Source organism: Hylobates moloch, unplaced genomic scaffold (assembly GCF_009828535.3).
Source record: "Hylobates moloch isolate HMO894 unplaced genomic scaffold, HMol_V3 SCAFFOLD_8, whole genome shotgun sequence".
Taxonomy (NCBI): Eukaryota; Metazoa; Chordata; class Mammalia; order Primates; family Hylobatidae; genus Hylobates; species Hylobates moloch.
In genome coordinates this window covers 64130982-64203070 of record NW_026652283.1, presented here as the reverse complement: position 1 = coordinate 64203070, position 72089 = coordinate 64130982, and the positions used below count along the sequence as shown (strand labels likewise).

Here is a 72089-nt window from a genome sequence, read left to right as displayed (position 1 = left end):
TAAAATTAAACACCCCTTCATTCTAAAAACGCTCAATAAACTAGGTATTGATGGAACATATCTCAAAATAATAAGAGCTATTTATGAGAAACGCACAGCCAATAGCATACTGAATGGGCAAAAGCTGTAAGCCTTCCCTTTGAAAACCGACACAAGACAAGGATACCCTCTCTCACCACTTCTATTCAACATGGTATTGGAAGTTCTAGCTAGGCCAATCAGGCAAGAGAATTAAATAGAGTATTCAAATAGGAAGAGAGGATGTCAAACTGTTTCTGTTTGCAGATGACATAATTGTTTATTTAGAAACCATCATCTCAGCCCAAAATCTCCTTAAGCTGATAAATAAATTCAGCAAAGTCTCAGGTTACAAAATCAATGTGCAAAAATTACAAGCATTCCTATACACCAATAATAGACAAACACAGAGCCAAATCATGAGTGAACTCCCATTCATAATTGCTACAAAGAGAATAAAATCCCTAGGAATACAACTTACAAGAGATGTGAAGGACCTCTTCAAGAGAACTACAAACTCCTTCCCAAAGAAATAAAAGTGGACACAAACAAATGGGAAAACATTCCATGCTCATGGATAGGAAGAATCAATATCATGAAAATGGCCATACTTCCCAAAGTAATTTATAGATTCAATGCTATCCCCATCAAACTACCACTGACTTTCTTCACAGAATTAGAAAAAACTACTTTAAATTTCATATGGTAACAAAAAAGAGCCCATATAGCCAAGGCAATCCTAAGCAAAAAGAACAAAGCTAGAGGCATCATACCACCTGACTTCAAACTATACTACAAGGCTACAGTAACCAAAACAGCATCGTACTGGTACCAAAACAGATATATAGACCAATGGAACAGAACAGCGGCCTCAGAAATAATGCCACACATCTACAACTATCTGATCTTTGACAAACCTGACAAAAACAAGCAATGGGGAAAGGATTCCCTATTTAATAAATGGTGTTGGGAAAACTGGCTAGCCATATGCAGAAAATTGAAATTGGATCCCTTCCTTACACCTTATACAAAAATTAACTCAAGATGGATTAAAGACTTAGATGTGAGACCTAAAACTATAAAAACCCTAGAAGAAAACCTAGGCAATACCATTCAGGACATAGGCATGTGCAAAGACTTCATGACTAAAACACCAAACTCAATGGCAACAAAAGCCAAAATTGACAAATTGGATATAATTAAACTAAAGAGCTACTGCAGAGCAAAAGAAACTATCATCAGAGTGAACAGGAAACCTACAGAATGGAAGAAAGTTTTGCAATCTATCCATCTGACAAAGGGCTAATATCCAGAATCTACAAAGAACTTCAACAAGTTTACAAGAAAAAATCAACCCCATCAAAAAGTGGACGAAGGATATGAACAGACAATTCTCAAAAGAAGACATTTATGTGGCCAACAAATATATGAAAAAAAGCTCATCATCACTGGTCATTAGAGAAATGCAAATCAAAACCACAATGGGATACCATCTCTTGCCAGTTAGAATGGTGATCATTAAAAAGTCCGGAAACAACAAATGCTGGAGAGGATGTGGAGAAATAGGAATGCTTTTACACTGTTGGTGGGAGTGTAAATTAGTTCAACCATTGGGGAAGACAGTGTGGCGATTCCTCAAGGATCTAGAACCAGAAATACCATTTGATCCAGCAATCCCATTACTAGGTATATACCCAAAGGATTATAAATCATTCTACTCTAGACACATGCACACGTATGTTTACTGCGGCACTGTTCACAATAGTAAAGACTTGGAACCAACCCAAATACCCATCAATGATAGACTGGATAAAGAAAATGTAGCACATATACACCATGGAATACTATGCAGCCATAAAAAATGATGAGTTCATGTCCTTTCCAGGGACATGGATGAAGCTGGAAACCATCATTCTCAGCAAACTAACACAGGAACGGAAAACCAAACACTGCATGTTCTCACTCATAAGTGGGAGTTGAACAATGAGAACACATGGACACAGGGAGGGGAACATCACACACCAGGGCCTGTTGTGGGATGGGGAACTAGGGGAGGGACAGCATTAGGAGAAATACTTAATGTAGATGACGGGTTGATGGGTGCAGCAAACCACCATGGCAAGTGTATACCTATTTAACAAACCTACATGTTCTGCATATGTATCACAGAACTTAAAGTATAATTTTTTTTAAAAACATCACTTTTAGGTGATATGTATTTACCGATGAAGAGGAGGGCTATAATCACAAGCTCCTTGGTGAGCAATAAGGGGAGGGTATCTGATGGTATAGAAAGGAGAATGGGGTGGCACTAGAGACCAATTTAAACCACTTTACAATTGGGCCTGACCCCAGCTTTGGTTTGTAACACAGGGCAGGAGCAGCCAGGCAGCAACCTCTTTTCCTGTCTTCAAGCACAGGAAATCAGTTAGATTGAGCTGACATACTTGGATGATTAACAGTGGCAGCCTTTCCCAGGCAGCATTATACTTCTTCCCCTGTTAACACCTCCCATTGTGGAAAAATCTAAACAAACTAGAATTAACAGGAATCCAACATCTTCCTTTCTATAGCGAAAAGTTTCCTTGCCTAACTCATTTAGGAGACTTTTTGGGAAGTCAGAAAATTGGAAAAAGAAAAGCTTCACATCAGTTCATAGCTGTTTTTAACTTCTATGTGTTGAAAAAGCATATCTGATAAAAATTTTTACCTATTAATACATTTGATATATAAATAAGTATATAAATGCACACACAGACACAGCAATGATGGTGAACAGTCTTCATACAATTACATGGATGAATCTCATAAAATGCTGAGTGAAAGAAATCAGACCAAAGAACACATACTGAAAGATTCTCTCTATATACAAAGTTCAAAAATAGGTGGGACCAATTCATGGTGCTGTTAGAAATCAGAAGAGAGGCTACCTTTGTCAGGAGGGGACAGTTAATGCCCAGAAGAGGTAAAGAAGGAATCCTCTGGGGAGTGGTAATGATCTGGATGCTGGCTACAGGATGTGTTGTTTGTAAAAATGCATTAAGCTGTACATTTTTTTTATATCTACCTTTTTCCATGTGTATATTATACTTCAAAGAAGTTCAGTTAATAATTTCTCATGTCACTGTAGAGTAGCTCAGTTAGCCCCAGCAAGCCTCTGGCTTAATCTTGTTTTACCTTAAGCCATCAGTCATTTACAAGGAGGAAAATTTGCAGGAAAAGTTAAGAGTATAAAATCCGCAATGAAGGTTTAGTGGGTAAGAGTCTCTCCATTTTCCAAAGCGCATTTATTTCTTCATTCCAGTTCTTAAGGAGTCTCAGCATTGTGTCTTTTTCATGTATCTTACAAGAAGACAGCATCTGCTTCTAACACCTGATACATTGTATCTACCAGCACTTGGTAAACAGAAAAGAACCACATTTTTCTTGTAGGAGAAATTTGGTGCCTATTTCCTACCAGGCACCAATAGGTGGGACCAATAGGTGGGATTAAAGATACAGTAGAAAGTTATTTAAAACTTGCCAGGTGGCAATAGTCTGAAAATAAGTAAATTGATGCTATAGAATGGACGTTCCAGGCTTCTTTCTTTTTTCCCCAAGATCTGCTCCTTGAGCCCCTAGCGACTTTTCTGTCTGTTACTGTTTCTTCATTCCTCATCTGCAGAGTCAGCCCTGAGAAGTGCAGTCCAAAGCCAGGGAAGGCTCTGCAAAGATGTACAAATGGAAGTCACCTTAATAACCACTGACTGCTGCTTATAATACATTTCACTCAAAAGAGGGGTTAAACAATGGAACAGAATACAGAGGCCAGAAATAATGCTGAACACTGACAACCATCTGATCTTTGACAAAATCCACAAAAACAAGCAATGGAGAAAAGACTCCCTATTCCATAATGGTGCTGGGATCACTGTCTAGCTATATGCAGAAGGTTGAACCTGGGCCCCTTCCTTACATCATATACAAAAAATAACTCAAGATGGAATAAAGACTTAAATCTAAAACCAAACACTATAAAAACCCTGGAAGATAACCTGGGAAATACCATTCTGGATATAGGACCTGGCAAAGACTTCATGACAAGACACCAAAAGCAATAGTAACAAAAACCAGACTGACTAATGAAACTCTTTAGTTGTACTGTGTCCAGAATTGGTGGGTTCTTGGTCTCAATGACTTCAAGAATAAAGCCGCAGACCCTCGCGGTGAGTGTTACAGTTATTAAAGGCGGCGTGTCTGGAGTTTGTTCCTTCTGATGTTCAGATGTGTTCCGAGTTTTTTCCTTCTGGTGAGTTTGCGGTCTCGTTGGCTCAGGAGTGAAGCTGTGGACCTTTGCAGTGTTACAGCTCTTAAAGCGGGGCATCTGGAGTTGTTCGCTCCTCCCAGTGGGTTCGTGGTCTCGTTGGCTTCAGGATTGAAGCTGCAGACCTTTGCAGTGAGTGTTACAGCTCATAAAGGCAGTGTGGACCCAAAGAGTGAGCAGCAGCAAGATTTATTGTAAAGAGCGAAAGAACAAAGCTTCCACAGTGTGGAATGGGACCCCAGTGGGTTGCCACTACTGGCTCGGGCAGCCTGCTTTTATTCTCTCATCTGGCCCCACTCACACCCTGCTGATTCATCCATTTTACAGAGAGCCGAGTGGTGTGTTTTGACAGGGTGCTGATTGGTGCATTTACAATCCCTGAGCTAGACACAAAGGTTCTCGACCTCCGCACTAGATTAGCTAGATACAGAGTGTGGACACAAAGGTTCTCCAAGTCCCCACCAGAGTAGCTAGATACAGAGTGTCGATTGGTGCATTCACAAACCCTGAGCTAGACACAGGGTGCTGATTGGTGTGTTTACAAACCTTGAGCTAGATACAGAGTGCCTATTGGTGTATTTACAATTCCCTAGCTAGACATAAAGGTTCTCCAAGTCCCTACCAGACTCAGGAGCCCAGCCGGCTTCACCCAGTGGATCCCGCACCATGGCCGCAGGTGGAGCTGCCTGCCAGTCCCGCGCTGTGGGCCCACACTCCTCACCCTTGGGTGGTTGATGGGACCAGGTGCCGTGGAGCAGTGGGTGGCACTCGTTGGGGAGGCTCGGGCCCCACAGGAGCCCACAGAGGGAGAGGAGGCTCAGGAGTGGCGGGCTGCAGGTCCTGAGCCCTGCCCCGCGGGGAGGCAGCTAAGGCCCAGTGAGAAATCAAGCACAGCGCCAGTGGGCCAGCACTGCTGGGGGACCCAGTACCCTCCACAGCTGCTGGCCTGGGTGCTAAGCCCCTCATTGCCCAGGCAGGCAGGGCCGGCCGCTCCAGGTGCGGGGCTGTCGAGCCCATGCCCACCCCGAACTCGCGCTGACCTGCAAGCACTGCACACAGCCCAGGTTCCCGCCCTCATCTTTCCCTCCGCACCTCCCCCAAGCTGAGAGAGACAGCTCTGGCCTTGGCCAGCCCAGAAAGGGGCTCCCACAGTACAGCAGCAGGCTGAAGGGCCCACTCAAGCACGGCCAGAGTGGGCGCCAAGGCCAAGGAGGAGCCGAGAGCAAGCGAGGGCTGTGAGGGCTGCCAGCACGGTGTCACCTCTCAGTACAGATAAACTATCTGTTTATCTGTACAACAAAATAAACTATCAACAGAGTAAACAACCTACAGAATGGAAAAATTTTGCAAACTATGCATCTGACAAAGGTCTAATATCCAGAATCTATAAGGAACTTAAACAAATTTACGAGCAAAAGTCAACCCCGTTAAAAAGTGGGCAAAGGACGTGAATAGATGCTTTTCAAAATAAGACATTCACACATCCAACAACCATATGAAAAAATGTTTAACATCACTAATCATTAGAGGAATGCAAATCAAAACCATAATGAGATACCATCTAATACCAGTAGGAATGACTACTATTAAAAAGTCAGACAATAACAGATGCTGGTGAAGGTTGTGGAGAAAAGGGAATGCTTAGGCACTGCTGGTGGGAATGTAAACTAGTTCAGCCATTGTGGAAGAGAGTGTGGTGATTCCTCAAAGAATATAAAACAGAACTGCCTTTCAATCCAGCAATCCCATTATTGGGTATATACCCAATGGAATAGAAATTGTTTTACCATAAAGGCACATGCATGCATATGTTCATTACAGCACTATTTACAATAGCAAAGACACAGAATCAATCTAAATGTCCATCAGTGGTAGACTGGCTAAAAATATTGTGCTACATATACATCACAGAATAGCATGCAGCCATAAAAATGAACAAGATCATGTCCTTTGCAGCAACTTAGATGTAGCTGGAGGCCATTATCCTAAGCAAATGAATGCAGGAACAGAAAGCCAAATACCACATGTTCTCATTTATATGTGACAGCTAAATATTGAGTACACATGGACACAAAGGAGGGAACAATAGACATGGGACCTACTTGAGAACAGAGGGTGGGAGGAGGGTGAAGATCAAAAAGTACCCATAGGACACTGTGCTTATTACCTGGGTGATGAAATAATTTGCACACCAAACCCCTGTGACATACAATTTACCTATATAGAAAACCTGTTCATGTACCCCTGAACCTAAAAGTTAATGGTGAGGAGTGGGGTTAAGCTGCTTTGTGGTATAAATCTGAGCGTTCATATTAAAATAAAATATTTACCTCATTAATTAACATTTATTAAGCAAAGAGCCAAGTACCTTACACACATGATGTTCAATCTCACAATGATCTTTAATCTCATAACAACCATCCATTGTATGTACATATGTGGAAATTGAGCCTTGGAGAGATTAAATACATGGGGCATGCCATTTAACTAGAAACTGGAAGCGTCAGGATTTAAACTCAGTTCTGAATGGCTGTGTAGGCTTTGCTTTTTCCACATTATAGCATGGCCTGCCATGAAGAACAGGTCCTTTCTGGTGTTTGCCTTGTTTGGTTTAAGTGAAGCAAATATTTATTTAAATATTCAAGATCTGCTGTTAAATTTTTACTCAAAAATTTGAGTATAGTATGGATCTTCTGAAGCCAAATAACTCTTATTCAATGCTTAGTTGAGAAATTTTATGGAGTAGTTCTCAATTTTTATGTAGTTTCACTGCAAAGGTAAGTCTTACGGAAAGATTCACTAATTTTTTTTCCTCATTTGGACATCAGCTTTTTCTTTTCCTCAGACCCACTGAAAGATAACTTTTAAAATAAAAACCTTGTTTTTATATCAAGTGGGGACATTTTTCCCAAATGAAAACAGTGTATTCATTTTATATGATAAAATCAATAAGTTACTATTTTTAACATTTTGATATAAAAATCATTAAAAATAAATTTTCAGATATTACTTGAAATTCTACCATCCAGAGATAATAGTGCTTAAAGATTTGATATATAAACACACACACATATATACATATGTATCATCCTAAACTTCTTTGTATAAATGTATGTAAAGTTTTTAATAAAAACTAGGAGATTAATGCCCTTTGAATGAAAATAAATACAATGTGTATGCTTTAACATCATGCCTTTACTTTATAACATTTATCACAGCAGTCATGAGATAATGATTTACACGATCATTGTTAGTAAGCTAATAGCTAAGTGCATGAACTCTGGAGCTAGCCTCCCTGGATTTTAATCCCAGATCTGTCATTGACCAGCTGTGCAATACTAGGTAAATTGCTCTTGTTCCTTAGTTTCTTCAACTGCAAAATAGAGATAAAAATAATATCCACCTCATAGGATTAGTGTGAGCATTAAATGAGCATATGTATGTAGGCCACTTAACAACAATGCCTTCACATACTGAACACAAATATACTAGCTGTTGTCTTATTGGGCTCATGTTTTTCCTACCACTAAGCCGCATGCATGCAAGGGCCATGTTGGTTTTGTTCCACATTGCATCCCCAACCTGGTGTACAGTGTGCGTTCAATAGTTGTTGACTATTATTACTAGTGGCATTTAACAAATATCTGTTAAATGAATGAAGAAATACCCATTTACTGCAAGTATGTTTAATATTGATGGCATAATGAGGAAAACTCAAACTTTGGAGTCAAACAGATTTTAAAACCTCATTGCCTCATCCTCAATTATTGACTTTTTTTTGGCAGGTGTGAGTGTGGGACAACTTATTGCACTTTTCTGAATTTCCAGCTTCGCATCTATAAAATAGAGATAGTGATTCATTCTTGCAATGTATGGATTTGAGACAATTGTGTAAGTTTATCAATAAATAGTAGCTATTTTTGTATAAGTATTACATATAATATCCAGGCCACTGCTTTGCATAACCCAAAAGGGGCACCATTCATGCAGAATACAACATAAATGGTGTCCCTGGAGCAGTGCAGTGTAGGAACCCTGAGGGGACCTACAGTATACTTTATAGTTTGTAGATTACAAATTATCCCTTTATCGGAGTCTCTCAAGGTTGGATGTATTTGAGGTCCGTAAGAGCAATTTAGGGTTAACAGTAGCTGCAGAAACCATCTGCAGTGATACTCTCATTTTAAATCCATGGGAAATAAGACAGCTATAAACTTGGGACCTGGGTTTAAGCATTTTAAATGCCAAGTTCACTATTTTCTAAAACACAACAAATACCCAGTGAGAGAGGGAGAAGGGAAGTAAACGCCTCTGAATAAACAAGTTAATGTCAGTAGTTGTACTGTATGCATATTGATGAACAATAGAGGAACCATTGTCCAATCAGATGAGCAGGATATTTGGCAATAACAAGTTGCCTTTGAGGAAAAATGAGTTTCTTGGCAAGTCCTTTATCAGCATTACAAAGCTAAAAGCTACATTTATCATCACTTATACTAGCATACCCTGCTGTGCAAATGCTCTCTGTGTTTGCATCTGCTATTGTTGATGCCTGGTGCATGAATCAGGACTCCAGCCCACAAGTTTTCCCAGAACTTTCTTATGGCCATCATCTTTAAGTGTCTGGTGAACAGTCGTAGTTTGGTACACAAAAGGGCCAACCTGGGGGATGGCTAGGGCTTGACTCAGTCGTTACGTTTCAATAGAGCAGGAAGGGGAAATGGTGGCCTGTAACCTCAGGGAATTTTGCCAAATGGTCCACCCCGCTCTCTCTCTCCTGCTCTGACAAAGTGGCACAGCCTAGAACAGCACCACATGTGAGAGAAATGCAAACCCTAACCAGAGAAGCAGACTCTTTGCCAGTGGTAATAGTTCAGGACCACCACCAGCTCTTATTAAAATTTTTAATAACACTCAAGTATTGGCAGAAAGAAATAATCTTGGGTTAACGATAACTAGAATATTGACTGTTCCTCTGTGGAAGAATCAGCCAATCACATTTGTTTACACCAGTTCCCCTGAAGAAGAAAAATACACTGATGTTGCAGCAAGACAAATTTAAGCTGGATGTAAATAATTTCCTTTAGCCTGTAATGCTAGGCTAATTACATATTGGAACTATTTTTTCAGGGAAGAATTGTGTACGGTTTCAGGGAAGAATTCTGAAGAAAATATAGAGCTGAAATCATCTTGCAGCTCACTGAAACTGCAGGGTTTAGATCCACACTGATACTTGTTCTATTATCACTGTAATGAAGGCTGATGGAATAAGTAAAAATGTTTTGTATTAGTGTGTTTTTACAGTTATTTGCAAGGCATAAATAGGTTAGGTTTTGATCTTAATTTAATTCTAACATGTATTGTGCACAAGCTGTGAGCAGTTTTCAGGAGTTAGGTATCTGGCCATGACTGATTTTTCAGGAGTTAATCATCTGGTAGAAGGGTCATACACAGTAGTAAGATCTGTGTGACAGGTTGTGATCATTATTATAATCACACAGAGAGCTGTAGAATTTTAGGCCGGGCACGGTGGCTCACACCTGTAATCCCAGCACTTTGGGAGGCCTAGGCAGGCGGATCACGAGGTCAGGAGATGGAGACCATCCTGGCTAACACAGTGAAACTCCGTCTCTACTAAAAATACAAAAAAATAGCCGGGCGTGGTGGTGGGTGCCTGTAGTCCCAGCTACTTGGGAGGCTGAGGCAGGAGAATGGTGTGAACCCGGCAGGCGGAGCTTGCAGTGAGCCGAGATCACACCACTGCATTCCAGCCTGGGCGACAGAGGGAGACTCTGTCTCAAAAAAAAAAAAAAAAAAAAAAAGTCATGTTAGATCCCGAGGGGTAGCAACTGGGGCTGGGCTGTCAGTCAACTCAGTCAACTCTGCTCCCCCACAGGAGATGCCAGTGATGCATTTTCACGGCCAACATTGTCAGTCAGCATCATTGAATTACTCCTGATTATAGAGACATAGCAGCAAATGATTCCCCATTAAATATGATGTTTCTTGCAATGTTTGGAAGGTACTCCTTTTTAGTAAGGGAAATCTCCTCTGTGGCTTGCTGAAAGTTTTTTCTTTCCATTTTAAAAATCATGAATTCCTTTTTGCAATATTGAAGTGGTTATATGGTTTCTCTTCTCTAATCTGTTAATATGGTGATTTAATGGTTAGAAATTTTCTAATATAAATTCCACTCTTATATTGCAGGAATAAACCTAAACTGAGCATGAGGCTATATTTTTTATTTGCTTCTATATTTGGTTGCTATACAGTATTATGTTTAAGATTTGTTCACATATATTTGTGAATGAGATTGGACTGTTTTTCTTTCTTGCCAATTATTTTTCTTTTTTTTTTTTTGAGACGGAGTCTTGCTCTGTCGCCCAGGCTGGAGTGCAGTGGCGCAATCTCGGCTCACTGCAAGCTCTGCCTCCCGGGTTCACGCCATTCCCCTGCCTCAGCCTCTCCGAGTAGCTGGGACAACAGGCGCCTGCCACCATGCTTGGCTAATTTTTTGTATTTTTAGTAGAGACAGGGTTTCACTGTGGTCTCGATCTCCTGACCTCGTGATCCACCCGCCTTGGCCTCCCAAAGTGCTGGGATTACAAGCGTGAGCCACCGCGCCCGGCCTTTCTTGCCAATATTTATCTGGTTTTTAAATTAAGGATATTTTAGACTTATGAAATATTTGGCAAACAATCTTTGGCAAGTAATTTTTTGGCGAATTTGTTTTGGCTATTTTGAGTATTACCCAATATATTTTAATTAAGTTCTTAATGTTTTCTTAATTTAAAAAATTACCTACTCTATCTTTAGAGATATTCTTTATGTACTCCAGATTTTGTCTATTTATACCATTTTTCTTTTTTCCTCAATGAGTCTCATAGATGTTCATCTATTTTTTTATCTTCTTTGATCTTCTTTTATTCCTTGTTTCTATTAACTTCTGTTCTGAAGTTTATTATTTTCTTTTTTCTACTTCCTTATGATTTATTCTTTCAATTTTTCTCTAACTTCTTAAGTTTAATTTTTAGCTTGCTTTGCTTTTCTAGTATAAGCATTAAAACTACAATTTTCCTTGTTATTCTTTTGCTGCACCCCGAATCGTTGATATTTCTATTGTCTAATTTCTATTCAATTAGAATACTTTAAAGTTTCTTTTTGGTTTTTAAAAACTAAGTTTTTAAATTGACAAATAATAATTGTGTATATTTATTGTGCACAGCATATGGCTTTGAAATATGTGTACATTATGGAATGGCTAAATTTAGCTTATTAATGTATGCATTATCTCACATACTTATCATTTTTTGTGGTGAGAGCTATGTGACTTTTTAACTTATGAGTTATTTAAATATTTTTAAATTGTTAAACATATTGGGATTTTAAGTAATTTACCTTTTTATTATTAACTTATAACAAGTAGAACAGATATCAACCTGTATGATTCTGCATCATTGAAATTTATTGACATTTGCTTCTTAGTCTATTATATGGTCTACTTTTGTTCATGTTACATCTGTAGTAGAATTGGCTAATAGTTGAGTGAAATACACATATGTCTATGGAATCAAGTGTAATCCAGAGAAAAAGAGAAATTTATTGAATATATTGTTCTAGGTGCTATTATATGTTGTCATGTTTAATCCTCACCACAATTGTATGAGGCAGCCATAATTAATTCCACTTTACACATGAGGAGCCTGAGGGTTAAAAAAAACACCTAGCTCTACTATTTGTAAAGAATGAAGCAAAGATGCAAATGAAGGCCCACATATGCTATAACTAGATATTTAAGCATTTTAATTCAAGCTTTAAAACTGCAAAATAAAATGTGCTCCAATTTCTATATTGACAGACATACCTTCATAATGAGCTGGGGTTCGAATTTAGAAATCTTTGATGCTTCAGCGTCCCACACTGGGGGCACATGGTGAGTTGGTCCCCAGCCTTCAGTCCACCCACCTTCTCTTTACCAAATCACCTTTCACATACATGTATGAATACCCCAGCCTACAAGTCCAAACCCTAAAAAAAATGGGACACCCTTGTGCATACACTGAGACACAGCCCATCCTCAGGAAAACCTGGAAAAGTCCATACAAGTTCTGGAAGCAAGCTTGGGACGGTTTCAGTAGTGTGGTCTATAAGGGAGGCTTCAGAAGACATGTTTTCTTAATTCCGTAAACTTCTCGCACTGTAGAAAGGGTGCTGGAGGAGGGTCAGAGTGGGGACTTCTAAAGCATGGGGTGTGAGTAGGGGCCACTCTTGCCCAACTCTAAGAAGGGTACTAGAATAGCACACTACTGCTAGGTACCAGAACCCAGATACAAGCACAGGTCTTCTGAAATTAATAATAACTATCACCATTATTATACCAGTAGCTGTCATTTATTTAGTGCTTACTATTTGCCAGTCACTGTTCTAAATTCTTTACATGTATTATACAACTGCCATATAACTGCCATATGAGGGATGTACCCTCATTGTCACCATTTTACCGATGAGAAAACTGGCATAAAACATTTAAGTAACTTGTCCAAGTTACAGAGCTTAGTGAAGCCACAATGTTGCTCACTTTGCTCTCAAACTTCAAAGGGATGGGAAGGACACTTAAGTCATAGAGTCTTTAAGAATTAGAGCTAGAAGGAATCTTAGATGTTATCTAGTCAGCCTCCTCCTATTACAGTCCAAGAGAAGATGGCCCTGAGTTACTTGTAGGTATTTTTGCATGTGAATTGCAGGTAAATATACATTCTACTGAAGATAAAAGATATTTAAAGATATCGCTGGATATAGGAACAGTGGTTTTAAATCTCTAGGCTTTAACTTTTCTCAGAACAAGGAATCCTTTTTGGTTTTAATCTATATGCACATCTGTATTTTTCTCAATTATTGGGTAGTAAAATATAACTTTTCTTCTGTAATATTTTTTAACTTTAATGAGTGTTCCTCATAATAGAAAAGTTTGGAAACCATTGCTATGGGTATATACTTTCTAAAGAGATAGTAATTTCTCTGGAATATTCATATAATGCTCCAGAAGTAATTAGCACAATTGTGCAAGTCTGTGCATCATCAACTATACATTCTGCCTGTTTACTCCAAATCCACATGAAACTGATTATACAGTCAAAGGCGAGCCCAGTGGAGAGGCATTTTTGGAGACTTCCTGGTACATTGACACAGGGTCGGCCAATCTGCGTTAGGGTCTTGGTCAAAACTGCATTTCTGAAACTAAACTCAGATTGCGTTCTTTTAAGAGGTCAGAACTGATTCAAATCCACATTTTTAAGAGCCTTAGATGTGAGGCTTTTCCTATTCCCAGTCTCCGCTATTGGTCTCCACAGGCAATTTGGCCACATCCTTGACTCACTCCTATATTAAGAATTAAAGAGCTAAGTTCATGCAGAGGAAATATAACAAAGCAGGGACTTTCCTACAAGATCTTTGAAAAATGGAACATTTGCATAAGCCATATTTAGCCAGAACTGTTGTTTTATGTTTTCCTTTCTGAATACTTTGTTACACCTCCTCCCAGCCAGCACCCCTCTCCCTGACCCCAACTAGTGAGAGACCAAAGCCTTCACAATGGTTTACACTTGAACCTTCCTGGCCCCACCCTCATCATCACGCCTGAATAATTACATTCACTGACCGGTCTCCCCTGCTTCCGTTTATCTCCACTCCTAAACCCTCTGACACCTTAATCTTCCCAGAATACCATTGTGATCCTGTTCCACTCTTGCTCAAGTTTTCCCAGAAACTAGAGTATAAACTTTATAAGCTTTACTCTAGAGTTGAAAGCCACTCTATCTTTTTCATCCCCAGGTCTCTGCCAAGGCAGTGTAACCTGTCCGACATCTCTAACTTCAATACCTTTGTCTTAGATACTAGACTCTCCTCCTGGTTTCTAATTAAACCCGATCTAGGATCTAATTTTGCCCCTGAATTCTGTTGCCCTTTGCCAAGTGATCTCTTTCTCCTCTGAGCCGCAGCATGTCTGAGCTTGCACACTTGGCATGGCCATAGCACATACAGCCTTAGCTTGCAGTTCAGGGTGTTTACCTTCCCTCCCCTTCCAGATGCTGGATCCCCAGGGATAGGAACTCTGCTCTTATGTGTCCATAGCCACTGGTAATATTTCTTGCAGTCGTACATTTTCAGCAAATGTTTAATTGGTTAATTGAAGACAACTGTCCCATGCCTTAAGCCTCTCTTTTTGCTAAACATGCCTGTGTCCTTTGTCATTGAACAACTATTTTGATCTATTTTCTTCCTGACATAGGGGTCAGTTCTGAGGATGCTGAAATCAAGAGACATAGCCTATTCTCTCAAAATTGCTTTCAAGAGTGATTTTGCTGTGAATTGAGAAATGGCTGCATACTTTTGGACTACCCATTTCAGCAAGAGTGTTTGAAACCAAATCTATTCTAAGTAATTTTTTATTCCCTTTTCTCTATGGCATTAGACACACAGCTCTTTTAAACTGCCTTTCATTATCTATTAAACAGACGTTCAGTAACTCTATAGACACTGTCTAGCAATATGAACTTAGACAAACTAATATCTCTGAGCTTCAGTTTCTTAAAATTTAAAACGAGGACAATACCATCTGTGGCCACAGATTAAATGCTATGAGGAATGTAAACCAGATGTCAGGTATGATCTCTCTAAAATCCAGATAAAATTAATTAAAAATACTGGCCACAAACCCTCTCTAAGAGTTTTGAAAATTCTCAGAGAGCTTAATTTTCATGCTCACCATAGCACTGATTTTCTTCTAAATATTTTGTTTCTACCAAAATATTTTGTCCCAATTTTGCCTTTTATGGCTATTTCTTCATATCCACTTTCCCAAACTAAAGAAGCAGCCCCTTCACCTTAAACTCCTCCTTCAAAGCAACCTAAATACAGGTCTGGGTTTGTATTCCTAGTGGGATATTACAGAGGTTAGTGTGATGCAGGGGAGTCATGCTGTTTAAATCCATACTAGTCCCCAGAGGCCAGGATGCCCCCACCACCCCTACCCCTCCCGCCACAGAGTTCTTCAGCTTCTCACATTTCTAGTTCTTCTCTCTCTACTTTCATTACCTTCTCTTTTTTTTTCTTCTCATGTGCTCACAGGAACAAAGAAAATTAACTCCTCTAAGTTTTCTTACACAGAGTGCCTTAATTACATATTATTATTGTTTGAGTTCCTGCCAACACTACGTCTGTAGGGTCACACCTGCTATATTAGAGGCTTATCAAAAAAAGGTAACTTCCTCCTAAAAAGGGATTTGGGTGCCCACTAAGATAACTGGATGCCAAGATAAGGTTTAACCTAACAAACTTTATTATTATTATTATTATTATTATTATTATTAGAGATAGGTTCTTATTCTGTCACCCAGACTGCAGTGCAGGGGTGCAGTCATAGCTCACTGCAGCCTCAAAGTCCTGAGTTCATGCAATCCTCCTGCCTCAGCTCCCTGAGTAGCTAGGACTACAGGCATATGCTACCCTGCCCAGCTAATTTTAAAAAAATAATTAGGGATGGGGTCTTGTTGTATTGCCCAGGCTGGTCTCAAACTTCTGGTTTCAAGCAATCCTCCTGCCTTTTACCTCCCTAATTGTTGGAGTTACAGGCATGAGCCACAGCGCTCAACCAAGATTTAAAAACTTTTAAAAGAAAGCACATTACTTACTATTATCATCATTATGGTTACTACCAGTATTAAAACAATTGGTATTGGAAACACCACTACCAGATCAAGCTTCAAACCAAGATGTCAAGTAAATATTATTGTCAGGCCTCTGAGCCCAAGCCTGCACGTATACACCCAGATGGCCTGAAGCAAGTGAAGAATCACAAAAGAAGCGAAAATGGCCGGTTCCTGCCTTACCTGATGACATTCCACCATTGTGATTTGTTCCTGCCCCACCTTGACTGAGTGATTAACCTTATGAAATTCCTTCCCCTGGCTCAGAAGCTCCACCACTGTGCACCTTGTGACCCCTGCCCCTGCCCACAAGTGAAAAACCCTCTTTGATTGTAATTTTCCACTACCTCCCCAAATCCTATAAAACAGCCTCACCCCTATCTCCCCTCGCTGACTCTCTTTTCGGACTCAGCCCGCCTACACCTAGGTGATTGAAAAGCTTTATTGCTCACACGAAGCCTATTTGGTGGTCTCCTCACACAGACCATGTGACATTTGGTGCCATAACTCAGATCAGGGAACCTCCCTTGGGAGATCAATCCCCTGTCCTCCTGCTCTTTGCTCCATGAGAAAGATCCATCTGTGACCTCTGGTCCTCAGACCAACCAGCCCAAGGAACATCTCACCAATTTTGAATTGGGTAAGCGGCCTCTTTTTACTCTCTTCTCCAACCTCTCTCACTATCCCTCAACATCTTTCTCCTTTCAATCTTGGCACCACCCTTCAATCTCTCCCTTCCCTTAATTTCAGTTCCTTTCCTTTTCTGGTAGAGACAGAGGAAACGTGTTTTATCTGTGAACCCAAAACTCCAGCACCAGTCACGGACTCAGAAAGACAGTCTTCCCTTGGTGTTTAATCACTGCAGGGACGCCTGCCTGATTATTCACCCACATTTCAGAGGTGTCTGATCACCGCGGGGACACCTGCCTGGATCCTTCACCTTAGTGGCAAGTACCACTTTGCCTGGGTGGCAAGCACCACCTCTCCTGGGGGGCAAGTACCCCCACTCCCACCCCTTCTCTCCTTGTCTCCACCCTCTCTTCTCTGGGCTTGCCTCCTTCACTATGGGCCACCTTCCACCTTCCATTCCTCCCTTTTCTCCCTTAGCCTGTGTTCTCAAGAACTTAAAACCTCTTCAACTCACGACTGACCTAAAACCTAAATGCCTTATTTTCTTCGGCAATACCGCTTGACCCCAATACAAACTCAACAATGGTTCCAAATAGCCTGAAAATGGCACTTTCAATTTCTTCATCCCACAAGATCTAAATAATTCTTGTCGGAAAATGGGCAAATGGTCTGAGGTGCCTGACATCCAGGCATTCTTTTACACGTCAGTCCCTCCCTAGTCTCTGTTCCCAATGCAACTCATCCCAAATCCTCCTTCTTTCCCTCCTGCCTGTCCCCTCAGTCCCAACCCCAAGTGTCACTGAGTCTTTCCAATCTTCCTTTTCTACTGACCCATCTGACCTCTCCCCTCCTCCCCAGACTGCTCCTGCTCAGGTCGCTCCCCGCCAGGCTGAATCAGGCTTCAATTCTTCCTCAGCGTCCGCTCCTCCACCCTATAATCCTTCTATCACCTCCCCTCCTCATACCTGGTCCAGCTTACAGTTTCATTCCGTGACTAGCCCTCCCCCACCTGCCCAACAATTTCCTCTTAAGGAGGTGGCTGGAGCTAAAGGCATAGTCAAGGTTAATGCTCCTTTTTCTTTATCCAACCTCTCCCAACTTTAGTGTTTAGGCTTTTTGTCATCAAATATGAAAACCTAGCCCAGTCCATGGCTCATTTGGCAGCAACCCTTAGACATTTTACAGCCTTGGACTCAGAGGAGCTAGAAGGCCATCTTATTCTCAATATGCATTTTATTACCCAATCTGCTCCCAACATTAGAAAAAGCTCCAAAAATTAGACTCCGGCCCTCAAACCCCACAACAGGACTTAATTAACCTTGCCTTCAAGGTGTACAATAATAGAGTAGAGGCAGCCAAGTAGCAACATATTTCTGAGTTGCAATTCCTTTTCTCCACTGGAAGAGAAACCCCAGCCACAACTCCAGCACACAAGAACTCCAAAATGCCTAAGCCGCAGTGGTCAAGCATGCCTACAGGACCTCCTGCATCAGGATCTTGCTTCAAGTGCCAGAAATCTGGCCACTGGGCCAAGGAATGCCCTCAGCCTGGGATTCTTCCTAAGCCGTGTTCCATCTGTGTGGGACCCCATTGGAAATTGGACTGTCCAACTTGCCCGGCAGCCACTCCCAAAGCCCCTGGAAAAGCTCTCTGACTGACTCCTTCCCAGATCTTCTCAGCTTAATGGCTGAAGACTGATGCTGCCTGATCACCTTGGAAGCCTACTGGACCATCACAGATGCTTTCAGTAACTCTTACAGTGGAGGGTAAGTCCGTCCCCTTCTTAATCGATGCAGAGGCTACCCACTCCACATTACTTCTCTTCAAGGGCCTGTTTGCCTTGTCTCCATAACTGTTGTAGGTATTGATGGCCAGGCTTCTAAACCCCTTAAAACTCCCCAACTCTGGTGCCAATTTAAACAATATTCTTTTATACACTTCTTTTTAGTTATCCCCACCTGCCCAGTTCCCTTATTAGGCTGAAACATTTTAACCAAATTATTTGCTTCCCTGACTATTCCTGGACTACAGCCACATCTCATTGCTGCCCTTCTTCCCAACCCAAAGCCTCCTTTGCCTCTTGCTCTCATATCCCCCTACCTTAACCCACAGATATGGGACACCTGTACTCCCTCCCTGGCAATGGATCACACCCCCATTACTATCCCATTAAAACCTAATCACCCTTACCTGGCTCAACGGCAGTATCCCATCCCACAACAGGCTTTAAAGGGATTAAAGCCTGTTATCACTTGCCTGTTACAGCATGTCCTTTTAAAGCCTATAAACTCTCCTTACAATTCCCCCATTTTACCTGTCCAAAAACTGGACAAGTCTTACAGGTTAGTTCAGGATCTATGCCTTATCAACCAAATTGTCTTGCCTATCCACGCTGTGGTGACAAACTCTCCTATCCTCAGTACCTCCCTCCAAAACCCCTCCATAACCCTTATTCCATTCTGGATCTCAAAACATGCTTTCTTTACTATTCGTTTGCACCCTTCATCCCAGTCTCTCTTCACTTTCACTTGGACTGACCCTGACAACCATCAGCCTCAGCAACTTACCTGGGCTGTACTATCACAAGGCTTCATGGACAGCCCCCATTACTTCAGTCAACCCAAATTTCTTCCTCATCCATTACCTATCTCAGCATAATTCTTCATGAAAACATACGTGCTCTCCCTGCTGATCATGTCCAGCTAATCTCCCAAACCCCAACCCCTTCTAGAAAACAATAACTCCTTTCCTTTCTGGGCATGTTTAGTTACTTCCACCTTTGAATACCTAGTTTTACCACCCTGACTAAACCATTATATAAATGCACAAAAGGAAACCTAGCTGACCCCATAAATCCTAAATCCTTTCCCCATTTCCCTTTCCATTCCTTAAAAAACAGTCCTAGAAGCTGCTCCCACACTAGCTCTCCCTAACTCATCCCAATCCTTTTCATTACACACAGCCAAAGTATAGGGCTATGCGGTCAAAATTCTTACACAAGAGCCAGGACCGCACCCTGTAGCCTTTCTGTCCAAACAACTTGACCTTACTGCTTTAGGCTGGCCTCCCACATTATTCCGGATACTACACCTGACCCCCAAGACTGTATCTCTCTAATCCACCTGACATTCATGCCATTTCCCCATATTTCCTTCTTTCCTGTTCCTCACCCTGATCATACTTGGTTTATTGATGGCAGTTCCACCAGGCCTAATTGCCACTCACCAACAAAGGCAGCCTATGCTATAGTATCTTCCATATCTATCACTGAGACTAACGCTCTGTCTCCCTCCACTACCTCTCAGCAAGCTGAACTCATTGCCTTAACTGGAGCCCTCACTCTTGTGAAGTGACTACGTGTCAATATTTATACTGACTCTAAACAGGCCTTCCATATCCTGCACCACTATGCTGTTATATGGTCAGAAAAAGGTTTCCTCACTACGCAAAGGTCCTCCATCGTTAATGCCTCTTTAATAAAAACTCTTCTCAAGGCCGCTTTCTTCCAAAGGAAGCTGGAGTTATTCACTGCAAGAGCCATTAAAAGGCATCAGATCCCATCACTCAGGGCAACGCTTATGCTGATAAGGTAGCTAAAAAAGTAGCTAGAGTTCCTACTTCTGTACCTCATGGCCAGTTTTTCTCTTTCTCATTGGTCACGCTCACCTACTGTCCCACTGAAATTTCCACCTATCAATCTCTTCCCACACAAGGAAAATGGTTCTTGGACCAAGGAAAATATCTCCTTCCAGCCTCACAGGCCCATTCTATTCTATTGTCACTTCATGACCTCTTCCATGTAGGTTACAAGCCACTAGCCTGCTTCTTAGAACCTCTCATTTCCTTTCCATCATGGAAATCGATCCTCAAGGAAATCACTTCTCAGTGTTCCATCTGCTCTTCTACTACTCCTCAGGGATTGTTCAGGCCCCCTCCCTTCCCTATACATCAAGCTTGGGAATTTGCCCCTGCCCAGGACTGGCAAATTGACTTTACTCACATGCCCCAAATCAGGAGACTAAAATACCTCTTGGTCTTGGTAGACACTTTCGCTGGATAGGTAGAGGCCTTTCCCACAGGGCCTGAGAAGGCCACCACGGTCATTTTTTCCCTTCTGTCAGACATAGTTCCTCAGTTTGGCCTTCCCACCTCTATACAGTTTGATAATGGACCAGCCTTTACTAGTCAAAGCACGCAAGCAGTTTCTCAGGCTTTTGGTATTCAGTGGAACCTTCATACCCCTTACCGTCCTCAATCTTTAGGAAAGGTAGAATGGACTAATGGTCTTTTAAAATCACACCTCACCAAGCTCAGCCTCCAGCTTAAAAAGGACTGGACAGTACTTTCACCACTTGCCATTCTCAGAATTTGAGCCTGTCCTCGAAATGCTACAAGGTACAGCCCATTTAAGCTTCTGTATGAATGCTCCCTTTTATTATGCCCCAGTCTCATTCCAGACACCAGCCCAACTTGAACTGTGCCCCAAAAACTTGTCATCCCTACAATCTTCTGTCTATTCATACTCCTATTCACCATTCTCAACTACTTGTAAATGCCCTGCCCTTTTTTACAGTGCTGATTTATACTTTTCCTCCAAACTATCATAACTGATATCTCCTGGTTTTTACCTGAAATAGCCACCCTTAAGTCTCTCTTAAGGTGGATAGAAGATCTTCAGTGACAAGGTACACTCCAGTACTTTCACCCTAATGAAGCCCTTTTCTTTACTTTTATATTCACTCTTATTCTCGTTCCCATTCTTATGCCATCCTCTACCTCTCCCCAGCTATCTCCACCACACTATCAATCTCACTCACTCTCTCCTAGCCGTTTCTAATCCTTCTTTAACAAACAATTGCTGGCTTTACAATTTCTCTTTCCTCCAAAATCGCCGAGGCCTCAATTTACTCACTGCTAAAAAAGGGGACTCTGTATATTTTTAAATGAAGAGTGTTGCTTTTACCTAAATCAATCTGGCCTGGTATATGACAACATAAAGAAAACTCAAGGATAGAGCCAAAAACCTTGCCAATCAAGCAAGTAATTATGCTGAACCCTCTTGGGTACTCTCTAGTTAGATGTCCTGGGTTCTCTCAATTCTTAGTCCTTTAATACCTGTTTTTCTCCTTCTTTTATGCAGACCTTGTGTCTTCCATTTAGTTTCTCAATTCATACAAAACCGTATCCAGGCCATCACCACAAAATGTCCATAATAGGACATTTGAACAGAAGGGAAAAATCAAATTGCTGAAGTTGAAAGAGGGCAATGCAAAGAACTGTGGAGAAAGAACTGTAGAGAGAAGTCAACTGGCAGATAGGAAGAAGTTTAAGGAGAAAAATATAGATGTCTAAAGAATACATTTATTCATTTTCCACAGTGCAATTTGGACAAGAAGCCTCTTTCTTGCTTCTTTCTATTCTCATTAAATCATTAGAGCTCAAGCAATCCTTCTGCCTCAGCTTCCTGACTAGCTAGGACTACAGGTATGTGCTACCATGCCCAGCTAATTTTTTAAAAATTAGATTTTAATTTGGTGAACTATTTCTATAGGAAGCTACAATCATACAGCCCAGGCACATTGATCTTGGGTGAACAAATCAGAAGGAATGAATAATTCTGTGTTCCTGGGTCTCTGTCAATTTCATGAACTTGGTACTCTGAGTAAAGGATGGGAGGAGTTATTTCATAAAATGTGGAGCACAATCATGTGACGAAGATAATGGGATCCCCATTCCATAAATAAATCTGAAGTTCAGAGAGAGTAACAACTGGCCAGGGTCACATCACAGAGACAGAGGCAGGGTTCCCACTGATGCCTCTGACTCCCTGTCCCAGGCCCTTCCACCTCCCCCAAGCAGAAGTGCAGGGGGCAGAGCTGACCCTGTGTGGTGAAAATCTGAGGGCTTAATTCCTATTGGAACACAAGTGAAAGACTTCCTGGCTTCTAATCTCAGGATAAGGACTCAGAGCTCCGTCTCTTCCAGCCTTAGGATAAGAACGAGAATCTTTACCACGAAAGCATGAAAGGTAAGATTTGAGTGAGAAAAAAAAAAAAAAAAGTCCGTGTTTCACATTCAGTTCACACAGCAGTTTCATACTTAAGGTACCATCACAATAACCCTGTGGGGTAAGCAAGGCAAATTTCATTCTTGTTTTATGGGCATAGGAAGTAAGTCTCAGGGAGGTTAAGACCAAGGTTTCTGGAGAAATTTATATTATGAATCTTTATTTATGTGATTACTATTATGCAATTCCTAAGATCATATAGGAATCCTAGAGCTTGAATATAGAACTTTATTTTTAAATCTATATACATCATAATTACAAGGAGTAGTGTCCATTTGGGTTCCTTGGCCCTGATGTGTTAGTCGAATAAACATTTTCGATCAGGGTTGCCATGTGTGTCTGTGCATGTGTGCACTGTACAACTCCAGGGGATGTACCCTAAACCACATGAATGTGATTTGCACACCCAAGATTTACAGTGTACTATACGGAGAATCTTTTGCAACAGCTCTTGCTATAATACAGAATCTGAGATGTTTTTGAGAAAGAAAAGCGTAATCATTACCGAAAAATTATTCTCATAATGTATGCAAATTTGTATGAAATTTGTATTGGCCATGGGAAAAGGAGGTATTTCCAGCTAGCTTCTGATAGGGCTCTATTCTCTCATAAGAATTCAGCTCTTGACATTAGGTGATATCTGCCCAGGTCATCAGATGCCATAGAGAAAGAGGGTTTGCTGAAACTTATATCAGCAGTACACTGTATGCTCTTTCTGATTTATTTGAACATTCATTTATTGAGTGTCAAGTAATGCACTAGACACTCCAGGGATCTGACACAAACTCTGCCCTGAAGGAGCATACAATCTCACTGGGGAGAAAACAAAACATACGATAATTTTCAAAATAACAAACTAGGCAAACTAGTTAACACTTAAAAAGCAGGCTTTATTCAAATGCAAAATTGCATGTTACAGGGTAACCTTTCAGTAAGAAGCCAGGAAGAGGAGCTCATCATGGGTTGGATTAGTTAAGAACTAGTTATAAAAGAAGTGGTAGGGTTGAGGGAGGCCTGAGATGAAATTTAAAGAATATGTAGAATCTAGGTAAGTGGATAAAAGGTCTGGGGGCAGGAGAAAGGAGAGCATTTCATTGTGAATCAAGGAATTTCTCCACCTGTTTTAATTCTTCCATATAACATCAAAGAGATGTCACTTGCAGCTAGCATTTCAGTGATGTTTTCTTACTAATAATATCATGATAAAATAAACATTGACTATAAGAAATAAGAATGGGTCTCATAAACAGCAAAACCCCCAAACTAAAAAACAGTGCAGGCTATTTCTCTCTCCTGTCCTTTTGCTTGGCACTCATGAGATGCTAGGAATTGAAAAAGAGAGGCGGCTGAAGAAGGTGGGGAGGCTGAAGCCAGTTAAATAGGGTGGTCCAATTCACAGATGGTGAGGCTACAGTGCAAATAGGACTCTTTCAACTTGAGCAGGACCCCATTACTTCACTGGAGTTAGAAAGCAAGGAGAGCGTAGACTTTTTGAACTTTTTATAAGAGTGTACCTCCACAGTATACAGAAGACAATGTGAAATTTGATCTGCAAGAAAACTGAGACCATATTCACATATGTATCAAATTTTCACTTCATTTAGAAGTGTCTGTCATCAAGTACAGCACTGAATTGAAACCGAAAACAAGAGTCAAGAAAGAGCAAAGTCAGCCATCTTTATATTCCACATGAATCCTTTCCCTTTATGGTCTTATTTGTTTCTCCTCAGAAAAGACACAAAGCTGAGCTGTATAAACACCTGTGGGCTGGGGGTTGAGGGATAAATGAGGGACAAAATGAAAGCAGAAGGAGCTGTTGGTCAGGTAGAAATCTTTCCAGATGCGCTGAAGGAAACACACTTCATGTCTGATGTAGGAGGTGCCACCATGCAAAACGTTTCATGGAAGGATTTAAAGGATCCCATGATTTTTAGTATTCCAAGAATTTTCTTTCACTGAGGGCGATTTAATATGGGTCATCCATACTGAAAGAAAAACAAAAGATAATAAACTTAAGAGTTTAAAAATTGCAAAACTTGGAGTGTTAGTAGTAAAGGTAAATATTCATTAGAGATGAGAAGAGGAGCAAGGAAATGCTTTCAGCTGGAAATCTCAGACAAGAGGCCGGGCTTTAGGAACCTTTGAAGATGAACGAATGTAAGCAAACCCTAGTAGCAGCACTTCTCAGACTTTCATGTGCTTACCACTCAGAGATGGTGTTAAAATGCAGACTCTGATTCAGTAGGTCTGAGTGGAGCCTGAGATTCTGTACCCTTAACAAGCTCTTTAGTGATGCTTATGCCACTGGCCCACAGACTCTAGTTGGAGAAATTTTTGTGGTACATACGGTCTTTGTCTCCAGATCTAATGAGTCTGAAAGACAGTGTAGATTGATTTTTTAAATTTATGTTTATTTTTATTTATTTTTATTTTTTTGAGACGGAGTCTCACTCTGTTGCCCAGTCTGGAGTGCAGTGGCACGGTGGCAACTCATGCAACCGCGGCCTCCTGGGTTCAAGCAATTCTTCCGCCTCAACTTCCTGAGTAGCTGGGACTACAGGCACATGCCACCACACCCAGCTAATTTTTGTATTTTTAGTAGAGATGGGGTTTCACCATATTGGCCAGGCTAATCTCAAACTCCTGACCTCATGATCCACCTGCCACAGCCTCCCAAAGTGCTGGGATTACAGGCGTGAGCCACCGCACCCGGCCGTAGATTGATTTTGAGCAGTGGAAAGTCAAGAAATTAGAAGGCATGCTTAAATGGAAAGCGAAATTGGAGAAAATTTAAACTCATGAAATAGTGGTAGTTATAAACTCATGATAAATTATATCCTGGGATATAATTTAATGAGATGGTAACACATTTAGTTTAAAGAAATAAGTGACACTTTTTTTGTGAGACACAACTGTCTTATTCTTGGAAAGGACAAAGAGAGAATGAAATGTGGTATGTCTTCATAGCACCTTTCAAAGGGAGAACCAGATTCTGAGGAGCTGGTCTCATGATGAACTGTCAGGGTAAACCACAGTTCAGCAGCTGCAAATGTGCTTGCCAAAATAGAGAAAAAAATGTTTCTGAAAACAAAATTTCACATATGCCCTCCTTTGAGGTTGGCATCATATCTTCCTGTGTATCTTGGGTGTAGCTTCTACCCTGCCAGAATTTAGACAGTAGAAACCAAATGAGGTGATAAACAGAGTCATTTTGCAGAAGAGTCAAAATAACCCAGCAAGAAATGAAACCACAAATGCCCAAGGAGTCATTCATTCACCATTCAAAAGCTAATAGAAATGAACACAAACTACTATGAAAATTCACCCAAGAACTTAAAAAAAAAAAGGCTCACAGTGTTCAGTGTGATAGTATTCGTTTTACCTTTGACTTGTTCTAAAAACACACCGTACTTCTACCCCACCCTTCCTCAGTGCCATCACACAATGGTTTCAGTGTGAAAAAAGATCACATTACTGGAAAATGAGGGTGTCTGGGACTTGCCACTCTAAGCTGGCAGTCAAGGGTCTTGAGTTCTAAAAGCATACATGTTAAGAGCATGATTACTGGATCCAAATGAGCATGGATCTCAGCATTGCCATTTATTGTGACCTCAGGCTATTTTATTTCTCTGTGCCTGTTTCTTTATCAGTAATGAAGATGTTAATAGACCCTTCTCCCACAGACTTAAAGGCATATTTCATGATTTAAGACACGTAAACCATTCATAATAGTGCACAACATGGAATTAATATTTGATAAAGGTTTATGATTATTGTAACTAACTCTGTCACTTGCTCAAGGCCTATAGAAAAGTTACTTAATTAGGTCAACTACAAAAAGAGTTTGAATGTGATATCCACCAAGATCTTATCCAGACCTAAAATTCTGTGATTCTTATGAATTAATACAGCCTTGGTCAATACTGGGCAAATAATTCTTCTTTGCTAAGCCTTTCTGGACCATCTGGTGAAGGATTCAAGACTTATGTTGTTGGGGCAAGCCTTCCTTTCCAACTTCGACTCCACAACTCCTCAATAAGCCATGGGCTCAAGAAAGTTCTGCTCACTGGCCCCTGAAAACTGTTTTCATAGTCTCACTACCATACCACTGCTTACATAATTTCCTTCCTACAGACTGCCTTCCTTTCCTGCTTTTCTCCATATACCTAAATCCTATCTATTCTTCATAAGCAACCTTCTTTATAAGATTTTCTATAATCACCAAGCCAAATGACCTTTTCTTTCTTAAATATAGCACCCATTGGCCATTACCATGCTCTGCCTTGTATTTTTCTGATTTTTTTCTTTCTATATTCCTGTCTTAACTCCCCAGGTAGGTAATAATTTTCCTGAAATCAGGGACCAGGCTTACTCCTCTTGGTGTCTCAAGAAAGCTTAGCAGTTTCTAACACAAAAATGTTCAATAAACAACTATTAATTGACTGATTATAAAAAATCAGTGAACCATTAAACTTAATATAGCAATTTGCTTAGCATGGTAATTAGCTTTTTGCTAATATTCTTCCAGCCAGTCTCTCTTCCTGTGCCTCAAGGACATCTTTAAAAAAAAAAAAAATCTAGTTGATCTGCTTCCATCTAGTGGCAATTAAAACAGGTGGTTCCGTAGCCAGAAAACAGCTCTGGGTAGATTGTGCCAGAAAATACTTTCACTCAGTTGGTGCGAGTTTGAAGGAAATCTTCACATCTTGTGGGTTTCCTGCCACAGACATAGGGAGACCAGCCCAGAGAAAGAAGCCTTTCCTCACTAGACTTCATTTACACTAGTAAAGAGAAGACAGAGTAATTAAAAAGAACCTCCACTGATCGTACATCCTCATCCAGTTACGCCTGCCCCATTTCTCCTTCACAGCCAAACATTTTAAAAAAGATGACTGCTTGTTCTGTCCTACTTTCTCATCCCCAGTGATGCTCAATGCTTGGCCATCTGACCTCCGTCTTGATGTCTGCACTGAAAATAGTCTCCCCACTGACACCCTTGTTGCATCCAGGGGATACTTACTGGTTCTCCTGGCGATGTTTGAAACCGTTCCCCTTTCTTTCTTTCCTTGGCGTTCATTACCCCACACTCTTCCTCCTCTTCCTTCTCCCTGCCTGGCAACCTCTTTTCATTTCCCTTTTCCTTAGCTGACTTATTAGATAATGACGTTCCTCTGGCTCCCATCCTCTCTCCCAGGTCCTATTCCATTCTCAGAGCACTCACACCCTCCCTGGATGATCGTACCCACTCCTGAGATGGCAGTTACCTCCTGAAATGTGAGGGACCCAAATCCGCCTCTCCTGCCCCAACATAGCCTCTGTGCTTTGGATAGGTCCAATGAACCACAGTGAATGATGTGCATACACCCAAAGCTCAATACAAAACTGAACCCACGATCTTTACCTCCGAAACCTCTCATTCTTTTATGTTCCCTTCTCAGAAGTAAACAGGACTACCATCTGCCAGTTTCCAGGTGAGAAAGATGATAATTTGATTCTTCTCTCTCACTTTTAGCCAATTAACAGACACATTCAGTTAATATCACCTCCTCTTATTTCATGAACCCAGTCTTACTACTAGTTCCCTAGACAGGCGCCATCAGTTTTAACCTAATAACTTCAAATGCCTCCAAAACAAGTCTCTTTGAATCCAGGCTCACCTGTCTCCCATACTTGCCATACTGCTCTGCAGGGTGACCTTATAAGATGCCAGAGGCAAGGCTGCTCACTGTTTAAACCCCTTTAGTGATATCCCAAAAGACCGCAAGATAAAGCCCGTATCACATGGCTTATAAATTAGTTTATGATCTGGCTTCTGGTGCCTCATCTTTCCCCACTTTTTCCTTTGCATTCTAAGCAATGGCCCATACTAAATTTGTGGTTGGTAGGATGGTTGCCCAAACCAGCACCCAATCCCTTCAGAAATCATCTCACTTCATTTCTAGCATTTTAAAGGAAGCTCAGTTGTCCAGCTGGGTACTGAATATGTCACCAAAGTCTTCCTTTCATAGTTTATTTTACTTACACTCTCCTTCCCAAAATTCCAGAGCAAGTCACTAAACCCTAGATACTGAGAAATATTTTGCCATCTTCATTTCTGCCAGGTGGGCCATCAACTTTCACATGTCTGCATCTCCTCCCACTGTGCTATTTCTCCAGTAGAAGAAATTTGAGCTTCAAGACCAAACTGAAAAATACTTGCCTCCTTGGGGAAGCTGTAGGTAGAATTCATGCTCCCTATCTTTCCCACGTTTCTGAAGGGCAATGCCTGTTAGAGCAATTGAATGCAAATAGTCAACTGAATAAGCATTTATTCATTTCTCAACAAGTGCTTGTTCAACTGAATATTTCTTAAATAATATATTTAAGAACAAGAAGAACACACCACAATGTTTTTAACCCTCAGAAAAAATTCTGAGATAATCAGAAAAATCTCCCTTTACATAAACTGCCCTTTTCTTTAGGGATTACTTGTTTGTTCATTCATTCACTCATTCAGCTCCACTAGCACCAAAAAGCACAGCTCTGAAAGGAAGCTAGTAGATTTATCACCTTATCTGGTCATTTGGATGAGGACCCCGTAAATAAACTGCTATGGGATTAATGTGTCTAGCTAGAGCAGGAAGTAACTTAAGGAAGTAGAGAAGGAATCAGCAGATGTGGAAACTCCTCGCCACTAATAAAACTTACCTTTTCTTGGATTTCTTGCCTGAAAATAGAAAATGGAGAAATGGCATTAGCAAAAATTAGACAATTTAAAGTTTTTAAAGTAAGGGAGGAGGAAGACTCCCACTCTCAAAACTGTCTTTTGAAGTATATTTAGGTATTTGTTAGGTGGACACTATCTGTGTCAAAGGAGATTTGAGGAACTGGCTTAATAAACAGTGGTAGACACTCATACAGAACAGACATGTTGATGCAGATGCCTCTTGAGGTTTCCATTCCATTCTCCATGCTACTCAAGAAGACAGAAGTGTAGGCTAAATTGCCTGGTGGCGAGACCCAATATGTCCATTCAAGTGTTTATCCCTTCCCAATCTGTCATCTCATCCTACCTGCAGATTCTTCCCTTGAGGGACAGCTGCTAATACTGTAAAACTATATGCCATTATAGCTCGCAGCATCATCTCTATGAGAATCCACAAGAGAATTTCACTTTGGTCTTGTTGGTAGGAATTGTGCAGCCTCATCTGAGTAACTGTGTTTTCATCTTACAAACACAAGGAATATCACATGGTTCTCCTTTGACTGGCTGTAAGGAAACTCAGAGCTAGATCTGAGACCCTCTCTTACCAAGTATATAGAACTTTGTGACATATATTTTTGTGCTGTAACTTCAACCTCGGTTCCAAATGATTTTTATACCCTAAGTTTAAATTTGGCTTTCTTTTTTTTTTTTTGACTCAGTGAAACATAAAGCTTATTTATTATTGTGAAGAGTGAAAGAATAAAGCTTCCACAGCATAGAAGGGGACCCAAGCGGGTTGCCCAAATTTGGCTTTCTTTTTTACTTTTTAATTAATTTTAATTTGCTATACGGAACACATTTTGTACTGTTCTCACATTCTTTTTGAAAAAAGCAGAATATAAATAAGTAGATAACTTAAAAAAAAAAAAACTCTTTGAGCAGAAAGAATCATTTGGGAGGCAATATATTGCAGTGGCTGTAAACTGGCATTCTAGAATCATCCCACCCAGGTGCAAGCCCTATTTTGCCACCTGTAGTGTAGTGTGTCTTTGAACAGCTACTTTCTTTTCTAAACTACAATTTCTTCATCTGTTAAAGAGGCATAATAATTGTATCATCCTCACTGGGTTGATAAAATATATTCCAAGTATTTAGTTCAGGTCCTAGCACTTAGACAGTGTTCCATTACTGTTTTAATCTTTTAAAGTATTAAAGACTACTATTTGAAACCTTTTCTTCTAAAATTCAGCCTGCTAATAACCAAGTGCACTTGAGCAGGGAGAATCAAATCTGAATTAATTTCAGATTCTGGTTAACTTCATATAAATATTTTTTTTAGGGACGATGACCCTAACAGCAATAGATGAGTAAGAATCTGTTCCTACTGAGAGAGTTTCATTTTGAAGAAAAGGGAACTAAGGGGGCATGTGTTCAGTTTCATGCCCTGGTCTAACCCTGTGTGTTGGTTCTGGTGGGAAATTCTTCCAACCGAGGAAAAAAACAGTTCACAAATCTGAAGACCAATGATTTTAGAAGATGTATCTGGATTGGAGTCTAATCTCTGACTCTGGGTCCTGCTGATATGGGATTTTCGAGATTTGGCCTAAAACATCATTGCCCTGGTTTCCTCATTTACCAAACAGGGCCAATGGTGGTGACTAATCAGAGAATGATAGTGCCAGGAGCACAAAATGTGTCTAGATGAGCCCATGCACAAGCACACATGTTTCTGGAGCCGTTCCTTATTCCTTTCCTAAAAGAAAGGAGCGAAAGTCTCCATACTAAGACTACTAGGGCAGGGGACAAAGTGCTAGAGTCAGAAGATTCATCTGAGGACAGAAGAATAGGGGTGAAGACTCTAGTCACTTCATTGGCTACCATGCTCTAAATAGTTACCTGTGCCCTTTTTCTAGCGATTAGAACCCAAAAAGCCTATAAATTCTCTCTCTCTCTCTCTCTGTGTATATGTACATATACACACACACACACACCCCCCTAAACACACACATAGAGATTTATGACTTTTTACTTTTATCCTTGTAAATGCCATGAACTATATTTTGTCTTAGATTTAGCCTGGGAATGTAGCCATTATTTCTACCATTGTCTCTATAGGAAAAATATTCTTCATGTTTTAAAGGACCAACCTACAACTAAAATCTTTGGAAAGCAGAATCATTTGTAAGTCGGTGAAAATGGAAGATGTTTTATAAATGAAGACTTTTTTTTTTTTTTTTTTTTTTGAGACAGGGCCTCACTCTGTTGCCCAGGCTGGAGTGCAGTGTTGCTGTCATGGCTTACTGCAGCCTTGACCTCCTGGTTCAAGTGATCCTCCCACCTCAGTCTCCTGGGTTGCTGGGACTACATGTGCATGCTACCATGCCTGACTAATTTTTTGTATTTGTGTAGAGATGTGGTTTTGCCATGTTGCCCGGGCTGGTCTTGAACTCGTGGGCTCAAGTAATACTCCTGCCTCAGCCTCCAAAAGTGCTGGGATTATAGGTGAGAGCCACGGTGCCTGGCCCACAGATGAAGACTATTTAATGTTACCTTAAAGATACCCTGAGCTTGCTACCAAGCCAGTGATCTTTTGGGGCTTCTGTTTTCTTTGTTGGCATAACCGTAACTAGCCTAACTGCCCGTTATCTGTTTCCTGTTTGCCCCACACTGATTCCCACAGCAGTTTTCAAGTTATCGGTTTGAGATCTTGTACAGAAATGACTCCAAGGTAAAAAATTTAAAAACAACCCCACTAATTTTTTTACCCTTGCTTATAAAACAGCCTTAGCCAGCTAACCCCTCACTACGTACAAGTGAGTTTGATTCTATTCTTTTGATTCTACAAACACTTATTAAAAGATTTTAGAATTCGGAAATAAATAGCTTCCTTATTAAGGTGACTTACGGCCGGGCGCGGTGGCTCACGCTTGTAATCCCAGCACTTTGGGAGGCCGAGGCGAGCGGATCACGAGGTCAGGAGATCAAGACCACAGTGAAACCCCGTCTCTACTAAAAACACAAAAAAATTAGCCGGGCATGGTGGCGGGCGCCTGTAGTCCCAGCTACTCGGAGAGGCTGAGGCGGGAGAATGGCGTGAACCCGGGAGGCGGAGCTTGCAGTGAGCCGAGATTGCGCCACTGCACTCCAGCCTGGGTGACAGAGCGAGACTCCGTCTCAAAATAAATAAATAAATAAAATTTTAAAAAAAGGTGACTTACAGCACCAAAGTCCTTAAAATTATTTAGATAATAGCCACCTTATCCCAGGGGGCAGTGTGTAATAACCCACCCTGTTCTCTATCCGTCAGTTCTGCCATCATCACCCAAGGTAGGAAGAAAGACAGGATGATTGGGGTCAGGCCTTGAAGTCTCAATGGAAAGAATAATCCGTGGTTGGAGAAAACTGTCATTCTTCTTTTGCCTTAATGCAGTACTTGATACTTATACTTGGTACTGTATAGTACTTAGTACTGTATAATACTATAAGATAGTGAGATTCAATCAGCACAGAATTTATAGTAAGGGCAAGGACATTTTAACTGCTCAGGTTATACATAGCTAATGAAGTTCTTGCATACCAACAATTCCCACCCCCCCACACACATTTTGTCTTTCTGGATTGGTTAGAAAACTTACCTAGCACCCACTATTCTCAAATTTAAATGAAAGATAAGATCAGAGTGGCACGCAATTAGGGACTGATAAATAATATTTTTGTAATTGCCAGTGTAAATGGACAGAGGGCAATCTCTACATACCGTATTCAGTGAACAGAATACATACTAACTAATTTGACGGAAGGAAAATTAAAATGACAATCAACTGACTCCACAGAAAGGCAACACAGAGCAGTTGGTTAGCAATTGTTTTGAGATCATCCCTGAACTTGAAACAGATATATCTTTTTTTGTTGTTGTTGAGATGGAGTCTCACTCTGTCACCAGGCTGGAGTGCAATGGCACGGTCTCGGCTCACTGCAACCTCCGCCTCCTGGGTTCAAGTGATTCTCCTGTCTCAGCCTCCCGAGTAGCTGGGATTACAGGTGCCCGCCACCACACCTGGCTAATTTTTGTATTTTTAGTAGAGACAGGGTTTCACCATGTTGGCCAGGCTGGTTTTGAACTGCTGACCTCATGATCCGCCCGCCTCAGCCTCCCAAAGTGCTGGGATTACAGGCATGAGCCACCACACCTGGCCAAAACAGGTATATCTTAAAAGCTGCCCAATGTCCATGAATGTTACAGTCTTGAATGGTTCTTCCAGGTGAGTTTGGCCAAATGTGGCACCACACACCCAAGTCCTGCTGCAGGCTAGTGGGTTGCTCACACTTTAAGGCTGAGACACACTCATGCCTTAAGGTAAAGGGAGTGATAATCTGGGCAGCAGATGTTAACTTCTCAAGGCAGTCCTCCTTCTCTTTTCCTCTCCAGTGATGGATGGAGGGAAAGCATATATGGTGCATTTGGTTAGAGCTGTGGCCTTGGTAAATAGATACTTGGGAGAACACATGGGAATTTCTCCCAGGGTTAATGCAATGCCCATGTGTTAGGAATCAGGTGACTCTTGAAGAGGTCAGGTATTTGGGAGCAGTGCCTTGAAACCTTAGTGGACATTAGACCCACTTCCTTGTGGAATTGTAGCTTTGAAATCCAAGGCATGTAGGCTTTTAGAGGACAGAGATTGTGTGTCATTTTTTCAGAATTAATTAAGAGCAGACTGGGCGTGGTGGCTCACACCTATAATCCAAGCCCTTTGGGAGGCCGAGGCAGGCAGATTATGAGGTCAGGAGATCGAGACCACTCTGGCTAACACAGTGAAACCCTGTGTCTACTAAAAATACAAAAAATTAGCTGGGCATGGTGGCACGCTCCTGTAGTCCCAGCTACTTGGGAGGCTGAGGTGGGAGAATAGCTTGAACCCAGAAGGCGGAGGTTGCAGTGAGCTTAGATTGTGCCACTGCACTCTAGCCTGGTAACAGAGTGAGGCTCCGTCTCAAAAAAAAAAAAAAAAAAAAGTATTAAAGAATTACATAAGAGCAAAGAACCATTAGAATATCTCACTTAGTTGTTATCAGCCTAGCAAGCTGCCTTGAAGGTAATAGACATTTTTAAAAGTTTATCAGATGAAAAGCAAAAATGAGCCAACCTGTTTTAATGAAGGTGTGTCCTGGGCTGATTTACATGTCTCCAGGGACTGATGGCTCTAGAATGTAAAGCTTGGCATCCTGCTTGTGTTGAATCTATCACACTTAATTTCCTGTGGGTTTCTTTTTTTTTTCCTTTTTCACTTTAAAGTTGTGTTCTTTTCATATGAAGTTAAACTCACATACCTTTTTTTAATCTCCTTGCCAGCCAAATGATAAATGCCAACCCAGAGAATGCAGTAACCATGACTGCCACTGGAATGAAGAGGGGGTTATAATCACCCTCCTTAATCATCGAGAAACTTTTGTCCAATTCTGAAAGAGAAATCAGTAAGGCACATAGCATGAGACCACCAGCATTATTTCCTTAGTCCATCTCATGATATTTGACTTTTTTCCTTCTTACATCTCCCAGTAGTAGCCCATTTGATGCCGTTTGACAGTTGAGGAAACTGGCGTGGGAAGGCCCATGATGAGTCTACAGCATAGGCAAAGACTGGACCAGCCTTGCTAGTCTAATGCCTACAGAATCTCAATGCCCAGATTTGCGGTTCGTAGAGTTCCTAGGAATGCACCTAAAAATGTTGGCAAGAATGGTCATCATTGTATTTAGCTCCATGGACTTGTTCAATGACTGGAACTCTGAAACACAGAGAACAGCTAAAAGCCTAATATAACTTCAGGAAAAATCAAAGCCAATGATCTGAACTGGGTAATTCACCAGTCAAAGGAAATCATTAACGCTTTTACTTTAAAGCAGTTGTGCAAAAATAAGCACTTGTTTTTTACATGCCAAGGACCTGCACTAATTTCTTTCCAATGCAGTAGTTACCACTACCCTCTACTTCCTTCACGAATAAGTAAAAGGGTGTGTTTAGAGATACTCTTGTAAGTGTAAACTAAGTTCATTTGGGAGCCTCTATTTGAAAATACTGGTATAAAAAAAATCTGTCTCCTGATACCAGCATTTGAAGGAATCTACTTTTTTACATATTGGCAGAGGGTCTGATTCTATCCTTAGTTCTTCCCATTACTTTGATGAAATTTTCAAGGTGATTTGATCCTCACACCCAAATATATGATGGAGAGAAGGCTTAAGTTCCCAGGAGCTCCAGACAGAGGGTACCTATTGGCTTGATGAAGATGAGGAGGAAATGAACACTAGCTAGACCTTAAAGGGAAATGTCTCTGATAGGCCTAATGTACAGTCCTCTGCTAAAGGCCTCCCTGCCTCTCTCTGCTCATCCACTCTACTCCCTGGCCCTGGGCACACAGCACACAAAGATCAGCATTTCTGACAGCTTCTGCAGATCCTACCATTTAAAGACTTTTGTCATCCATGCAGATAGTCTCAGGAGCAGACATAGGTAGCTATTCTTTCACATGCTAGCTTAACATGCATTTGCTTTAGCACCTACTGCCAGGCACTGTGTCAGGTGGAGGGTATACAAAGATGAACAAGACATGATTCTTCTCACATACAGATAGATTTGGGAGGCATTAGCTTAGTGATAATTCAGGAGTATCCATTATTTGGGGAAGTAGGTGGTCATTAGTGACCTTTTAGAGGCATTTCAACGGGCTAACAGAAATGTTAGATTGTAGTGGAATAGAAGAATGGGTAGAAAGTAAATCAGTGAGTTCAGATTTTAAGAGTTAAGATGGCAAGAGGTGAGAATGAAAAAAAGAAATGATTGTCATTAAAGGAGGAGGAAAGACCAACCAAAGATTTTACAGTGAGTTAAGTATACAAATTTATTTCTAGGCCACATATTCTTAGCAAAACAACAGGTAAATGTTTATGTATGTCTTTCCTCATATCTGCTCATCCATCAGCTCCATCTTTAAGACTTCAGTTTTCCAGGACAAGCTTACTCACTTTGACATATTGGACTAGGATTTGACCAGATTCCAGATGATTCACAAATGGTTTTCTTCTTCCCAATTAACTCAGTTCCTTCTGAGCAGATGAAGGTACATGCAGAGGTAAAGCTGAAGCTGGCCAGGGGATGGCTACAGTTCATGATCCCCAAATCTGGTGCTGATAGAGGCTCACACTGAATCACTTCAATGAAAAAAAAAAAAAAAAAAAAAAAAAAGACAAAACAGTATTTCTGAGTAGAGACCCTCCCTTGAACAAAGGATTTTTAGCCAAAGCTGCCTGACTACATTACTTGTGATATTGCTTCCAGGCTTTATTTTCTTGAGAATGATGGTGGGTGGTGAATGAGAGATGAAGGCAAGGAAGCATTGAAAGCTGTGGGGAGAGGAGTGGCTACTCCAGGCTGCTGGGCTAGCTAAGGTGACCCTCCCCTTCTGCTGGAAGTACCACGCCATATGGCCTCTGGATCAAGGGCTCTTATGGGATATTCTCAGAGAATCTCTGCCTTTTCATCCGTTCTGATATCTACCCAAGCGTTTTGAAAAACATCCCAATTCACTGAAGCAAGTCCAACTTCTGTAAATTCCAGTAGGTGGGTTGACAGTTTTATAATTTCAATAAGGTATTTTGATAGCACTTCTAAGAATTAAACTACTTAAACTAATGCGTCAGGAGCATACTTGTAGAAAATTTAACCAAAACTTCACAAGTTCAGATGACATTGGTTTTCTCCCATATGGAGATAAGGTTGGCAGTTAAAAATGAAAAAAAAAAAAAAGAAAAAAAAACCTACCATATTTCAAACTTAAAAAGATCAAGAGATTGTGTTTTTGTTTTTCAGTTGTTATTCTCCTAAAAGTTTATGCACAAGGAAAAGTAAAAGATGATTTTAAGAATAAGCCAAATAAAACAACCAAGAAAGACCTTCACTACCCTGGGAAGGAAATTGGTTGGTGTTAAGTAGGACACCACATAAAACAGGTGTTATTGAGAGGAGAAGAACCAAAATTTAACTGAGGTTCAACAAGATGTTATTTATGCAATGGCAATGAGAAAAATAAAAAACACAACATAACCATGCTGTATTGCTATAAATCATGTTACCCACTGGGAGATGGCTCCAGAGGTATTTGGTTTTTACTTTTTGTTTGGGAGGTTTTTCAAAAAACTTTAGTAAGAATAAATCCTTTGAAAAACATCACAGTAGGTTAAACAAAGTTAGGTTAAATTAGGCTCCTAAGTTTGACTTCTCAGCAAACTTCTGCTGAATGTTCTGACTGTAAGCCCAGGATCGCCATGACAAAGCCTCTAGTCTGAAGTTACTCACCTTGACAGGTTGGTTCTGGAGATGACCAGGTTCCAAATGGTCCACAAGTGGTTTCTTCAATCCCAGTTAAGTTTGTTCCCTCAGAGCAGTTGAAGGCACACTGTGAGCTGAAGCTGAAGTTTCCCAAAGGGTGAGTACAGGCCATGGTACCCAGCTCTGGGGCCTCCAAAGGCTCACACTGAATCACTTCAATAGGGAAAGAAACAGTATGGGGAAGAGTTAAGAGGAACTGATGCCTGGATTTGAATCCTAGCCCTGCCACTTGATAACCATGTGCCTTTAAACAAGGTTACTTGAACCCTCCAACTTCAGTTTCTTCATCTATATAAGAGGAATAATGAAACTGTGTTATCTTTATCAAATTGATATGGAAACTAAATATAATTCAATTAGCATAAGTCAAGGACCTTAGAACAAAGCCTGACTCATAAGAAATTCTAATTAAACATTAGCTAGTCTTCATATTATTATCTTCAGTGTTATCTGGAGTGAGAATCCTTAAACCCAAATAGGTGTAACTGGGAATGACCAGCTTAGTCGGGAAATAACTATCACATCAGAGCCCCTGAGTCTACTAGAGTATCGGGAGCAAGATGTTCAGAGAAAAAGTGGGTCTCCATAATAAGCCTTCTTTGCAAGGAGAGAATATAAAAGTCTAGGAAGTATTTTGACCTCAATTCTGTCTTCTGTTCTAGCTCAGTTCCAGAATTTTAACTCTTTTGATATTGACAACCCTCTCCAGAAACTGTATCTATTTCCCTGTTCTGATTGGTGGTACAATAGGTAAATTTAAGACTTGGAAATTAAAGTTTTCACATTTTAGACCCTGCCATGCCGTTTAGTAAACAGTACAACTTTCATGTCTTATTCCTCATCTGTCAAATTTAAGCCATTATTGCTACCTTGCTCTAGAGACTTCAATGAAGAATGGACTCAAGGAATCAGAAGGATTTTTGTATTTGGAAACTATATGAGATGAGATTAGGGAGAAAGATGGGAACGAAGAGAAAATGTTATCTTTTTTCATTGATTTAAAGAGTATCTGTTATATATCAAGCATTACTCTGGGGCTTGAAGAGCTTAGATTTCACCCTGTAGGACAAAATGGTAGGTAGAAATTAATGGGTGGATTGTCATGTATGTGTGATGTGTTTTAATTGCTTTTAATTGATCAGTCTCCCTGTAGTATGAATAATATATTTGAGGGGAGCTAATTTAAAGTTGTGGAACTCATCTAATAAACTATTGCAAGAATCTAGGAGAAAGATAATGAGGGCAATGGTAGTAGAGTTGACAAGTGGAAGACAAATTAGAAAAACACTAAGTTGTAAAAAATGGTAGAATGTTACCCTGCATAAATGTTGGGGGAGTTAAGAGAGTCTCATACCAGGGTGCCCATGTAAATGGTGATTCCACATACTGAGATAGAAATACAAAAAGGAAAGCTGACTGGGAACAATTGGTTTTATAGTCTTTTAAACATCCCAAAGGACATCCTTAGCATATTTGAGTTCAGAGCTGGAGATAGGCTTATCAGTCCAAAGATCACATAGATTCGTGAGTCCGCAAAAGTCAGTAAGTTTGACCAAAGGATACGTGTAGATTAGAGTCAGAAGAGCAATATACAAAAGACAAAAGCTGAGAAATTATAGTAGTTTATGGTCCTGGATTAGTGCTCATGAAGGATCTCAGGAGAAATGATCACAGGTAGAATGAGAAAAGAGTGATATGAGAGAAACCAAGACAAAAAAAAAAAGTAAAATGGTAAAAATGAATGAAATAGGCATACCAATAATTAAAAATGAGTAAAATAGGCATACCAATAACATAAGGGTTAAAAAATAGAGTTCAAAAATGGGGTGAAGGTAAAGTATTAGGAAGGAGTCATGGCCCAGGGATCAAGTGAAATGAGTTAGATCTATAGATCTATTTCAGTTGGTTGACATTTAAATTTATTTTGGTTTTAATTCTTTATTCTTTACAAACATTGCTTTTTTAAAAAATTAAATTGTCCAATTCAATTCAGGCTCACAAGCAAGTGCCTGATATATACAAGCATTTTGTGAATCCCAAAGGTGCAATGATAAATAGGACACTTACTGATCTCAAGAAGCTTTCAGTACCAGAGGAGATGGACAAGTGAACAGATGACTTCAACGTTAAGTGGGAGAAATGAGGAAGAAATATGTGGAGCTATCAGAACTAAGAAAGCTTCCTAGAAGAAACTGTCTTTGAACTATGTCTTAAAGATGACATGTTTCTTGGCCATGTGCAAAATGAGAGAGAAGGCCACAAGCAAAGTTAGTGTGCTACAGAGCACATGTGTTAAGTGTGGTAAACTGCAAGAAGGAAAGGAACTACTAGAAGGAAAAAGCAAGATTACTTTCTGGGTCACTCAGCTTCCTAATGATAAATGGCATAGTTTCTTCCAGACCTTAGAGTTCTAATTAATCTAACAAGCTCAATAGATTGCGAGCTTCTTGAGAGCGAGAATCTACCATGCTAATTCCTTATTGTAACCCTGACAGCTTTTATCCCAACACTGTGTTTCTTGTGGTACTCAGAAAGACTTGTTGAGAAGTGAATCGAAACTTCATGCTGACTTATGAAATCTTTACGGAAAGGTAACAATATTGTGAAAGCAGAGCTTTCTGATCAAAACTTCCCATTTCTCAGAGTGGCTAGTATCATTTTGTTCCAAGCAGCTTCCATGATAAGCTATAATGATTCCTGTGACTTTATCTAAGAAGAAGCAAAGAAAGGAAAGAGACTTACCAAACTGACACTTGGGCCCATAGTACCCCACATCACAGTTGCAGGTGTAATTATTGATGATTTCTACACATTCTCCATGGCCACTGCATGACCAGGGCTGGCAAGAAGCTTTAAGGAGGTCAGAAAAAAAAAAATATTTTAATGTGATTACATTTTAGTACTCAAAGTCACTTCTTTAGACATAGATAACCTTTTGTCTGAGATGATTTAAATAATCAGGAAAGGTTTATTTGTAAATTCATAGCATAAAAATCATATGCTAAAATTTTTACTTATAAAATACACTAAGCATATAGCCATAGGCATTTATTTGCTTTTGGAATGAAATTACCAATACTAATATTCTGTAACACTTATAGGAAACTTAGTGGCATACCTTGAAACTCTTGAAATTACTTGTTTTTAATGAGTGAGAAGGTTAAATGATGACCTGACCTCAATCATTTCTGCATGCAATTATTTCTTGGCAATCCCTTTCTTTATAGAAATCACAAAGATTAAAATGTCAAAATTTGCTAAAACAGTAGAGTCCAATTTACAAGAGACCAAATTAACTATGGTTCACTATTAAAACATCACTTGGAAAATGCTGGCTGTTTTGGCATTGTAAAAGGTTTTACAGAAATATTCATACACCAAAGATAGTGCAATTTTTATATAAAATTATATAAGGTTAGACCAAGAAGGAAGCACGCAGCACCACACTCTCTACTTCACAATGTGAAAACTGAGGTGATGTGAGCCTAAGTTTCCAGCTGGCCCCAGCTGTCAGCTTCTTCTCCCCTGCCTTATTATCAAAGGCACTGATTGTCTAGTTCTTCCTCTTTACTTCCTACGTACACCTATCATTTTGATGTAACTTGATTTAGGGGTATAGCTTTTGTGCACAGGGACAAATCTTACACACCAAAAATTCTTAGAAGTGACACCATGCAAGATTATATAGAGGGCTAGATGTATTTTTGAATGAACCAGCAGCTGTTCTCATCCCCCCACCTTTCCATGGGGTAAATCTGAGTATTCTCTTAACCGTTGTCCTTCCTGAGTCTGAGGCAACATAGCCGTCTTGTCACTCCCTACCTGTGTAACAGAGGGCTGCCTTTAGTTTGTGGCAGGCGTCATCGTTCCATTTGCCTGCATCTTTTTTTCTCTTGATATAGATCTCCACACAGTCCTCCTTGTTCTTCTTGTTGTTGGGTTCACCATCTCCCCAGTTCTCTGCTTCTTCAGTGAGAGATTTGTTGGTTCCCACCCACGTCCATATTCCTCCTATCTTCCGGATTCCTATCCAGTAGTAAGAACGACTGAAAGGCAGAGTCTTCTCCAGATACTCAATTTCCGCCTTGTTTTGTATGGCAACTAAATCTGTGTAATTCTCTCGGCAGAATCTTCTAGCCCTTTGCCAGTTCATGGGTTTTTCAGAATAATGGTAAGTCCAGCAGTCGGTTCCATGATGTGCCAGGATATCTGCAAGACATCAGTGTGACCTATGCAGACTTACATAATGTTACAGCTAAAAAGAACCTAGCACTACTCCAGGCTGAGCCAGACACTTAGAGATGAGGAAACAGAGCCTAAGAGTGTATGTGACCATCTCAGGATTACAGAATAGTTGTTTGCAGATTTGAAGTAGAACCTAGACCTTCTGACTTGACTATAAGATGCTTTTATCTAAGGTTCTATTTTAAACAAATTTAGTGGCTTTCTAGGTTTATTTTCTTATTAATTTTTTTCTCAAAATTATTTCAGGTGAAATTTAACCAACATATTTTAGACATTCATATTTCTTTTTCATTGTAGCTGTTAATGATTTACAACTAATTACAGTGTAATATCATATAACTATACAATTTACGTATACTTTTTAATCCTGGAATCATTTCTTGAAGGCCAACACATATGTACCTATGGGAGAAGCATAATAAGGACAGGAAGAACAGTGACATACTTTTAAGTAATCTCTTTTATATAAAAAAAATTTTATTTTACCATAGGAAGAACTACTTCTGGAAAAGCCCAATATACCACTCAACTCTTATATATCTAACTGTATAATTTTTAAAAAGAGCAATTTATAAAGCCAAATGATATAGGATTATGAAATTGATTAGATCATGTTCTATACACAAAGAGACTCAACTGATGATGTTTAATAAACATATAGACCCATCAAATATGAGGGCTTTGAAGATATCTAATTAAACACATAATTACACAATGACTTCATAATAATGTATGGCATTCTAAGCATGGTATGATCTACATGAATCACTATTTAATACAGTAAAGAAACAGATATAATTGATGGTAAAGAGCATCATAAAATAAACATTTTGAACAGAGTTTTGAATGAGCATTCCACTAGAATGCAAGTTCTAAGAGGGAAAAAACTGTTGTGTCCACTGCTGTATCCTTAGTGCCTACCATAAATTTCACACATCGTAGGGACTCAGAAAATACATGTTGTGTGAAAGGAGCACTAAGTTTCCATGTGACACAGTGCAGACATGGCATAAGGAATGTGTCAAGGGGAGAGTTAGCATGTTTGCTTGGCTAGAGCTGAAAATCCAGGCTAGGGAGTAAGAAGACATTAGTTTACTTAGGAAATGAGAAACCAAGTTCAAAGCTGTTGCTGGAGAGTCTTCAAGAATCAGATATAAAATTTGTCACAACAGTGGGAGAAGGACCAAAAAATGATAAAGCCCCATCCCTTAATGAGCTCATATTGTAATTGTAGAAATGACATTAATGTACACTGAACTATGAATAAAAAATAGAAAATGAGGTGCTGAATATTTGGTACAGATTGTAAGTGCCTTAACAGAGATTTCTTAATTAACATTATTCCTTTATAATTGAAGGATTTTGTGGGGTTATTGGGATTTGAACCCTACAGCATGGGCTATTGTAGGTTAAAAATAGTGTTCAGGAGTTTCTGGGGAAGAACTAAAGGTAAGAAGAAAAGAGATGTTTACAGAAGGGATAGAATTAACAGCTCTCTGTGAAATAATTTTCCCTTAGACTATGTATAACCAGTGGATATTTAAGAAAAAACATAAGTAAAATAGACTTAGCGATATATAAATATCATAACATACCACAACAGAGCATCGTCCACCCCCACAACTTGAAGATGTTCCATAAGTCCCCCTGGGTGCTCTGACATTTCCAAGGAAATATCTGCAAATGAAATACAAAATTATATTTAGATTTATACTCTTAAACCACACATTTATAGCCTTTGAGGAGGTGCTTACAACTTTCTTAATATTCAAAATAAAACACACATGTCTACTAACCCTGTCTGAGTTAACAGGTTTCTCAGGCATAGATGAAAAATTACTTTAAATTTACATCAGAACTGATGCATAGTTTTGTTTTGTTCTATTTTATTTTCACGCTTTAGTCTCAAGTTGCTAATCAGTACTGCCCTGAATTTTTTCTATGGTTCGGTAATTTTTATACCTGCTTTTCTGCTGAGCTATTAGATAAAACTATTTAATATTTAGTATGTATATTTTTTAAAGTATTGTTGGTGCTTAATTAACTATTGATGCTTATATTTAATGTTATAGCCTCACTCTTGATCATAATGGGTCAATGCCTCAAATACCTAAAAAAAAAAAAAAATTAGCCAGACACCAGGAAAGAAAATATTTCTTTTTTTAATAAAAAGAAATGCCTTTTTGAGCAACTGAAATGACAAAGTCACAGATTTCCTGCACACCTTAAAATATACTTAAAGTAAATGACGAGTTAATGGGTGCAGCACACCAACATGGCACATGTATACATATGTAACAAACCTGCACGTTGTGCACCTGTACCCTAGAACTTAAAGTATAATTTAAAAAAAAAATTCTATCTTCCGAAGCTTATCACTTCTCAGGTAGACACAGTGTTTACTGCAAAAGATCTGATTTCAATAGTACTTCTTCAAGAGTCTCCCCAGAGACAAAGTCAAGAAGAGGAAATCAACATATCTGAGAAGAAAGATTTCGGGATCACTTTTTTTGAGGGACTGAGAAAATTTTTAGTTTCTATATTATTTAAAACCAGAATTGAAATAGGGTGCTTCCTATCCTTGCCACCTGCCTCTACAACCCCAAGAGTTTCTATCTGAGCATCTAAACATCTTTTAGGCTGAAAGGCTCACCATAACTTTGCTTGGTCCTTCTCTAGTTCTTCTGCAGCCCATTGAGCCTCTTGACTTAGCACAAGGGTCTCAGGTCCTTGTCCAAGGGGAGTGTGCTGTGCTGCAGACAGACTGCACTGAATGTCAACAGAAAGCCTTGCTTTCTTTCATTTCTCTAACCCAGTCTCACATCCTCCTCCTCCTCCCCTTTTCCCTCCCCTTCCTCCTCCACTTCTCTTTCCTCTTTCCCCACCCCTTTCCTAGACTGGCCTCTATTCCCTCCCACTGAGACAAAAATGAACTGCTGATCAGAAAAGTAATGTGACTAGATTCTCTCTTCCATCCCTCCTTTCTATCCTTCCTTCCATTCTTCTATGTGTCTTTCGTTCCCCTCCTCCTCTTTCCCTCATTGTTGTTGTTGTTGTTCTTCTTCTTCCTCTACTTTTTCCTCCTCCTCCTCTTCTTCTACTTGTTCTTGTTCTTGTTTTTGTTTGGTTCTTGTTCTCCTCTTCCTCCTTCTCTCTCTCCTCCTCCTCCTTCTTTTCCACCACCCTCCCCTATCTTTTTCATAAATGCTAAACTAACTCTTGGCTACCTGTGGTAAATGGCCCTTGGAAATTGCAAATACAACAAATCAAAACTGCATTTCAGACAAATTTATGATGTTTGCAAAACTTCAGTAGAGCTAAGCAGTGGACTTGACTCATTTCGGTTCCTTCACCTCCATCTTTCCTTGCTCACCACCTAGTGGAGGTCCTTGTTAGTGGCACTTCCTGAAGTTAACCCCTGAAGAGAGCCCATGCTCTCTAGCTTTTCACCATGTAGGTTTGGGAGCCTACAAGTACCTTCAATATTCTTGGACTATAAAACGAGATGGTTTTATAAGACTGCATGTGGAATTAGGACCCATATGATGAAGGACAATTAAAAAGGAAGACCCACTGATGTGAGTCAATGAGTCAAATGCAAATCAGATTTGCATTTTTAGGAAATAATAATAGCAACAACAAAAACTCTGAAGCTCAGCACCCCATATTTATTATATTATTTAATATTTATAACAGCTCTCTGCTATAGATATGATTATTATCCCCATTATAAAGAGTCTCAAAGAGGTTAAGAAACAAATTCAAAAACTAGCAGAAGACAAGAAATAACTAAGATCAGAGGAGAACTGTAGGAGGTAGAGACACGGAAAAGCCTTCAAAAAATCAATGAATCCAGGAGCTGGATTTTGAAAAGATTAACAAAATAGATGGACCACTAGCTAGATGAATAAGAAAAGAAAGAAGAATCAATAGCCACAATAAAAAATGGTAAAGGGGATATTACCACTGATCCCATAGAAATACAAACTACCATCAGAGATTACTATAAACACCTTTACGCAAATAAACTAGAAAATCTAGAAGAAATGGATAAATTCCTGAACACATACACCCTCCCAAGACTAAACCAGGAAGAAGTCGAATCCCTGAATAGACCAATAACAAGTTCTGAAATTAAGGCAGTAATTAATAGCCTACCAACTAAAAAAAGCCCAGGACCAGATGGATTCACAGCCAAATTCTACCAGAGGTACAAAAAGGAGCTGGTACCATTCCTTCTGAAACTATTCCAAAGAATAGAAAAAGAGGGTCTCCTCCCTCACTCATTTTATGAGGCCAGCAACATCCTGATACTAAAACCTGGCAGAGACACAACAAAAAAAGAAAATTTCGGGCCAATATCCCTGATGAACATCAGTGAGAAAATCCTCAATAAAATATGGCAAACTGAATCCAGCAGCACATCAAAAAGCTTATCGACCACAATCAAGTCGGCTTCATCCCTGGGATGCAAATCTGGTTCAACATACACAAATCAATAAACAGAATCCATCACATAAACAGAACCAATCACAAAAACCACATGATTATCTCAATAGACGCAGAAAAGGCTTTGGATAAAATTCAACACCCCTTCATGCTAAAAACTCTCAATAAACTAGGTATTGATTGAACGTATCTCAAAATAATAAGAGCTATTTATGACAAACCCACAGCCAATAGCATACTGAATGGGCAAAAACTGAAAGCATTCCCTTTAAAAACTGGCATAAGACAAGGATGCCTCTCTAACCACTCCTGTTCAACATAGTGTTGGAAGTTCTGGCCAGGGCGATCAGGCAAGAGAAAGAAATAAAGAGTATTCAAATAGAAGAGAGGAAGTCAAATTGTGTCTGTTTGCAGATGACATGATTGTATATTTAGAAACTCCCATTGTCTCAGCCCAAAATATCCTTAAGCTGATAAGCAACTTCAGCAAAGTCTCAGGTTACAAAATCAATGTGAAAAAATCACAAGAATTCCTTTACAGCAATAGTAGACAAACAGAGAGCCAAATCATGAGTGAACTCCCATTCGCAATTGCTACAAAGACAATAAAATACCTAGGAATCCAACTTACAAGGAATGTGAAGGACCTCTTCAAGGAGAACTACAAACCACTGCTCAAGGAAATAAGAGAGGACACAAACAAATGGAAAAACATTCCATGCTCATGGGTAGGAAGAATCAATATCATGAAAATGGCCATACTGCCCAAGGTAATTTATAGATTCAATGCTATCCCCATCAAGCTACCATTGACTTTCTTCACAGAATTAGAAAAAACAACGTTAAACTTCATATGGAACCAAAAAAGAGCTTGTATAGCCAAGACAATCATAACCAAAAAGAACAAAGATGGAGGCATCATGCTACTTGACTTCAAACTATACTATAAGTCTATAGTAACCAAAATAGCATGGTACTGGTACCAAAACAGATATATGGACCAACGGAACAGAACAGAGGCATCAGAAATAACACCACACATCTACAACCATCTGATCTTTGACAAAGCTGACAAAAAGAAGCAATGGGGAAAGGATTCCCTATTTAATAAATGGTGTTGGGAAAACTGGCTAGCCATATGCAGAAAACTGAAACTGGATCCCTTCTTTACACCTTATACAAAAATTAACTCAAGATGGATTAAAGACTTAAATGAAAGACCTAAAACCATAAAAATTCTAGGAGAAAACCTAGGCAATACCATTCAGGACGTAGGTATGGGCAAAGACTTCATGACTAAAACACCAAAAGCAATGGCAACAAAAGCCAAAATTGACAAATGGGATCTAATTAAACTAAAGAGCTTCTGCACAGTAGAAAAAAAAAATTATCATCAAAGTGGACAGGCAACCTACAGAACGGGAGAAAATTTTTGCAATCTATCCATCTGACAAAGGGCTAATATCCAAAATCTACAAGAAACTTAAACAAATTTACAAGAAAAAACAAACAACGCCATCAAAAAGTGAGCAAAGGATATGAACAGACAATTCTCAAAATAAGATGTTTATGCGGTCGACAAACATATGAAAAAAGGCTCATCATCACTGGTCATTAGAGAAATGCAAATCAAAACCACAATGAGATTCCATCTCATGCCAGTTAGAATGGCGATTATTAAAAAGTCAGGAAACAACAGATGCTGGAAAGGATGTGGAGAAATAGGAATGCTTTTTACAGTGTTGGTGGGAGTGTAAATTAGTTCAACCAGTGTGGAAGACAATGTGGCGATTTCTCAAGGATCTATAACTAGAAAAACCATTTGACCCAGCAATCCCATTACTGGGTATATACCCAAAGGATTATAAATCATTCTACTATAAAGACACATGCACACTTATGTTTATTGAGGCACTATTCACAACAGCAAAGACTTGGAACGAACCCAAATGCCCATCAATGATAAACTGGATAAAGACAATGTGGCACATATACATCATGAAATACTATGCAGCCATAAAAAAGGATGAGTTCATGTCCTTTGCAGGGACATTGATGAAGCTGGAAACCGTCATTCTCAGCCAACTGACACTGGAACAGAAAACCAAACATTTCCCATTCTCACTCATAAGTGGGAGTTGAACAATGAGAACACATGGACACAGGAAGGGGAATATCACACACTGGGGCATGTCAGGGGATGTGGGGCTAGGGGAGGAACAGCATTAGGAGAAATACCTAATGTAGATGAGATGACAGGTTGATGAGTGCAGCAAACCACCATGCACATGTATACCTATGTAACAAACCTGCACGTTCTAAACTTGTATCCCAGAAATTAAAGTATAATAAAAAAATTTTAAAAAGAGAAAGTTGCCTTAGTCACATAACTAGTAAGAGACGTGGTTGGGAGTTTGAACAGAGGCCAATCAGTTCCAAATCCATGCTGTTGATCATTAAGCTGAACTTATGGCAGGAACTTGGAAGACATGGTAAAATGGGGACAAACGTGAAGCCAGGGAGACTTGTGAAAGTGCCAACGCTCCTACTATACCCTGAAAGAAATATCTAGACTTGCTTTTTTCTAAGTCCTTTCCTCTAATTCTCTCAATTTCTCTCTCTTCCTCTAAGAGATGGGAATGCTGCTCTGTCACTCAGGCGAGAGTGCAGTGGTGTGATCATAGCTCATTGCACTCAAGGAATCCTGGGGTCTAGTGCCTCTTCTCCCTCAGCCTCCCATGTAGCTAGGACTACAGGCACATGCCCCATCCCTCGACTAATTTTTTTGTTTTTATTTTTTTGTAGAGACAGGATCTCACTATGTTGCTCAGGGTGTAATTCTCTCTTGAAGCTTGTCCAATCAGGCTTTCAGCCACACCAATTCCCTGAGACTGCTCTCACTGAGGTCCTACACTTCACTAACACCAACAGCCTATTCTCCATCCTCATCTTACTTCACCAGGGATCTCCTGGTTTTCCTCCTACTTCACTGGCTATTTCTTCTGTATCATGTGTTGACCCTCCCTCATCTTCCCAACCTCCAAACCCTTGGAGTACTCCAGAGATCACTGCTTTGCTCTTCTGTGTCTAGCCTCACTAACTTGGTGGTTCAATTCACTCTCTTGATTTTGAATACCATTTAAATGCTAATGACCTCTAAATTCTGCACAACCAGAACCATTCTCCTGTAGCCAAATGCCTACTCAACATCTCCAGCCCCAAACAAATTTAGTTGTTCAATAAGCCTCTCATATTTTACATATCCCAAACTGAACTTCTGAATTTCTCCTCCAATCTGTAGTGCTCTTCCCACAGCCTTTCCATCTCAGTAGATTATAACTCCATCCTCCCAGTTACTCAGACCAAAACTTTTGGAGTTAACTGAGACACCTCTCTTTTTTTTCACAAGTCATATCCAATGTGTCAACAAATTTTGGTAGTGGAAATGTTGCGGGATTTTTTAAGGAATCAGAGAGACCAATGGGGTTCAGGAGGATATTTATTATTTAGGTGCACTGGCCAAGTCGGATTAACATCCAAAGGACTGAGCCCTGAACAAAGAGTTAAGTTACCTTTCAAGCATTTTGTGGGGTGGGAGAGAGGGGTACCTGTGCAGGGGGAGGCATAGTACAGAAGTGAGAAACAAAGACAGTTATTCAATTAATTGAGACATGCATTACATCATTTCTTACTTTTCAAGGAGAAACATGTTTTGTGACTTGAGTTTATCTGTCTAGTGACCTTGCAGCTGCACAGCTAGAGAAACAGGGTCTTCACAATGCCTGAGAAAGGAGGAGAGCTAAGGCTCACTAGCCACAGAAAAACAGGCAGTTAGTTTTTAAAGGACTCCAGCTCTTTCTCTTTCTCGAGGGAATTGGGTTTTCTTACAGACAACTGAGTTTCTGCTTACACATTATTTAATTTCTTTTAATTCCTGTTCCAAAAGAAGCCAGATACAAAAGGTTACATGTAGTCTGATTCCATTTATATGAAATATGTAGAAGAGGTAAATCCATAGAGACAGAAAGTAGATTAGAGGTTCCCAGGGACTGAAGAGAAATGGGGACAAATGGCTCATAGGGTACAGAGTTTTCTTCTGATAAAAATATTTCAGAACTAGATAGAGATTTTGTTAGGCCATTCTTGCATTGTTATAAAGAATTACCTGAGACTTGGTAATTTATAAAGAAAAGATGTTTAATTGGCTTACACTTCTGCAAGCTTTACAGGAAGCATGGTGCTGATATCTGCTCAGCTTCTGGTGAGGCCTCAGGAAGCTTACAATCATGGCAGAAGGTGAAAGGGGAGCAGGCATATCACAAGGCAAGAGCAGGAGCAAGAGAGGGATGTGGGGAGGTGACAGTCACTTTTAAACAGCCAGATCTCACGAGAACTCATTCACTATCATGAGGACAGTACCAAGAGGATGGTACTAAATCATTCATGAGAAACCCCACCCTCATGATCAAATCACCTCCCACCAGGCCCCACCTCCAACATTGGGGATTACAATTTGACATGAGATTTGAGTGAGAACACGGATCCAAACCATATCAGAGATGGTGGTTATACAATGCGATAAACATCACTGGATTGTACACTTTAAGATCGTTGTTTTATGTCATGTGAAATTCACCTCAATAAAAAAAATTTAATGTACATTCAGCCAAAAGATTTGGAATAGGAAAGGTCATGGAGACATATTAACAGCCATTTGATGGGTGGTAAGGAAAAGAGTGGTTATTAGACTGCTTTGTGGCCCTCAAAAGGTAGAACTAGATTGAGTTGGTGAGCATTATAAAACCATCACAAAACCCTAGAGAGAGGACCCAATGCTGAAGAACCATTTGCCTGCCACGAGACATGAGGGAAGTACCAGTGAATGCCATTGAAAGCAGCATCCCTGGGTCCAAGGGATGGTCAAAGGACCACTACCCAACCCTTCCCTAGCCTATGCCTCCATTACAGATGACCGCAAGATTTATTTGCTCATTGCAGCCAACCAAGGCTGCACTCACTGCAGTCAACCAAAGCTGCACTCACTGCAGTTGCTATCATGGGTAGAAGGAATGTGCAGTAGAGAATTAACTAACTGCCCACCTACCTCCACAATCCTATCAGGACAAATCATCATGGCTCACATTTCCTTACATTTGGCATGTAAACCCCTCTTATTGTCTGTCATCTGTCTCCTAGACAGTTCACCTAAACTGTTCTCTCCTGACCCAACCTTTATTTTCATCCCAAATGCTTCCTTACCATCCCTGAGATTCCTGTCTTCACCATCACCAAACTCCCCTCAATCTTCCAGTTTTCCGTTCAAACTTTTCTCCTACCTCCTTGCTTTGTCATTAGCCCGACTGCCTCCCAAGGACATCACTTCCCCTGCAGATGTCTCAAGATGACAGTATTTATTCTCCACATAGCACATACTTCAGGGTTGGAAGGCAGGGGCAATCTTCTCCTTTATAACGAGTGCCTCTTATATATCTTTGTTCATCTGCCCTCTTGTAAAAAAAAAAAAAAAACACGCACACACACAAAGAAGGAATAAAATAACTCTGCTTCTTTGAAGCTTGTGATACTGAGATAAACAATTTCACTGTCCTCATTGCAGTGACCTCCCAACTCCTCATGCAAGATTGGCTTTGGCACCTGGCTCCTGATCTTCCTCTCCCTGTAAGCACTTCTCATAGTCTTATGGGACTTCACCATCCATGGCACAACCCATACCACAGCCGAGATCCTCAGCTCTCCAATGACATTTTCCTCCACTAGACTTGAGCTACCTCCTTCCCTAGGCACAGCCTCAACCTTGACATCACCTAAGACTGTACCATCTCTAAAGTAACATGTTCAAACACTTCACTCTTTAACCACTGTCTCCTGTTCTTGCAAGTGTATTGCTCAAGTATCTCATTGCAATGCCTTTTACACCTACCTCATTGAAACTCCAGGCCATTAAACATTTCCTTGTTTCTAACCATCAGGTTTCTCCTTGCTTGCTTGTTTTTTTTCTTTTTCTTTTTTTTTTTTTTTTTTTTTGAGACAAGGTCTCACTCTGTTGCTCAGGCTGGAGTGCAGTGGTGTGATCTCAGCTCACTGCAGCCTCCATCTCCCTGGTTCAAGTGATTCTCATGTCTCAGCCTCCCGAGTAGCTGGGACTACAGGTGCGTGCCACCACGCCTGGCTAAGATTTTGTATTTTTGTTAGAGACGGAGTTTTGCCACGTTGGCCAAGCAGGTCTCGAACTCCTAACCTCAGGTGATCCACCTGCCTCAGCCTCCCAAAGTGCTGAGATTACAGGCATGAGCCACAACGCCCCGCCTGGTTTCTCCTTATTTATTTCAAGTCTATGCTGCACTATTAAAACTGCCTTCACAAAAGTTATAATAGTGAGAAAATTATGACAGTGAAAGAGATCTGATATAATCAACCCCCATCTTGCCTTTACCTTCCAGACTGCCCTTAATAATTCCTGGGCTTGGGCCAAGATACCTTTGGCAGAAATTTAGTTTATAGCTTAAATGATAATAGCCCTTCTCCAAAACTAAACTGCCTTTGTAAAACTAATAAAAGACCAGCAATGAAAGGTTAGGAGGAGGACGGGAGCCTGAATTCTGCCAAGGTGTAGATGTAAGCAATTACCAACTGTTATTCCAGAGGTCACAAGATTTGCAACATCCCCAATTACTCCTGCAGATAACAGCACTATCATAGAATCTGATTGGCCTCTTGAGATGTCTTTTCAGATTCTTACATTCCAACTGGTGGCTCTACCTGGACCCATCCACAAGTCCTGTGGCTCCACCCAGAAGCAGACTTAACATGTGCAAGGACCATTTTCCACACCACTATGATTTCATCCCAGCCAATCAGCAGCACCCTTTCCTCTGCCTGCCAAATTATCCTTGAAAAATCTTAGCCTTAGAATTTTGGGGGAGGCTGTTTTCAGTGATAACAAAACTCCGGTCTCCCATTTGGCCGGCTCTGCATGAATTAAATTCTTTCTCTATTGCAATTCGCATCTTGATAAATCACCTTTATCTGGGCAGCAAACAGAATGAACCCATTGGACAGTTACACTGTTGGCAGATATATCTTGCTTCCAAAATTGGATTTTTGTTAAATGAATTTACTCTATTTTCTTGATATTTACAACTGTGAATGTTGTGTCTGAATTCTCTTTATTTCTTGTTGAAAAGAACTATATTGCTACAGCCAGTACATACAGATGGATAGCTAATTACTCAACATAGGGGGCGATGTGACCATCACTGCAATGTGCAAGTGAATGTTACCCATTGTCCACTTTTCCCAAACTACATAGTGTTATATGGTATATGACCCAATCAACGGTGGCAAAGCTCCAGAAATACCACGTAGACATCAGGGACTCATTAAACTAATCAGCCTGTAGTCCTTTTTCAGTAACTTCCAAACCTGGTTGTGCATCCAAATCACTTGGTAACATTTAAAAAACAAAAAAATATACACACAACATTCGCTCCCAATCCTACTGAATCAGAATATTTTGGGTTGGTTCAGGAACAGATTCAGGAGTTTTTCAGGGTCCAAGGTTTATATAATTTGAGGTCTCTCTTTGAGAAAAGGAATGTAAAAGTGTCTTGCTTTTATAGATTTTACAAAGATGTATTACCATGTAAACACATTCCTAGGACCCAGGCTCTTGTAATTTAAAGGTTTATCTAAGTAATGGGCCCTGAAGCTTAATTTTCATTATCTTCAGGGCAAATTACCTGTGGATTAGGGTTTAGGAATATATCTCTGTGTGTATGTGTGTGCACATGAGCATGTACGCTTGCGTGGATTTTTTTTTTTTTTTTTTCTGAGACAGAGTCTCGCTCTGTCGCCAGGCTGGAGTGCAGTGGCGTGATCTCTGCTCACTGCAAACTCCGCCTCCCGGGCTCAAGCGATTCTTCTGCCTCAGCCTCTTGAGTAGCTGGGACTACAGGCATGCACCACTATGCCCAGCTAATTTTTGTATTTTTAGTAGAGACGGGGTTTCGCCATGTTGGCCAGGATGTTCTTGATCTCTTGACCTCGTGATCCACCCGCCTCCACCTTCCAAAGTGCTGGGATTACAGGCGTGAGTCACCACGCCCAGCACTTATGTGGATGTTTTAAGCTCCCAGGTGAGTGAATACAAATCTAGATATTTCCCTTCTGTAGCATCTGTACTGTTTACCCTATGTACCTCAATATTTTTTCTTTTAGTATCTTTCCTTTTTCTCTCTTATTACTTCCTCTTGTGCTATTTTTACACCTCCTTTTTTTAAAAAAATTTGTCCCTTTTATTTCTATTGACCTTTAGCCCTCACAATGATTCCCACAAGCCCCATTTCTGTATATGGGGATTGAAATAATTGCTGGACTTTTGAGAGATAGATATATTAAATTGCAAACTGGCAGTAGTGGGGGCAGTTGATACATAACTGGGTTTTAAACTCTAGCCTTCTGAGACCACTCATTCTATTTGTGAAAAGTGATTCTACTTCTTATTATGAGCCAAAATATGCATTCATTCATCCATGCATTGATTTATTCATTCAATAAATATTTGTTGGATGTCCACTCTGCATCAGGAATGTGCTAGGTTCTGGGAATACAGCAATGAACAAGGTAATTTTTCCCTACCCCTAAGGAACTTAGAGTTTAGTGGGGAAGACAGACATTAAACAAACAATTGTGTGAGTAATAATCTATAATTATTTATTACAATTAAAGGAAGGAAGAGACATATGGGTTATGAGGGCATTAAAGAGGAGACCTAGTCTAAGTAGCCAGTTCTCATGAAGGGACATGTATTAGTTGGAGTTCTCCAGAGAAATAGAATCAATAGGGTGTGTGTGTGTGTGTGTGTGTGTGTGTGTGTGTGTTTGTGTGTGTTGGGGTGTGGAGGTGTGGTATTTTTTATAGAAATTGTCTCACACAATTATGGAAGCTGAGAAGTCCCATGGCCTGCTGTCTACGAGCTGAGAACCAGGAAAGCCAGTGGAATACTTCAAAGTCCAAAGGCCCTAGAACCAAGAGTGCCGGTGTTGGAGGGCAGGAGAAGATGGGTGTCCCAGCTTAAAAAGAGAGTGAATTCACTCTTTTTGCTCTACACAGGGCCTCAGTGGGTTGGATCATGGCCACCCACATTGGTGAAGGCAATCTTCTTAGTCTACCAATTAAATACTAATCTCTTCGGAAACACTCTCACAGACACACTGAGAAATAATGTTTTATCAGGGTGATAGAAATCTTCTGGAGTTAAACAATGGTGATAGCTGTACAATCACATACATTTTTAAAGGGTGCGTTTTATGGCATGTGAGTTTTATCTAAATAAAATTTCTAAGAAGGAACCTTAACACAGAGATAAACATAAGCACATTTATTGTCAACCTTTATAGTGTCATGTCAAATAGGTCTGACATAAGCTTAAATAAATATATACTTTAAAAATTATAAAATATTTTAAGTTATAATTTAAAATTCTCAATAAAACTCAAACACAAACCACATTGGTATTTCACACAGCTAATTTCTATTGCAGTTTACATAAATATTTACAACACTTAAACAATTTCAAAGAAAATAACAATGTATTCCATACATAGCCTGATCACAGTAGTTGTTCTCTCTTATTTCCCAGAGTTTTTCTGCCCCTTTAAAAGAACCTCTGCTGTTCTGATTCTTATCACGTCTCTGTTTTGACTGTTGGCTTTGTCATTGCCAGTGTTCAGGCAGAACTCTGAAACTTTTTTTTTCAACACATGCTAAGTTAATGGAAGTGTAGGAGAGTTTTGATTCTCACACTCCTCAAGGCTAGAGCAGCTTTGGCAATTACTGACTGAGAATTTCTCATTGCCAGTGATCAACTGAAAACTGGAGATTCCTTTGGAATTGTTAAATCTGCTTATAAATAAACATAAATGCTTGCTCACACAGGCATTCCTCTCCAGAGCACCCTAACATACAGAAGGAAACAAATAGGGAATAACTGTTAGACATCTTCATTCATTAAAAATCTACCAGATGACTCTTTTACATGGTGAGTTTCTATTGTGAATTTAAAATCTTCCATAATATACAAGGATTATGTTTACATATCACATGTGACAAACATCTTTGTAGGAATGCAAAGCACATCCATCTTTCTGTATTCTTTTCCAACAAAGACATTCATAAAATTATACCTTCGTGTGTTTGCATTTACGCTTCTATTAGTTCAAAACATTTGGCCTCATGGAAGTTTTTCATCATGGAAACCACACATTTCTGAAAAAATACCTGACAATATATAAACCTTCCATTCAGTTTTTACTCTCCAATTCTACCATGTTTTCAAAAAACAACTCCAGTAAAAACACTCAGAACTTTATTCTGGTTAACATCATGCCTTCCTAGGGGACAATAGTTTCCTTTTTTGAGATAAATTTATAACAGATGTAACATAATTTGTTAATAAACAACGAGAGGGTAGAATAAGTAACTTTTACCATATCATAGTTGACAACATTTACAAGTTTTTTAAGTCCCTACAACACTTGTATTGAATGAAGAATTATGGAAGATTATAATATATTCAATGCAAGTAAAAATATCACAATCCTTAAGAACTCTTTAAGAAGCACTGAATCCCATAGGGATGAAAGTGATTAAACTGTGCATAGTAACCCTCGCACAGAGCATTCAGTAGGATTTGCACCATTAACAACCCTCCATGCATTTGCCTGTGGGCATTCAACATCTGTCATTTTTTTAAGTTATAATATTTTTAGTCATTTTTTTCCTCTAAACTCTTGATAATTATTATTCATTCTTATGACAGCAACTGTGTAATCAGCTGTCAAAACACTGTGAAGGGCAAAAGAAAGAAAGCCACAAAAATATTGTGTTTCTGTGCCAAGATTTTACAGCGAGCAAGGGAGAGTTAGAAAAGGAAATCTGAGATTTCAGAGTCTTGGTCTCTTCACCTTTGCTTGGAAGAAAATATCCTTTCCATTCATTAGCCAACACTTTCTTGATCCTGAGAGTAGGAAAGGGAACACTGAGTCTTTTCAGTTGAAGGCTGTCCTTGCCCACTGGACTTTGATCTATTGAAGTGGTGATGGGTGTTGCGGTTTCAGCCATAAAGGCATCTGGCATAGTAGGCAAGAAGGGCCAGAGACCTGAGGGGAGTTATCTGTCTCTGTTAACTTCAGTGTATCCCTCTAGTTCCCCAGATGCACCTGTGTTTCTGTAAATATAAACATGCATGTCATCAGAACACTTAATATTCTGCATACTGATCAGGACAACAAAATGTACCTTCTAACACAGACCACTGTATACACTCTCACTAGGATAGACCATGTAGGAACATTGAATTCTATTCAGTTAGGACAGTGATGATGGATACTTATTATACATCTGTCAAAACCTACAGAATATACAACACAGAGTGAATTCTAATGTAGCCTGTGGACATTAATGAATAATAATGTATCAATATTGGCCCATCAGTTGTAACACTAATATAAGATGTTAATAACAGGGGGAATTGGAGGGGGTGGTGAGGAGATATGTTGGAACTCTTTGTGTTTTCTGCTCAATTTTTCTGTAAACTTAAAACCGCACACACACAAAAAGTTATTTTAATTTTTTAAAAAGTATTCAGAGGGTCTTGACCTTTCCAAATTCTCTCAAAGCAGGTCAGAGTAGTTAAGAACACAAATTTTAGAACCAGACTGCCAGGGTTTGAATCCTGGCTACACCACTTACTAGCTTTGAGATTTCAGGCAATTTACTTAACTTCTCTCTGTCTCATTTTCTTCATCTGTATGATAAGAAATAAAGTAACAGGCCAGGCCCAGTGGCTCACGCCTGTAATCCCAGCACTTTGGGAGGCCAAGACGGGCAGATCAGGAGTACGAGACCAGCCTGGCCAACATGACGAAAAAATAGAAAATCTCTACGAAAAATACAAAAATTAGCTGGGTGTGGTGGCGGGCACCTGTAATCCCAGCTACTCAGGAGGCTGAGGCAGGAGAATTGCTTGAACCCAGGAGGCGGAGGTGGCAGTGAGCCAAGATCATGCCACTGCACTCCAGTCTGGGCAACAGAATAAGACTCAAAATTAAAAAAAAAAAAGTAAAAAGAAAAGATAAGAAATATAGTAACAGCCCTTATCTCAGAGTTTCTAGCTTAGAAAAATTCCTAGAATATAGTGAGTGCCATGTAAGGGTCAGCTATCTTCATTATTATTGTCTATCATAAATGAAATTACACAATAAAGCAGGATCTGTTTCTTTCCTCTCCTTCTACAAAAAATAAAACAACTTTCCAGAACAATACCCAGGTGATTTCTCCCCTGCTCCCTCCCTAAGATATTGGCAAGTTTGGAGGGTTCAAGGAGAACAGAGCATGTACAGAAGATACATCTCTCATAACCATTTGTGATTTATAAGTCTTACCTGATTCTTTTGAACTTAAAGGATGTAAGAAGGCTTTTGGTAGCTTCCATCTGATTCAAGGCTTTGGCAGCTGCTGTGGAATACATGAGAACACTAGGTAAAGCACTGTCTTCCAACATGAAGAGAGAAAAACATGTGGAATATTCAATGGCATGCTTTGTATAAGAATGCAACTTACCTGGCAGGAACAAATTTCTTTGCTGCGAAAGAAAAGACAAACAACCATTAATTCAGACTAAATGACTTTTAAGGATATATTAAATCCAGATACAATATGACTTAATTCATCAAGTGTTGCAAACTCGATGCTTCAGGGCCTCTGTAATAATCAGAGCACAAGCATGGCTCGGTGGCATCTAGGGTAAAATGCAAAGTGCACAGCCATCCAAAGGGCATAGCAGCTTCCTAATGCCAGCAAATAGCTACGGGGTCATCTTGCCTGATTCAGCTCCCAATCTTTTTTTTATTTTTATTTTTTTTGAGACGGAGTCTCGCCCTTTCACCCAGGCTGGAGTGCAGTGATGCGATCTTGGCTCCCTGCAAGCTCCACCTCCCGGGTTCACGCCATTCTCCGGCTTCAGCCTCCCGAGTAGCTGGGACTACAGGCGCCCGCCACCATGCCCGGCTAATTTTTTTTTGTATTTTTAGTAGAGACGGGGTTTCACCGTGTTAACCAGGATGGTCTCGATCTCCTGACCTCGTGATCCGCCCGCCTTGGCCTCCCAAAGTGCTGGGATTACAGGCGTGAGCCACTGTGCCCGGCCATCAGCTCCCAATCTTTCTTGAGAAGTCCAAAGTCTTAATTTAAATGTGAGACTTCCTATTTTGTAAATGTCAGAACTTAACTCAAAAAATGTTTTAAGTACTCCTAAACATGTAAGCCAAACAAACCATGAGTGTAGTCAGATGTGCTTGCATATTCCTTATGAGATACTCCCAAATTTAAGCCTGTACTCCAAATAAATCTCCTTAGGAAGAATTTTATCCATTTTCCTTAGAGCGCTCATCATGGCAATCTCATTGCACAATTCCTGGAGGCGTTATATAATTCAACATGAATAGCACCCCCTGGAGTTGTACAATATTAGGCACGACTAACATTTTTATTTCCTAAAACTCTTCCCAAACTGAGTTGTACTACTAACTCTTTTCTTAAGACTTCTGCTTAATTATACCGCATTTTATCCAGATTCTAATTATTGTTTAAATTAGTAAGCAAGACCATGACTTATCAATGAGAAAGAAATGTATTTTCAAAAACATTTTTGAAGTACATTCATAAACTCCCTCACCTTTCCGAAAGCATTTCCGAAGCCAGAGGAGAAATGGTGCTAATGTCAGGAGGGAGAGTCCAGCAGCAGAAAGTCCAGCTACCAACGGAATGTTGGACTCAGTGGGAGCTAAGGAAACAAGAGACGAAGAAATGTCATGAGGAAGAATTGATGTTAAAGTCTCTCCGTCCTGTCCCTTTGGCCTTTCTTCTGTACATTCATTACTAGGAGCAGAAGAGCTATCTAGTTTAATACAAGAAGCAGAGATGCGGCATTACAGGCCTTTGAGATCTGCTCCAAGCCACCTTGGAAGTTATTTCTACCATTGGCAGGCAGAACTCTAACTTGCCAAGCTCATTCACATACCACACACACCTTGGTTAATAAACACTGCACTTGCTTGCTCTCTTGCTCTCACTCCCTCTTATTTTCCATTTCCCCTTTCTCCTCTCGTCTCTCTGTCTCCTTTTTCCAGTTGTCAAAATTCTACCCATTCCATCAACATGCAACTTCTGTTTTTTCTCTATCCCCATACAACTTAATTTCCACAACTTGTCAACCTGGGCGACCTTTCTGGTTTGGATATAATGAATAGTTGATTACTGTAACAAGATAGCTCCCCCTTTTTCTCTTTAATCCCCAGACAACCACCATCAATCAATGCATCACCTTCACAGGTAGGTAGCATGCCAGACCAGTGTCCTGTGGCACTACATGTCAGAGCTGCAGAGCCATTGAGCGTCCATCCTTCAGGACAGGTGAACTCACACACAGTGCCAAACACGGGCTTCCCACTGCAGCTCATGTTGATCTTTCCTGGAACTGCCAGGCTTGAACATTTTACCACTGCAAATGTTAGGTACACAGGCAGAGTTTCAGAAAAATCTACTGGAAAACTTCTAAAACTTGTTTAAAGTCAACAATAAATGTAATGTGTAAGCACTACTTAGTTTTCAGCATGTAGGAAATTAGGACCAAACCCCCTTGGAGCAATCTAGGTTCAGAAACTTATGAAGCATTTGACCTATACCCTAAAAAAGTCTGCACTCAATTCTACCTTGGCAGGAAGGAACCTCTTCTGTCCATTGTCCCTGAGATGTGCACTCAAGTTGAGTTGATCCATGTAATTCAAACCCCTCCTCACAGCTGAAGGCACAAGAGGACTTGTAGGTGAATTCTCCAATAGGGGAATGAGCACACCTCACCAAACCCTTTGGGGGCTGGTGGACAGCATTGCATCTCACAGCTGGAACACAGGAGAGGGCACTTTAGAAGTTTGTTTGCATCTCCAGCAATACGTTTCCCAAGGTAACCAAGTTCCTAAGCTCTTCAATAGTTTTTTTATCTTAAAATAAAATAAAAACAAAGACTGTACCTTCACATGTGGGCTTCTCGTTGTCCCACTCTCCTGTGGGGCCACATTGGAGCCTTTCGGATCCCTTCAACACAAAACCCTGCTCACAGGAGAACTCACAGCTGGACCCATTACGGAAACTGCCAGAAGCACTAGGAAGACAATTCATGTAGCCTCGTTCAGGGTTGGACAAGGCCGTGCACTGGAAAGCTGAGACATCAAAATGATGGTCAGAAAATATTGCAGTGGAACTAGAGAGTACTTGGCATTTGTTGAGTGAACCCAGTTCATTCAAGCAACACTTGGAGAACTGAAGATTCTTTATAATTCCCTGGACAAATGGGAAGATGGCTGTGTTTTCTTTGAATTTCAGCCCCTCACTGATCATGGCACTAATTAAAAGACTAATTAATCAGAACATTAGTTCCTGAGCACTGTTCTTCTAACACACAAAATAAATTATGGTAAAGGGAAATATTTCACACAGTCTGAGGACAACATATGGGTCATGGATGTTTATAGATGGTGCCAAAAAGAAAGAAAAGAAAGCACCCCTATAAAATTTGTCTGTTTTGCAGTTTGGTTTTTGTGTTATAATGTTTTGCTACTGGAAATCATTCTGTGCTGGCTTTGGCTAGGAGAAGGCCAGTGCCTGATAGTAAAAACTGCTTGTTTTCAATATCCTTGCTCTCACTTTAAAGTGAATTAAAGTTTACTGCTTATATATGTATCAATACTATCTCTGCAGCTGACACCATGCTTGAAACAGTCTCATCACTGCTAATTATGAGCCATTTCAGAAGACAGGTGTGATGAGAGTTTTACATTCAAATCATGTTCTCATTATTCTGCTTTCCGAATTTTCTAATATGATTCCTTTAGATTAAGAATTCTGTCTATTCCATGCTAACGTCTATAAAGTTTCATCAGCACATCACAGTTAAAAAAAAACAGCAAAGGATTCATTCTTAACACATATGATCCTTTCCCTGGCCAAATGTTAGTTCTTTTAAATGAATCTCAAAGATATGAGTGTTGCTCATCAAATCTGATTTCTATAGTTAAAGTGGGTATTGGGTTTTTTTTTTTCATTGTCCAAGTTTGAAGATGGTTGTTCTTTAGGAAAGTATAAATCGAAGGATCTCAAGCTTACCTTCACAAACTGGGATTTGCTGTGTCCATTGCCCTTGAGTGGTGCATTCAACCTGGGCTGGTCCCTGCAACATGAAGCCTTCCTCACAGGTGAAGTTGCAGGATGATTTGAAGATGAACTCTCCAGCAGGGGAATGGCTGCACCTCACAGAGCCATTCTGAGGCTGGCGGATGGCCTTGCATGTCACAGCTGTAACAAATATACCCATTGATATTAGCATGGCCTAGAATTAGCTTGCCCATTTCCAGTATGGGTTGAGAGAAAGAATGTCCACAGTAAGTCTCCATGTGGAGCAACTCTACCTTTACACGTTGGCATCTCGTTGTCCCAATTCCCAGATGAGGTACACTGAAGGCTCTGGGCTCCCATTAGTTCAAATCCTTCTTCACAGTCAAATGTACAGGTTGTGTTCCACGGGAAGCTTCCAGGGTTTTGGAAACATTCCACGAACCCATTGGCTGGATTTGTCACAGCATCACACTCAACCACTGGGGATTTGAAAGAGCACCATGAATTTTACAGAAGAATGATCTTTTCACTTCCTATTGAGCTGGGTGCATAACAGAGTGAGGAAGCTGCCTTCAAAGGGTGGATCCCAAAGTCCTATGTCAATTCTTAGGGACCTGCACAGCCAGAATAAAAGCTTTTATTCTTTTTCATGGATAGTCTATCTTTTCTGATTTTCACTTTGCCTATGCTGAGTGGTCTCTAATCTATGTTATTGTTTACGTGAGGTAAAAATAAAAAAAAATAGATTCCAGATTAGGAGTTATGACTAGTACTGACATACATAGGCTATTCATTTATTTTAGCCCATCAGAGCCTGAAGAACTGATTTTTCTTTTTTTTTTTTGGCCTCTGGTTCAGAAAGATAAAATTAAGAGAGAAAAAGAGATACTAAGACTGCTTGACTATCATGATCTTAAGTTAGTCCCATGGCTTGGAAAAGTTAAACAGGGAAAGAAGATGAGAAATCCATTGAGATTTCTAGAGCTTTATTGTTTTATGGTCTCCCTTACAAATCACCAGAGCCTCAGAAACACCCATTTCAAGCATAGAATAAAAAAAACCTCTCTCAACCCAAGCAGGTACTGGGTTGGCAGTATACGTTGGCTGAGAGAATGAATTGTATTAAAAACAAAAACAAAAACAAAAAACTTTCCCTGAAGTTTTGAAAATGTAAGTTGGATTAAAAAACAGAAGCAATGAGGGATAAGTTAGAGAACGTTCTGTGCATTCTCAGAGGGATTTACCATTGCAGGCTGGAATAGGAGCACTCCATTCTCCAGAGGACATACACTGCGTGGTCTCCATGCTGCTTGGCAGGTAGCCCCTATCACAGCTGACAGAGCAGGAAGAATTGTAGCTGAAGTTTCCCAGTGGGTGACTGCAAACCACGCTTCCATGCTCAGGGGATTCCGGGGCTGTACAGTTCACAACTGAAAAAGAAACCCAAATCAGTTCTGCTCATCTCTCACCTTTAACAGATAAGAACACTGGAAACTGGAACTACAGTTTGGTTTTTTTTTAGTTTAAAAATTTATAAAATTTCTAATGGAATATGTAAAATTGACTGTAATTCTACCCCTTTTCTTTTATTCAAGAAAACACTGATCCATAACAACAACAAAAAAGCAGTGACGGCAACCATAAAAAAGAAATATTGAGTGATATGGGGAGAGTAGTGTAATTGTGTTTACCTCAAAACTGCTCAAATTATATGAACAAACACAGCAAACTTAGGTACCACAACAAATTTCTTGTTACTTTTCTCACAACTGCTAAAAATACTACAGTAAGCTTCCACTCAGGGTGAGAACCATCCACAAAGCTATGTTTCAAATTTAAGTACTAGAATACATTACAAATTTTAAAACCCTAATGCTGCACTGTCTACTATAGTAGCCACTATCTATGTGTGGCTACTCAAATTTAAACTTGAATTCATTGAAATCAAATGACATTTAAAATTCAGCTCCTCGGTGGCACCAGCCACATTTCAAGTACTCAATAACCACATGTGGCTCATAGCTACACACTGGAAAGCACAGCTATGGAACATTTCCATTATCACAAAAGCTCTACTGCACAACGCTGTGCTGAGGAATCTTGGAGAGAAGCTAATCTAACTCTCTTAATGTACAAATTTAGGAACTGAGAACTCATTTCATTCAAGTGACTTGCTCCATGCTACACAGCTAGTCATTACAGAGCCAGAGCATGAACCAAGATACCCTGGACTCTGTAACTTACTCATTTCTACTGCAACGTCTTGTTACCACCTAGATGATGTGAGTACATGTTCCTTGCATGGACACAGAACTACAGTTTATTGAATGTGTCCTGTGTGCCAGGCACCATGTAACCATGAGCCTATGAAGTTCACACTATTATTATCCTCATTTTACAATGAGAAAACTGACATAGAGAGTTAAACTATCTTGTCAAGGTGCCAAAATAAATAACTGGTGAATCTAGGACTCAAACCCAGAAGGGTCTGACTTCATAGTCTCAGCTCACGATCACCACATGACACCATCTGCACCAGGGAAGGGAAGGCATACAGACCTGACTCTAATGCCAGCTAGGACATGAGATGGTGCTACCATCTCAAGTGAAGAAAGAGGTGAGAACCAGACTTACTTTGCTCACACTCGAGTCCACTGAAGCCAGGGTCACACTTGCAAGTGTAATTATTGATGGTCTCCACACATTCACCGTGGCCACTGCAGGATGTATTGGTACAGGCAGCTGCGGAAAATACAAAGCATGATGAGGAGGACTATTACTGTGCTTATACTGAGTGCCTTTGATTTTAGAATCAACAGTGTGCAACAGAGACATCAGCAGTGCTACAGAGTGCCATAGACTTTAACTGAAATGTTTTACAAAGTTCCAAATCTGAGTTTCAGGCCCACCTATCCTAAACCTTGATGCTAATGTATAGCTGTGGCTGGCACCTACCGTAGAAAATTTACTTCTTCACAAACTCTGAAGACAGTTCCCCTACCACAAATAAACAAGTAATTAAAATATGTATTGTGTGTGTGCATTTTTATATGTAAAGAACTACATATTTGCCTACAGTATTTATATATATTTTATATATATACACACACATATATATGTGTATATATGTATGTGTATATATGTATGTGTATATGTGTATATATGCATGTGTATGTATAAAATGTATATAAATAATAAATACTGTAGGCTATATATATACACACATATATGTATGTGTGTATATATATGTGTGTTTGTATATATATACATATATATGTATACACATACCCACATATTCTTGCCCACATTCACACAAAACAGCAAAAGAGGGACACTTTAGCGGTTAAACAGAATCTCTTAGAACATAAAATGACCACAATAGAGAGCAGTTTTTGCATGCTGTAAATTTGCCTAGATGCCCATACACTGAAACTACCTCCCACTGCTGCCGCGAACTCCCTACCTGTGTAGCATAGGGCAAGCTTCTTCTTGCTGCACCTCTCATCATTCCACATGCCCACATCTTTTTCTCTCTTGATGTAGATCTCCACACAGTCCTCATCTTTTTGCCTATTGTTGGGTTCACCTGGAGCCCAGTTCTTGGCTTCTTCCGTCAGAGGTTTCTGGGTTCCTACCCAGACCCACACATTGTTGACTTTTCTGATTCCAATCCAGTAATAACTTGGTGAATAGCTCAATATGGAGTTTAGGTACTCAATCTCTTCTTTGTTTTGAATTGCAACCAGATGCGTGTACCTTTGCTGACAATAAGCACTGGCCTCGTCATAAGTCATAGCTTCCATGGAGGTGTTGTAAGACCAGGCTCTACTCTCTTTAATGAGAAGCACTAGTGGAAGAAAAAGAAAAGAAATGGTAGTTTGGTGCTGTTGTGGTTTAACTCTGACAACTGTGCTTTTTATTGTCTTATTTTTGGCAATGTTTGTGACATGGCCCAGACTTTTCTCATCTTTTCAAAAGTAAGAGGTACGTATGAAGAAACAGTGACTTATTGTTTATCTCTTTTGTGACTGGCCACCCACTAGGTGTTTTACCCGCACTCACAACATTATCATATACACATTTTGTAGTAGAATAATAATCAGAATAACTAAGCTTTATTGAGCACTTAGTATGCACCAAGAAGCACTGTATGAGGGACTTTCCATGAACCATGCTATTGAATCCTCACAATGCATCTGGGAAATAGGTCATTTATGATCCACACTTTACACTTAAGGAAAGGGAGACACCAAGAGATAAAGTAAATGGCCCTAAGCCCAGGGAAGAACACATTGCAGGTAGAGGTCAAGGATGCTGCCAGATATCCTGTGCAGGACAGCCCCAAACAAGCAAGGATATTTCAGTCTGAAATATCTATAGTGCAAGAATGAGAAATTCTGGTCTAATGACACTAACTTACCCAAAGTAAGAGCTGAGAGAAACTGTGAAGCAATCATGACTTCAAGAGTTCTTTTCACCCAAAGGTTTAGGCTTGAAATACTTTCCTGGGGAGATAAAACACAAAATGAATTAGAGAAGGAAATCCTGGGTAGCTAGTTACATTATTCTACCATGACATTTAAGGCAGCATCCTAAGATTTTGGGTAAAGGACTCTAGTGTCATAATCTTTATTTCAGAGTTTAATCAAATGAATAAACCAACAAATTTTAAGATTTTCGTCATTTTGGTCAAAGAAAAAAGACAGGTTTTAGCTACAATACAATAAGAGCTTATACCGATGTGGTTTTTATTAGAAGGCCTTTTGCATATCTGTGTTTCATGGCCCAAGGCTGCCCTTATAAAGCGTTCTGCACTTACCGTTTTGGGAAGCAGTTGTTCAAACACAGGATCTCTCAGGTGGGTATCACTGCTGTCTCTGTCTCAGGTCAGTATAGGAGTTTTGATGTGAAGTCAGCCAAGAACAGCTGAACACTACTTCGGCTGAGGCCCTTTTATAGGAGGGATTGCTTCCTGTGAATCACAGGAGGATATTGTCCACATCCAGTAAAGAGGAAATCCCCAATGGCATCCAAAAAGTTTCCCGGGAATATCCACGATGCTTAAAATTACAATGATGTCAGAAACTCTGTCTCTTGAAGCTACTTCACCTTTGTCCATGCCTTTATATCATATATGCAGTTTTATTAATATGACACAAATGCATGATTTTTAATTCTAATAACATAAAGTCTATGTCTTTAAAAAGCTGTAAAACTTTGCTTGTTAGTAGTGTCTCTCATGTAGTTGTGGTAGTAACTAGAATTTCAGAAACAGAAGGAAACCAAGAATAGGTTTGTCATCCATAGTCTACTACCTTCAATTTCTCATTCGTAGCTGTGGATAACCAATCACTATTCATTTTTTCTTCCTTTTTCACCTGCCAATTCAACATATTTAACATTCAGTGTCTCACAGAGAAATGACTTACAAGGTAGATGTTAATCGTCAGATTTTGCACAGCAGTTATGCCTAAATTAAAATATTATCTAAAAATAATATCTAACACTCAAATGGTTAAAATAATGCCTTATTTTTTTAAAAAAATAAGAAAAATTGGAAATAGATATTTACATCTGGGAAAGTTTCATGGTTTGTTCAGTGAAAAAAATAAAAAGGAGGCCAGGCACGGTGGCTCACACCTGTAATCCCAGCACTTTGGGAGGCCGAGGCAGGCAGATCACCTGAGGCCGGGAGTTCAAGACCAGCCTGACCAACATGGAGAAACGCCATCTCTACTAAAAATACAAAATTAGCTGGGCATGGTGGCGCATGCCTGTAATCCCAGCTACTTGGGAGGCTGAGGCAGGAGAATCACTTGAACTCGGGAGGCGGAGGTTGCAGTGAGCCAAGATCATGCCATTGCACTCCAGCCTGGGAAACGAGTGAAATTCTGTCTTAAAAAAAAAAAAAAAAAAAGGAAAAAGAATAAAAAGGAAAACTATATATCCATATTTAATTGGTCAAAATTTTGTTTAAAATTTTTGAGATGTTAATGTGCAAAGAATAAAAACTCTTCCACAATGTTAACAGTGACTAACTCTGGATGGCAGGATTTGGGATAATTTTTATATCCTTCATTATTATTTTCAAGATTTTCAAATTTTTTTCAATTTCCCAATTTTTCACTTTTATAGTAACAAGAATACAGTTTAAAGAAACTTGTCTCTAGGCCAGGCATGGTGGCTCATGCCTGTAATCCCAGCACTTTGGGAGGCTGAGGTGGGTGGATCACCTGAGGTCAGGAGTTCCAGACCAGCCTGGCCCATATGGTGAAACCCCGTCTCTACTAAAAATACAAAAATTAGCCAGGGTGTAGTGTCACATGCCTGTAATCCCAGCTACTGGGGAGCCTGATGCAAGAGAATCGCTTGAACCCAGGAGGCAGAGGTTGCAGTGAGCTGAAATCGCACCACTGCACTCCAGCCTGGGTGACAGAGCAAGACTCCATCCCAAAAAAAGAAAAAAAAGAAAAAAAGAAAAAGAAAAGAAAAGAAACTTGTTTCCAAATGCAACAGAAAGAGATGTATGTGGTATCCTATATTCCTGCTCTTCATTTTGACATTTCTTCTGGGTGATTGTATACATTCCCCATCTCTGCATCTTATCCTATCTAAATGATGGTAACAGTAAATGGGGATCATTTTAATTTCCATATTCTGTAGGTTTTCAGAGCTCAAGTCAAGCTAATATTCTATATCTACAGCTTTTTAAAATAGGAGGTCTATCTAAAAATGTACTATCAGCATACCTGAACGAGTAGTGGTAAAAGCCTCATTTTTCTCTTTACTTGTTAGCACTGGTCTTTCTGTGTTCATGAAGATGTCAAGACCCAAGAAAAACAAGAAAAGAGAAGAAAAATTCCAAAAAAGACAACTGATTAGAAAAAAATAATTAATGAATTTAATTCAACCCCTATCAAAAAGCATAGAATGTATTCCCCCCACCTTCCCACTCTCTTACATGATCCAGATACTGACATTATTCCAATTCTTTATCCCACTTTACTTAGCTCAATGTGGTTGTTGCTTCAATAAATTCAGAAGAGTAATCACTCATATAATGTTTATTTAGATTTTAGGGCAGAATGTCAAGCTGGGTTAATACATTATCTGTATGTATTTTTTTTTTTTTTTTTTTTTGAGACAGAGTCTTGCTCTGTCGCCCAGGCTGGAGTGCAGTGGCGCAATCTCGACTCACTGCAAGCTCCGCCTCCCGGGTTCACGCCATTCTCCTGCCTCAGCCTCTCCGAGTAGCTGGGACTACAGGCACCCGCCACCACGCCCGGCTAATTTTTTGTATTTTTAGTAGAGATGGGGTTTCACCGTGGTCTCGATCTCCTGACCTCGTGATCTGCCCACCTTGGCCTCCCAAAGTGCTGGGATTACAAGCGTGAGCCACCGCGCCTGGCCGTATTTTATTTTTAATAAAGTATGAATACATAATCTGCTATTTTTAAAAAGCATGGTCAAATGTATAGTGTAGCCAAATCTTAAAAAACAATTTTTCTTTGATATCAATAAAGTACCTAATAATTATTTTGCAAATAGAAATTAGTCGTTAACATCCCTAGATAACTACCTTTATTATTATGAATTTTTCATAACTAAGTTTATAGTTTATCTCTTCCCCTTTTTAAAATTAGTTCAAAGATATCTAAAAATAGCCCCAGTGGTGATGAAGTTTCTATTTTACTTACATATATATGTCCTGGATCCCCAGATATAATCTCTAACATTTATTGAGTGCTTACTATGTGCTAGGCCATGTTCTGAGCATTTTGTATGTTCACCTATTGATTATTTAATCCATACAACAGCCTATGAAATAGGGACTCTTATTATCCCCGTTTTACAGATGAGGAAATTGAGAATCTGGGGATTTTATCTCATTCAAAAGCACAGAGCTAAGGGTTGAAACCAGGCAGTTGATATCCAGAGCCCACTCACTTACCTGCTACTCCAAACCACGATTTCTTTTGTTGTTATGCCCCGAGATTCCTTGTTCTACCCAAGTTTCCTGTACTCTTCTTGCCCTCTTCTTCCTGAGACCTCCTTGACCATCACAGCTCTCCACTGAGATGGCTGTGTCCTGGGTTCTGAGACATGGGGACTGCAAGGGACCCCAGGGAGAGCGAGCAGTAGGGAGAGGATGCGGTGAGAACAGACCCTGGATCTCCGGTGCATAGGCAGAGAGAAAGTGGACAAAGGAAAAAACAAGCAAGGCAGGTGGAGCCACGCCTAGGTAAAGTTGATCCCTAAGCCACACTTCCCAGAAGTTCCTGATTCAAAAGCAAATTTTCTCTAAGGTAAAAGGGCAAACTGATTATTCTAAATTAACATTGAGAAAGCTTCAGGGAGAAAACCCAATATTGGAAGGATAAGAGAAATAAGGAGTGGAAGAGATAGGTGAGTAACAGTAACTTAAATGTAGAATATATATAATATATGTAGAATATATATATAATTACAATATATTATCTATGTAGAATATATATATTATTTATAGACATTTATATATTTTTATATATAAATATTGATATTTATATATTTTTATATATATCTAAATATCGATATTTATATATTTTTATATCTAAATATAGATATATAAAATAGATATTTATATCTATCTTATATATAAATATAGATATTTATATCTATCTTATATATAAATATAGATATTTATATCTATCTATATATATATATAAAAAAAACACTGTGAAAGAAGAATAGAATCTTGAGACCTCAAATTCACTATGCCAAAGGGAAAGTTAAGCTTGGGAAATGAGTCATGCAAAAACTGCCTTCCTTTTGTTCCCAAATACCTGTAATTTCACATGCTTACTTTATCGTATATAAAATGTAGATGTATTGAGCATGAGATCAATGCGTAATTTCCCTCTAGTCCCTTCTTTTTACATGTAAGGTGTAGACTCACTGAGTGTTACAGAGCCTTGCCACAATATAAACACTTGCCTCATTGCCAACCCATCTTTCGTTGATTTTCTTCCCCTCCTGCTTGCTCTTTCCCCTCTGAAGATGGAAGTTCCCAAAACCCTCTTTGGAAAAAGCACAGGTCACAGATCCTACAGTGATTTGTGTTTCTTTTACCTGGGACAAAATAAACCTCTAATCTATTGAGATATGCTTCAGTTACTTTTTGGTTTACAATATGTACATATTTTCTTATATCATGTATATAATTTATATGTATATAATATATATACTTGTTTTAACCAGAGGTATGTTATTCAAAATCCACTCATCCTTACAATTACCTGCATTCTCCCACAGTATTTTCTATGTCCCTGCCCCTGAGGTTGGGACTGCAAATCAGGTACATGGATAATGGGAG

At 39.8% G+C, this 72089-nt stretch overlaps 2 protein-coding genes across 2 annotated transcripts; both read right to left on the bottom strand.

Moving 5' to 3' along the window:
- Window positions 1-23592: 23592 nt before the first annotated feature.
- On the bottom strand, window positions 23593-44862 carry SELL (selectin L). Its single transcript, XM_032161041.2, has 9 exons — window positions 44691-44862; window positions 43633-43714; window positions 41615-42001; window positions 40535-40642; window positions 37760-37945; window positions 36430-36615; window positions 34737-34865; window positions 29411-29429; window positions 23593-24708 (listed from the first exon to the last, which is right to left on the bottom strand). Exons 1-9 carry the CDS (start codon window positions 44730-44732, stop codon window positions 24690-24692), a joined length of 1158 nt encoding a protein of 385 aa, XP_032016932.1. The 5' UTR covers window positions 44733-44862; the 3' UTR covers window positions 23593-24689.
- Window positions 44863-55871: 11009 nt separating this feature from the next.
- On the bottom strand, window positions 55872-67665 carry SELE (selectin E). The gene is made up of 14 exons (XM_032161040.1): window positions 67557-67665; window positions 67158-67242; window positions 66201-66584; window positions 65372-65479; window positions 63982-64167; window positions 63031-63216; window positions 62729-62917; window positions 61597-61785; window positions 61279-61467; window positions 60891-61067; window positions 60243-60350; window positions 59129-59150; window positions 58951-59023; window positions 55872-57734 (listed from the first exon to the last, which is right to left on the bottom strand). The coding sequence occupies exons 2-13, from the start codon at window positions 67192-67194 to the stop codon at window positions 58966-58968; spliced, it is 1833 nt and encodes a 610-aa protein (XP_032016931.1). The 5' UTR covers window positions 67195-67242; window positions 67557-67665; the 3' UTR covers window positions 55872-57734; window positions 58951-58965.
- Window positions 67666-72089: the final 4424 nt, after the last annotated feature.

Bases quoted from the DNA above. Each gene is read 5' to 3' on its own strand.
- SELL (XM_032161041.2), bottom strand. From the start codon at position 44,732: ATGGGCTGCAGAAGAACTAGAGAAGGACCAAGCAAAGTTATG. The intron at 43,715-44,690 runs GTGAGCCTTTCA...TTTCATTTGCAG, and splicing joins AAGGACCAAGCAAAGTTATG to ATATTTCCTTGGAAATGTCA. The intron at 42,002-43,632 runs GTATGTTATGAT...GATGTCTTGCAG, and splicing joins GTGGACGATGCTCTGTTGTG to ATATCCTGGCACATCATGGA.
- SELE (XM_032161040.1), bottom strand. From the start codon at position 67,194: ATGATTGCTTCACAGTTTCTCTCAGCTCTTACTTTGG. The intron at 63,217-63,981 runs GTAAATCCCTCT...TCAAATCCCCAG, and splicing joins TCCTATTCCAGCCTGCAATG to TGGTTGAGTGTGATGCTGTG. The intron at 60,351-60,890 runs GTGATGCATTGA...TTGTTTCCTTAG, and splicing joins CATGCTACCTACCTGTGAAG to CTCCCACTGAGTCCAACATT.